The sequence below is a fragment of the Pseudoliparis swirei genome, chromosome 18, assembly GCF_029220125.1.
Source record: "Pseudoliparis swirei isolate HS2019 ecotype Mariana Trench chromosome 18, NWPU_hadal_v1, whole genome shotgun sequence".
NCBI lineage: Eukaryota > Metazoa > Chordata > Actinopteri > Perciformes > Liparidae > Pseudoliparis > Pseudoliparis swirei.
This window is the reverse complement of record NC_079405.1, coordinates 16,332,670-16,403,308: the sequence shown is the minus strand read 5'-3', so window position 1 is coordinate 16,403,308 and position 70,639 is coordinate 16,332,670. Positions and strand designations below refer to the sequence as shown.

Here is a 70,639-nt window from a genome sequence, read left to right as displayed (position 1 = left end):
TATTTAATTATGTCTGGAAGTTATAACTTGTCTGGCTGGACTGAATAAGAGAAGACATCTTGTTCTTTGAGAGGGGACACGATTACCTACTTTGTCAACCTCCGGTGTCCCCAACCTGCTGCTACAGCAGGTGTGTTGCTGAGAATCGAGAGGCGTTGACCCAGATACCTGCCAGTGTGGAACACTGCATTGACGTGACCTCTATCTTCCCCAGCAGCGACATTCCTCCAAATCATAACATTATAGAGTTTTGGAAAAGAAAGAAAATCTATGATTTCAACAATATTTTCAAAGTCAAATTATTAAAAAATGATAAAGACATAACTGGACAAAAACTTTAGCCACAGTCATTTTACTGTCGTTCCCAGGAAGGCTAAATAAATAGTAACACCATTTCCAGATTCGCACAAAAACGCCCAAATCTAAATTAGGCTGATCTTCAGTAAAAAAAATAGTATTTGTGTTTTTACACTGGATTAAATGCATTTATGTGACTAATACTTTGAAGCACATGCTGCATCAAAGAATTAGTCAATGTTTATGTATAGAAGTGTCGTAGCTGTCCATGCACTGTATTGTTGGAGACGGGTCTGCCAGTGAATAAACTGTTTCTATGCTTTTTTGCACAGATATAAAAAGGAATATGAGTGTACCTTCAGCATACAGGCCATGAGCTTCAGCTGCTGTACTTAACTCACGTATACACTTTTAAAACAATGTTTATGGTTTTAAACACCTAAAACAAGTACAATGTAAGTTGTATTTGTATAAAGATTTCACATCCAATAGGCATATTTGTGTTGCCCTGCACTCACTGAGTTCACTGAACTACATAACCAGTGTCTTGGACTTTGCACTGTGCCTAATGATTTATTATAGTTTCTAACATTATTATTTTCAAATTTAAGTATAAAGACTATCCAACTTAAACGGTCTTGTCTGTGTTTTCTCTTTATCCTCTTCATGTCCTCAAGAGGGCAGGTGACTGAACATTACATTAAAGCACACCAGGCTGGCATTGACTTCCTGTCGCTGTGTCCTTGTTGATGGAGCTCAGAATGTACATTAGGCATTGGTCACCTCTGATATGAGTTAGCACTGACATGTAGTCCATGTATGTCTGATCTGATGAAGTGTTTCAGATCACATTTTGATCGGGTAGGCCCCGAGGACTGGGTGATATGCCGACCAGTGAGCTGCACGGCCAAAGAAAGACCAGGACCGCTCTGCTTCTTGTCTCCCCACGAGGCTTCCTGACCCAGAATCATGTTCGGCAGAAAGTTTGCTTTCTGGTGCTGCTGAAAAGTTGCAGACACCACGTTCTACATAGAGGACAGATCATCCATCACTCTGCTCTCCCTCTCTAGCCCCAGTTCTGTGTCTCCCTCAGTCGCTTCACTTTAAAAAAAAGAAGAAGCTGTGGTTTCTTTCCTTCGTTGCTGTTGGTGATGTCATAATACACAAATTCCTTTTAAATAACAGGTTTTTTTCGTCCATACTACTTGTGATTTCTTTGGTTGCAACAAGAAAGAGGAACTTTTTGACATCATTAACAAGAGTCATCTTTGTCCGTATCATATGAAATGAAATGTGTCTTAAAACGATTTAGAACTTTTATATGATGGTAAGAAAACTATTTTCGTGGGAGTGTTTTTGTGAGTTGTATACTTGCTAACGTTTTGTCCCTAATCTTACACACTAAGCACCTCACTAGTAAGCAGCACTTTTCGATGAAGTCTTTTATTTCAAGCACATTTAAAACTCCTCTACTTATTACTTTTAAAAAAAAATAAGTGATGAAGATTGCTGTGGTGGTGAACTTTTTTTAAATACAGTAGGGCACAAACAATGTTATAATCCAAGCTTACTTCGATAACGCTGCAGGCAGGAGCCGAGCAGAGCGTAACACACGATCAATCATACACACACAGCCTACTCAACAAGGTTGGATGCATTCAGTTCTGTTGTATCTGCTCAGCCACACGAGTCATTAAAAGCATTTGCCAAAGAAGCTGAAATAGTTTTCAGAGCTGAACTTCCTCATCTATGGTGTTTTTTCTTACCCATAATGCTCTGATAGCAAGACTTGTGGGCAACAAACTTTCAAGCCATTTTCAGTTTTAATTTAGAGGAGGAAATGCATAGTTTGTGTGTTAACTCAGTGAGTTACAACAGCGTGCAGCCTCTTCTTGCGTGGGAGGCAGATCCTCAGGGATAAAGTAAGGACTTTACGTAAGAGCTTGAGATTTAAATAAAAAAGACTGGGAAATAGGACATATGGAAAAATAGCCGTGCCCACTTGACATTGGCTTGACATTTCTGGGTTTGCACCTTATCTTCTGTCTCTCGGCACATTTCAGAGATGGGGAGAGGGAGAGAAAAAAAGATGTGGAGAGGGTGGAAGAATAGAGGGGAACATTAATATGTCCCACTTTGCTAACTCTTTGCAGCACACACTGCCAGGTCAATGGAACACCTATTCCACCTCCCCATAAGCTTGAAATAGCTCACTCTTAACAGGACAAACATAAACACACAACCTTCAGCACACTCTGCACCTCTGACTGAACATTTATTTTCCCTGTTGCCTAAACATAAGGTGTACTTTGTGCTCTACATTCTCGTGTGACAATTCTGTCATCTGCCACTTCCTGCAGAGAGAAGTGTAAACGTGTGTCAGCAGGGCCATTGGTTGTCACTGAGGAATGAAAATCTGTCTGAGGTCGTTGAGCCAAGACAAAGGTTGTCAGGGTGTTGTCCGATATCTTGGGAAATACACTTTCTTGACGAGAATTGGATGAGAAGATTGATACCAGGGTCTGTCCATTTGATATGAAGCTAGCGGCGGCAGCCACCTAGCTTAGCATGTGTACCGTAAATAGGGCAAAGCATCTCTGTCCAAAGGAAATAAAAGCCACCTATACGTGGACTTCTAAGGCGTAATAAATTTTATGTTTCATCTTGTTTTGTTTTATCAGACAAGTTGTGTAGTAACAGACTATTTCTTGGCCAGGTGCAGTTGCCACGCACAAAGTCACTGCAAAAAGAATATGTCTGCCTAAATGAACCGACTCCTCCAAGTCATATTAATACTCACATTCCTCGAGGCACCGGTCGAGGAGGTGGAGTAGCAGCCATCTTTGACTCAAGTCTATAAATAAATCCTAAACCTAAATTAAACTACAACTCATTTGAAAGCCTTTTTCTTTGTTTTTCACATCCAACCTGGAAAACACTACAGCCAATTCTATTTGTGATTCTGTACCGTCCACCAGGTCCATATTCAGAGTTTATATCTGAATTCCCAGAATTTATATCAAATTTAGTTCTTAAAACTGATAAAGTTATTATTGTAGGAGATTTTAATATCCATGTGGATGTTGATAATGATTGGCTAGGTCCTGCATTCATCTCATTTTTGGACTCGATTGGAAACCCACTCACAGCTTTGGCCACACGCTTGATCTTGTTCTTACTTATGGTGACATTGAGCATTTGAAGGTCTTCCCACAGAATCCTCTTCTGTCTGACCACAACCTCATAACTTTTGAATTTATACTACCGGAGTGTACTCCGTTAGTCAAAAGTCTCTACATCAGATGTCTAACTGACAGTGCTGTAGCTAAATGTAAAGAAGCGATTCCTTCTGCATTTGATTCAATACCACGTCTCAATATAACAGAGGACTCCTGGTCTAACTTTAGTCCGTCCCAGATTGATCATCTTGTTGACAGTGCCACAGGCTCTCTGAGAATGACACTGGACTCGATAGCCCCTCTGAAGAAGAAGACAGTGAGGAAGAGGAGGTTTGCTCCCTGGTATAACCCTCAGACACGCAAACTAAAGCAAACGTCACGAAAGCTTGAAAGCATATGGCGTTCAACTAATCTGGAAGAATCCCGCTTAGTTTGGCGAGATAGTCTTAAAACTTATAAGAAGGCCCTCCTTAATGCCAGAGCAGCCTATTACTCATCAGTAATAGAGAAAAATAAGAACAACCCCAGGTTTCTCTTCAGCACTGTAGCCAGGCTGACAGAGAGTTACAGCTCTGTGGAGCCGAGTATTCCTATAGACCTCAGTGGTAATGACCTTATGAACTTCTTTAATGAAAATATTTTAACTATTAGGGACAAGATTAATAATCTCTTGCCCTTAACCAGTGCCAATCTGTCCTCAAGTGGAATGGCCTTGGAAACCGCTGTATGCCCTGGTGTATATTTGGATGGCTTTTCTCCCATCAACCGTGACCAATTATCGTCAACGGTTTCTACTTCTAACACGTCTACCTGTCTCTTGGACCCCATCCCGACGAGGCTGCTTAAAGACATTTTGCCTTTAATTGGCAGCTCTCTATTAGATATTATCAATGTGTCTCTGCTAACAGGCCACGTACCACATTCCTTCAAAGTGGCTGTCATTAAACCTCTCCTGAAGAAGCCCACTCTGGATCCAGAGGTGTTGGCTAACTACAGACCGATCTCCAACCTCCCCTTCCTCTCCAAGATCCTTGAGAAAGTGGTCGCAAATCAGTTGTGTGACTTTCTACATCATAATAGTTTATTTGAGGAGTTTCAGTCAGGATTTAGAAAACACCACAGCACCGAGACAGCACTGGTGAAAATTACAAATGACCTCTTAATGGCAGCAGATAAAGGACTCCTCTCTATCCTGGTCTTGTTAGACCTTAGTGCTGCATTCGACACCATTGACCATGACATCCTATTACAGAGACTGGAGCAGTCGATTGGCATTTCAGGCACGGCACTAATTTGGTTTAAATCCTATTTATCAGATCGATCTCAATTTGTATTTGTAAACGATGACGCCTCGATAACCACCAACGTTAGTCACGGAGTTCCACAAGGTTCTGTGCTTGGACCAATTATATTTACCTTATACATGCTTCCTTTGGGCAATATTATCAGGAAACACTCCATAAACTTTCATTGCTATGCAGATGATACTCAACTATATCTATCGATAAAACCAGAGGAACCAACCAACTAAGTAAAATTCAAGCATGTCTTAAAGACATAAAAACATGGATGACCTGCAACTTCTTGATGTTAAACTCAGACAAAACCGAAGTAATTTGACTCGGCCCTGAGCACCTCAGAGATCAATTATCTGGTGATGTGGTTTCTGTAGACGGCATTGCCCTGGCATCCAACACCACTGTAAAGAATCTTAGCGTTATCTTTGATCGGGACTTGTCCTTTAACTCCCACGTAAAGCAAATCTCAAGGACTGCATTCTTTCATCTACGTAATATTTCAAAAATCAGGCACATCTTATCTCAAAAAGATGCAGAAAAATTGGTTCACGCGTTTGTTACTTCGAGACTGGATTACTGCAACTCCTTATTATCAGGCTGCTCTAATAAGTCTCTTAGGTCCCTCCAGTTGATCCAGAATGCTGCAGCTCGTGTTCTCACTAAAACTAAGAAAAGAGATCACATCACTCCTGCACTAGCTGCTCTGCACTGGCTCCCAGTAAAATCAAGAATCACTTTTAAAATTCTTCTCTTAACGTACAAAGCCTTGATTGGTGATGCACCATCATATCTTAAGGAGCTTGTAGTACCATATTGCCCCACTAGAGAGCTACGCTCACTAAATGCGGGACTACTTGTAGTTACTAGAGTCTTAAAAAGTAGAATGGGAGCCAGAGCCTTCAGTTATCAAGCTCCTCTTTTATGGAACCAGCTTCCAATTTCAGTCTGGGAGGCAGACACAGTCACCTCATTTAAGAGTCGACTTAAGATTTTCCTCTTTGACAGAGCTTATAGTTAGGGCTGAATCAGGTTTGCCCTGGTCCAGCCCCTTGATATGCTGCTATAGGCTTATAGCTGCCGGGGGACGTTTTAGGATGCACTGAGCACCTATCTCCTCTTTTTTCTCTCCTTAGGGTTGAATTTTCATTTCTCAATCACACGTTACAACTCTGCTTTCTCCCCGGAGTCCTTTTGACTTCACGTCTCATGGGGTCATCGGACCCTATGAGACGGTATAGATCCTATCTGCCTGATGGATCATCGAGGTCTGGGTCGTGGAATTCCTGCTACTGACTACGCCACTGTCCTGTTGAGACTCCGCCCACTGTTGAGACTCCGCCCACTCCTCCTCTCTACCGCCATCTGCCTGATGGATCGTGGAGGTCTCCATCATGGAATATGCCTACTATGAACTATTCATACACTCTGTCACATTCATTGAATGTATTTTAACTCTAAATCTGTCCTTCTGTACACATTACATCTATTGCACCTGTCCATCCTGGAGAGGGATCCTCCTCTGTTGCTCTCCTGAAGGTTTCTTCCCCCTTTTTCCCCCTGAAGGGTTATTTGGGAGTTTTTCCTGATCCGATGCGAGGTTTTGGGGCAGGGATGTCTATGTGTACAGATTGTAAAGCACTCCGAGACACATTTGTAATTTGTGAAATTGGGCTATACAAATGAACTGAATTGAATTGAATTGAATTGAATCAGGTTCACCTGGTCCAGCCCCTGGATATGCTGCTATAGGCTTATAGGCTACTGGAGGACATTTCAGGATACACTGAGCTCATATCTCCTCTTTTCTCTCTACTTATGGATGCATTTTCATCTCCATCGCACATTATTAACTCTGCTTCCTCCCTGGAGTCCTTTTGACTTCACGTCTTATAGGGTCCATTGGACCAGGCTGGGTCTGATGCCATGGCCCTGCTGATGTGCCCCACTCCTCCTCTCTACCTCCATCTGCCTGATGGGTCATGGAGGTCTGGATCATGGTCCATGCCACCAACTATTCATACACTCTGTCATACTTATTGATTTTGATGTAACTCTGAAATGTTTCCTTCTGTACACATGACATCTATTGCTTCGGTCCAACCTGGAGACGGATCCTCCTCTGTTGCTCTCCTGAAGGTTTCTTCCCTTTTTTCCCTGTGCAAGTTTTTTTTCTTCTATTTTTGGGGAGTTTTTCCTGATCCGATGAGGTCCTGCATTACAGTAATAGGGATGCCGTATGTGTACGTATCGTAAAACCCTCTGAGGAAAATGTGTAATTTGTGATGTTGGTGTTAGGATCTGTGTGTTTCCTGTTTTATGTTGAAGTCCCTGTCTCGTTTCCTGTTTCCCTGCTCTTCCCTCCCTGTGCCTGTCTGTTTCTTTCCTGATTGTTCCAAGCCACGCCCTGATTGTTTCCACCTGTGTCTCGTTCCCCTGTGTATTTAATCTGTTTGTCTGGTGTCGGATCGTTTTTTTGTTCCTGTGTGGTGTTCCTGTCCTGGAAATAAAGCTCTGTTTTCCAAGAAACTCCTGCTGTGTTTGGGTCCTCCCCACCACAGACCTTAACAGTTGGGCAATATAAAACAAACTGAATTGAATTGAATTATATAAATATACTTCCCCCAGCAAATGATACATCAATACGGATCAATGGCATACACGCTTCTTTATGGATCTTCATCAGGCTCTGTATGTTAAATGTAACAGCTCGACAGCCCATATATGCCACGTGTAGGATTGTGTGTGTATGTGCATGTAATTACGTGTAGCTGTTGGCTAGAGGAAGAACAGGAGAGGGTTCCTCGAGCTTTGCTTATGTGCATCTGTCAGAGAAGAGGAGCCAAAGAATAAAGTGTTTAGTGACATCCAGTGCTGTGTCTGTCATGACTCAGTGTGCCTGGTAGGCCTATGCAAGTCCCCAGAGGAGAGAAGGGGGGTGTTCACTTCACATTGACTTTTCACTCTAGCAACACACAGTGCTGCCGTTAGCCATGTTGGTGCCCTAAGCATAACTCCTTCATGATGCCCCCCCCTGAAATAGGAAAGGGCACCCACGGCGAGCGGCGTCGATTATATTATAACTATGAGGATTTTTTTAGTTGCCTATTTTGTGGTGCCCCCTCAGGACTTGGCGCCCTACGCACAGCGCGTAGTGCGTGTTAGGGCTCGAACCAGGGTTGCCAGGTCTGTGTGACAAAACCAGCCCAATGGCCAATCAAAACCAGCCCAAACCAGCCCAATGGCCAATAAAACAAGCCCAAAAAACAAGCCCAATATCAGAACTCAAAATATGCCTGTGCCAAACCATATACACTGCTTTTAAAGTCCAACAACATTGCTATAATTTCCAAATGTATTGTAATATCTACAAAGTAACAACAAATGGTTAGTATGCCAGCATTAAAAGCAGTTTTCCCTAAACAGTTATTTCACCTACGTCCTAAAATGGCCTTGTGTAATTAGATACAGTATATTATCATAAATAAAATATAGCTCTGTGAAGGTGTAGACCAATTCACTGACGGACAAACTAACCTGTTGCTTTGTCTTGAGGCTTTCTCTTCCTTTTCTCTCTTCCTCCCTGCCTGGACAACATGAATGTACTGTTTTTACTTCATATGCATTTACTGTAGTTAATGCAATACCTTATTTCAACTGAAACACCTTATGTTGCTTCACTATATTGTTATCATATACTTATAGTTCAAACAATGTACGCACTCGACAACTGGAGAACGGAGCAGCATTTCGAATGTGTTTCCCCGTTTTGCTGTGGTTTTGGAGATCACTGTGGTGCGCACGAATCTCGGTTTTGCAGTACCGACAAAAAGCTTTGGTATCATCCCCAGCCACACGTTCTATCCATTCTTTAATTCCGTTTTCACTTTCCCATTCTTTCGTATATTTCTTCCCGTATTTAGCCCACTTACCGAGTGGCATGTTTCTCCAGTGTAGCTAGCTACACTAACTACCAGACCAGAGTTGGGATCGAGCGGGTCGCGGGAGACTGAGAGCGGCGAGAGCTTTAGGTGCGTGTGTGTATGTGGGCGTGTCCCATGTCCATGTGTGTACGTGCTGATCTGGAGTCAGTTTGGTAGGATTTGGGTAGAAATAAATTATTTCATTTAAAATATGGATTTTTATTTAAAGATATTCATGTAATTTGCATGCAAAATAGGTCTACCCGAACCAGCGGACAACAAATTCAACCCGCGGCAACACTTCAAAAGTAGCCCAATTCCGCGGGAAAACCGCGGACCTGGCAACACTGGCTCGAACACACCAGACGCGACTCTAAAAAGCGCAGCCGCACCAAAAACGCCTTGTCAAAAACCTGCTGGGCAAAACAGCGCGGTGCACCTGTGGAACGGACCTGCGTGCGCAACCAACCGTTAATTTTGGGTTCAAGATATTTAAAAAAAGAAAGGAAAGAGTAGGCCTATACGGCGAATACCACCATCTATTCCATGAGTTGTGTCTCGATGGCGAGGCTTTCAGTTGCACTTCCGACCGAGCAGGAGTCAGTTTGAGTCGTGTTTAGATTTAGAATTATAAAGATCTTCGTAATTAAATACCGCTAATATAATATATAATAAGAGGTTCTCCTCGGGAAAACAGGAAGGAAAGCCTCCTGCTTCATCCGATTGGCTGCATTGGCGGAGTGTGACATTGATGAGCGGCGCGCCTCCGCGCCTCCCGCTTAAAGTTGAGAATATTTTAACTTTTAACCGCGCCTGAAAAACGCAAGAAAACCGCGCCGCGTGGCATTTAAAAGGCGCGTCTGAAAGTCGCGCCGTAGGCTACCATAGGGAATCAATGGTTTTGCGGGCGACGCGTTTTTGAGAGGCGCATCTGGTGTGTTCGAGCCCTTATGGGAGCGGCGGCGCTGGCAACACATAACGATTAAACAATGTTAAACTAACACAACAACTTTTCATAAAGACTCACTCTGGTGGAATGTGTCTGCCTCATTCCTCCGGTATGTGTTTGTTCACATCAGTCAACGTTTTAATAGTGTCATCGGATGATATGAGAATGAGTGGGATATTTGTGGACGTGTGTTTGTGAGGAGGTGAGTGCATGTATGACATAAATAAAGGAAATAGATAATTTGGAGGGCTTTTGTTAGTTTAAAAGAAAAACTGATTGTATTGCTTCAGGATCCAAATCAGCCACCTCTTATAAAAAACCTATAGCTCAAACCTCAAAACTACCCCGCAGCCTACATTAGCCACGTGACCCCACCCCCTGCGAAGGAACAGCATCTCTACCGCACACACGAGGCTACGCTTCAGTAATCTAGGGCACACTCAGCCACACAGATCGGTATCTACTGTTATAGTTGTCTTTCCGCTCAGGTGATCAACAGGTCTGCAGTGATGAACATACAGCATCCTGTGAATCAGCGGGGAGGAAATAGAACATTTTACACGTGGCTGAAACTTGTGTGAGAAGGACAAGTGCACAGTCCAACTGATGTAGAAGATAATAACTGAGGGGACCGTATTCATACAAAATGGGGCAAATGGGGGGGCATTGAAAAATCTGAGGCACAGACCGCGGTGTGTGCGTGTGCGTGTGTCTGTGCGCGCGCGTGTGTGTGAGAGAGAGAGAGCGTGTAGCAGGTAAACGTCACAATTTGCCCAGCAAGCTGCGAGCGCGCGCCACTTCCTCAATCGACGGAATCACAGACGAGAGGAAGATAATAAAAGACAACTTTCGTCGTGCGTCGGTGATAAAGAGACAACTTGCAGGCCGAGGTGAGACTGTTGTTATTGTTATTATTTTAGTCAAGTTTTACACGAGAGTTAGGGTCATCTTAAGTGTGGAGTTTGTAAAACAAGTTGCTGAAAGCGGAACGTGAACGTGCCTCTTCGTGTTTGTGGGTCTGTGGGGAAACTAACTGTCACCACAACTCGTTCAGCAGTGACCGTTGACGCGGAGGGAACTTACAGTAGTAACGTAAACACAACGTCTACGCCTTTTATATGACCTTTAACAGTTTAACTACCTAACGTTAACGAGCAGGTCTGATTAAAACTTATAATTCTAACCACTTTTGTTCGGATAGCGTCGCTCCGGTTAATTAAACTGAAATGGTGCGACGGAATCGAGAGAGGGCGAGTGCAATCACTGGCACCGACAACTCACTGGCACCTCACTGGCACCTCAGTGGCAAGACTGTGGCAAGTGCCACAGACTTGCATTGATAATGTATTTTTTTAGACTTACTTAAAATATGCAATACGATATTGCTGTACAATACTGCTGTACTATATTGAATATTGTTTTGCTACTACTACGTTTCACTTCGTAATATATAACACTTATATACCATGATATGTATAATGTACCCGCCTTTCTTTAATAATAAAAAATATATAATTATTTTTTTACCATGTCATACTGTTATACCTCCATGAAATTCTCCTTTGAGGAGATGCCACTGTTAGTCTAAAGTTTAAGCACTGGCACTCAGTGACACTTGCCGGCACTTGCCATCAGTTGCCAGCAGTTGCCACTACTAGTCAAAAAGTGCCACTACTAGTTAAAAAGTGCCACTACTAGTTAAAAAGTGCCACTACTAGTCAAAAAGTGCCAGCAGACGGAGGGTCGGCCGCAGTGACGAGTCTGCGACGATTTAGTGACAAGCTTCACTGAAGTGCCCGGACAGCGGAAGAAATCACTTTCATGATCACAGAATGGAGGAACTGCGGTTTAGCTAGATAGATAGATAGATAGATAGCTAAAATAGCTAGATACACAGATGGATATATATATATATATATAGTGTCTTTTTGTAGACACTTACTTACAATATGCGATAGTGCTGTACATTACTGCTGTACTATATTTAATATTGTTTTGCTTCTACTACGTTTCACTTCGTAATATATTGTAGCGACCCTGTGAAGTGGCTGTCAATCACAGTGTGGCACCGTGCGTGCTGGTCGAGGGGGCGTGCCTGTGATTGGCGGAGTAGAGGGGAGGCGGGGTTAACCTGTCGGAAAACGGGAGTTAAGGGTGGTTGACGGGAACCGTTGTTGTTGACGTTCGAGCTGCTAAGCTGAGAGGAACACGCTGTCTGTGTTGGTGGATGCCCAATAAAGGGAGGATTAATAACGTTGTCCCGTCTCCGTGTCATCAGTGCCATAACGTCCGAGACGTTACAATATCATGGTATATAAGTGTAATAGATTACGAAGTGAAACGTAGTAGTAGCAACACAATATTAAATATAGTACAGCAGTAATGTACAGCACTATCTTATTGCATATTGTCAGTAAGTGTCTAAAAGACACTAATTAATATATATATATATATATTATTTAGTGTCTTTTTTATATATATATACACACACATCCATCTGTGTATCTAGCTATTTTAGCTATCTATCTAGCTAAACCGCAGTTCCTCCATTCTGTGATCATGAAAGTGATTTCTTCCGCTGTCCGGGCACTTCAGTGAAGCTTGTCACTAAATCGTCGCAGACTCGTCACTGCGGCCGACCCTCCGTCTGCTGGCACTTTTTGACTAGTAGTGGCACTTTTTAACTAGTAGTGGCACTTTTTAACTAGTAGTGGCACTTTTTGACTAGTAGTGGCAACTGCTGGCAACTGATGGCAAGTGCCGGCAAGTGTCACTGAGTGCCAGTGCTTAAACTTTAGACTAACAGTGGCATCTCCTCAAAGGAGAATTTCATGGAGGTATAACAGTATGACATGGTAAAAAAAATAATTATATATTTTTTATTATTAAAGAAAGGCGGGTACATTATACATATCATGGTATATAAGTGTTATATATTACGAAGTGAAACGTAGTAGTAGCAAAACAATATTCAATATAGTACAGCAGTATTGTACAGCAATATCGTATTGCATATTTTAAGTAAGTCTAAAAAAATACATTATCTATGCAAGTCTGTGGCACTTGCCACAGACTTGCCAGTGAGGTGCCAGTGAGGTGCCAGTGAGTTGTCGCTGAGTACTGGCACCGAGCGGCACTTGCCACAGACTTGCCACTGAGGTGCCACTGAGTGCCAGCGTCGCTAGGGGGATCTCGCCCCTACTGACGGAATCTGTGACCTGTTTCATGGCGGTCCACTCAGGGGACAGCCTGACTGGCTGTCCAGGTGAAGTGCGAACGGATCGATACTGGCTACCACCTTATGCTATGACAGCTCTCAAAAGTTGTGACACCCACGTCAATGCAATGAGGTGACTTTTAGCTCTCGTAGCGTGCCCCATGGTGCCGATATGGAGTTCTAGTTTAGGTCACAGAATCTCACGGGTCACACAATACGTTGAAACAGCGGCTGTGAGGAATGCGGGCAGGTTTGGACATCAGAGAAAAGGTGCGTTTTTTACTTTGACATCGATGAGTCATAAAGCAATTCCGGTCGCAAACTGTTGTTGGAGACACATGAACCACATCCTTTAGAGTCAGAACATCTCGGTTGATGCTGATTGTTTCTAGGAATGGCTGCTGGTCATCGTTGTAGTGTCACATCACTTTAACAGCGTCACTGTACTTTGTATCTATTGGGGTGTTTTTGCAGTGTTTTTGTTGCAGATCACTGTACAAGCTCCAACTTTTTTTCTGTATTTTTCTTCTCTCTTTTTTTCCTTACGTGTTAGTACATGGCCCAAATTCTAGGTGTAATAATACAATTTCAATTGTGTAATACCCCTGCTTAAAAACACACTTGTGTTGGTCATAGTGCTGGTATCAGTATTGGTAGAATACAAATGAATATTCTGAAGTTAGGTGGAAGTTTGGATTTATAACCAAGTTACATTATACTGGTGCATGGGTAATAACTACAGATGGACCAAATCGAAACTGCACATGAACAAATTGCTATGTAATCAATCACTACCGACCTCAATAACACACTGTGCTTGGTATTGATTAACTCCAACCAAAACCCTGACATCACAGCGAACAGCAGCAGCGGGTGGGTGAGTGAGTGAATATGGTCGTTCATCACCTTTCCCTCTTAGTGCGTACCATGTTTTACATTTCTGGTCTCAGAGTGGCCGGCTATGGGGTCATAATTGTGAATACCATACTAGGCCGACTGTGGTGTGCTGCATGCTTTTATTTGGGTTAGCAACGTGTTGAGGCCCGCTCTGCCTTTGCAGTACAGGAAAACATCTCCACTTGACTGTAGTTTCTGAGCGGCTGCAGCTGCAACCTTTCAGAAACTACACAGTTAAGAAGACGCAGTGACAGGGGAAAGTTGTGGTTCCATATGTATGACATTTCAGCTTATGCAACCAGTATATCCTGCTTGCATAGATAGTGCCCAGCATGTAGGGTGATATATATCTCTCACCAATATGTCACTATTAGCATATATTTACCTTAAATGCACAAGGATGCAACTAGTGTCCATCATCTTTAATGTAATTTCTGTCTCATTTTCTTGTAATTGTCAACAAAGTGAAACATTCCCAAATTATATATATATTTTAGCAGTGGAAGTATCTTAAAGCATTCTCATTTGTCAGTCCATGCATTTTCCCAACAATATTGGAACATTGTTTATTCCACGATTACTTTTTTTCTTTTTACCTCAAACAATCAGCTTTGGAATCAGACACAAACACATTCAATAGTCACATTCAACATGTGTTGTTGCCAGAGGTGTACAAATGTTTTCTGTCCCTCCTCCGCGGGGTTGTTTTAAATTAGATGACAAAGAACAAGTTTACAATCTGACCTTGGTCTATTCTGTAAACACAACATCTATTGTACAGTGTGTCTACCTGTCCTCGAAGAGGGATTCCTTTTGTTGCTCTTCCTAAAGTTTTCTTCCAATTTTGTCCCTGTTTACATTCTTTGTGTGCCTTGCTGACGCAGTCATCTACTGTTTTGTGTCCAGGTCCAGATGTCAAACAGGATGTCAGGAATATTATCTGATATTATTTAGTCTCATAATATAAATACAGATGCCTGTAAAACCTATCTTGATGCTAACCTGTGGACACATAGTATTGTTACAGAATATGCACCAGCGTGTGTTTATGCAATAAGTGGATATAATAACCAACCATCTGTTTGTGTGACTAACATGTCATTATAGATAAATCTCACCAGGGTAACACTTTGTCTGCCCATCTCTAAAAGCAGGTGGCCTTGGTACTCGGCACCATGGCTCCTTTCTTGAGGATTGCCTTCAACTCATATGACTTGGGCGTCATGCCTCCTCTGGTTGACCCACCTTTCTGTGCAATCAAGATGAAGGAGGCCTTGACAACTGGTGAGAAACAGTTTGATAGCTGACACCACTCTTGTCTTTTACAGAAGTTGTTATTTCTGTACAAAAGAAGAAGAAGAAGAAGAAGAAGAAGAAGACACAACAAACAACTTTCTTCTTATTTCCATTTCTGGAAAACACAACAAGTTCTTTCTTTCTTTTCTTTCTATACATCTCCCTATTCCTAGAACGAGGTAAGACCCTGGTTCAGCGCAAACCCACCATGTACCCGGACTGGAAGGCCAGTTTCGATGCGCACATCTACGAGGGGCGTGTGCTGGAGGTACTGCTGATGAAGACAGCAGAGGAGCCGCTTGCTGAGGTCACTGTTGGACTGTCTGTTCTTGCTGAGCGCTGCAAGAAAGCCAATGGGCGTGCTGAGTTCTGGGTAGGACATTACACGTTGTGCCCACAGAGCAACTTCATCAGCAATTTTTCATAATATGTGTAACTGCCTGTGTGTGTCTATGTGTATGCATGTTCAGGTGGATCTCCATCCTTCTGGGAAAGTGATGATGGCTGTGCAGTATTTTCTGGAGGGAATGGATACAAGTAAAGGTAATAAAATGGAAACGTTTCCTCTATACTCTGTAATGTATTTTATTTTCTGTCTCGTTACCTTGTTTTTCTCGAGTTGAACATTTTATATATTGTCACCAAATCCCCTGTAAACTTGGTTCCAAACCTTAAGTATACCTCTATAAGGGCATCACAAAATGGTTCTATTGGTATCAAATTAATGACAATGAATAATAATCTTCACAGCTATAAACCATGGGCTCAACTAATCTAGTTGAAAAGACAATAGCGTTCATCAAATCGTTTGTTTGTCGTGTCTAGACTGTTAACTAGAGAGAACAACAGTGATAGAGAGATATGAGAGATGACAGCATGCAGTGTGAAACAACTCCCTGCTACCTTCTGGCTGCTGTTTCACTAGTCGAGCCAAAGAAGCACTACACACCTTAACCATGTTTGGATTAACAGCTGCGAGTCAGGTTTCTCAACTATGAACATATTAAAACTAAGTATCGTTCTCGCCTCACCAATGAGTACCGACACTTGACTCATACATCTGCATGAGAATGGCTCTAGCTCAAGATTCAAACTAGTGGCAGGGTTGTGCTAGGACTTATTTTACATGTGTTCATGATAACAATGTATTTCCTATTCAAGTGCCAGTAGGGCTTAATGCACCTGTATGTTAGAAGTCCTCCAAAGAAAATGTACAATAAATGTTGTTTGAATAATATGTAAATGCATATTGTTGATTTTATTTGATAGACGTTAGGGGTAGGTAGTTATCAGATGCAATTTAGATATTATTAGGTTTAGACTTTTGCTCAGAGGAAATCTTAGATGCTGATTTAATTGAATATCTTTGCTAAAAAGCAAATTTAAAAAACAAAAACATATTAATTATTATTCATCAAGAGTTAAATGCTCAAAATAATCTGACAAACAGACAACCGATAGCTATCAACACATTCTCAACAATTACTGTATATATAGCAAGACAAAAGACAGAAACACACATGAAAGTATAAGATCACAAACAATTCCTGAGGGAACAAGAGAACAAGGTGGTTATTTTTAATTATCTTATTATTCACAGGCATTCACAATTCCTATTGGTCACCGGAGATTATCATTCATTTCTCAATTTATCAATTTGTGATGTATACAGAATTACCATTGTTTTTTAATTTCAGTGTTGTGAGATGACCGATCAGTGTTTCTCTGTGTATCTTAAAGAGGGTAAGCAGACTGCCAAGGAGGAAGAGGAGGGTCCTACCCTGAACCGTAGACGAGGGGCCATCAAGCAGGCCAAGATCCACTTCATAAAGAACCACGAGTTCATTGCCACGTTTTTCAGGCAGCCGACTTTCTGCTCCGTGTGCAGAGAATTTGTCTGGTCAGTCCGGCCTACTCATCAGCCCTGTAAACAAACCTTGAAGACAATTTAAGAGCAACTCATAAACCACAGATTAGATCAACTAAAACAGCAGAGAGAACGATGTAGTTAGATTAAAGCCAATATTTAGGAACTTCCTGTTATTTGCTGATATATTTAATACTCTCTGAGTTGACTTATTTCCCTCAAAGTTATTGTTAGGATGAATAAGGTCAACCTACCCTTTAAGTTGTAATGTATGTCTGTTTCAATGCAGCTGTCCATTATCAATAACCAAGTGATTAATTAGAAAACCAAAGAAGGACACAGTCTGACCCATTTGTGTCACCTTGCCTCCAACAGGGGACTCAACAAGCAAGGCTATAAATGCAAACGTAAGTGTACAATAATGAAAACACTCTTCTTTGTGCAAAAATTGAAATAGAAACCCAGTGCACAGATTGTGTAAATTGAAATGACATTCTTCACACTTTTATTTGTGTGGTCAGTTTATATACTGCCTCAAAGTGTACAAATCATGTTCATCTGTTTTTTTAATTACCAGAATGCAATGCAGCCATCCACAAGAAATGCATAGACAAAATCATCGGCAGATGTACCGGTACTGCTGCCAACAGTCGCGATACTGTGGTACGTAATACTTTTACATGTACTGAGTGTTCTTCATATGTCTCTCTGTTACAGTTTAGTTTGGGCTTTTCTCACTCTGTTTTTTGCTGTTACATTACATTACATGTTGGGATGAAATATCTCTCCTTAACAGTTGAGAGTCAGAGTTTAATACAAAGACACAAGTCAGGGTCCACATCCAATGATTAGTGATCATCAATATGGATAAATTAAGACAATCAAAGACAAACTGACCTAGATCATAGTGGCATAGAAATAATCAAGCACAAACATAGGGAGTGGTCTCAGAGAGGAACTCTAAATCAGTGTCGTACTCGACCTGATAACAAACAAGGAACATTGTATCCAGCATTGTGGTCACTTCTGACAGAAGTCAAAAGGAAAGAATTAGGCCGGTGCTTTACTTTACATTACATTACATTACATTACATGCTCAGACCTGTGAGGTGTCACAGGCCACTGATAATAATTATTTTCCCTCTGGTCATTCTTGGAGATGATGAATCTCGTTTGTCACTGCAGTTCCAGAAGGAGCGCTTTAAAATTGACATGCCGCATCGTTTCAAGAACAACAACTACATGAGTCCAACCTTCTGCGACCACTGTGGAAGTCTGCTGTGGGGTCTTGTCAAACAAGGCCTAAAGTGTGAAGGTACAGTGCCAATATAATTGACGAATTGTTGGCATATAAATGTACACTACCGTTCAAAAGTTTGGGGTCACTTAGAAATGTCTTTATTTTTCAAAGAAAAGCACTGTTTTTTCAATAAAGATAACATTAAATTAATCAAAAATACACTCTATACATTGTTAATGTGGTAAATTAATATTCAAGGTGGAAGTGTCTGGTTTCTAAGGAAATATCTCCATAGGTGTATAGAGGCCCATTTCCATCAACTATCACTCCAGTGTTCTAATCGTACATTGTGTTTGCTAATCGCCTTAGAAGACTAATATCTGATTAGAAAACCCTTGTGCAATATTATGCTAGCACAGCTGAAAACAGTTATGCTGGTGATATAAGCTATACAACTGGCCTTCCTTTGAGCTTGAAGTTTGAAGAACAAAATTAATACTTCCAATATTAATCATTATTTCTAACCTTGTCAATGTCTTGGCTATATGTTCTATGAAATGTTCAATTCATTTGATAAATAAAAGTGTGAGTTTTCATGGAAGACACGAAATTGTCTGGGTGACCCCAAACTTTTGAACGGTAGTGTACCTTTTTTTTTCATTCAAGCATTTTCTTCGTTCCATTTGTAGATTGTGCCATGAATGTCCATCGCAAGTGTCAGGATAAAGTAGCCAACCTTTGTGGTATCAACCAGAAACTCCTAGCTGAAGCACTCACACAAGTCAGCCAGGTGAGTTGATGCAGACTGTCACAAGTTACTCAATGCATGGTCCTATCCAGTGTCAAGTCAAAGTAACGTCTAAAGAATGTGGATTAAAGTCTGACTCAGGTACCATACTACCTAATCAAATCATTCCATGGCTCTTACAGATATTGTAGATATCTCGTTGCATTATCACTTACTTAAACATTAATATACAGGGATGTATTTCAAGAAAATAATGGATAAATAACGAGAGCATAAACACAACAAAATATAAGCACATGATAGATTTGAATACCCTTCTCAGGTAATATGATTAAAATGGCATTGTTTTCTTTTCTGGTATCGTTAATCTGGACGCAAGTCTGAAGTCTGCTTGCATAATTGTGCCAGGTGGATGTGCACCAACCACTTCTCTAATGTTTGATGAAATATACACAACCTACAATTGGCTATTCCGTCAAGACTGAAAGTGTATCAGACTTGTTTTTCACTTCAACACAACAGACACATACTCGTTTTAAACAATGCAGATGCCTCTACTGGTTCTGTACAGGTGCACGTCTCAGCTTCATCTCACAGGTGTAACTGTGACTCGAAGAGTTTACATCAAGTCTATTTTTGGACAATACGTGTGTAAACAGGAGGCTGATGCCCAATAACATTGAACGGAATAACTGTGTATAAAATAAGAAAACAACACCACAACCAGAAGTCCTTGTGCATTCAGACATAATATATAATAAACCCAAAATATGATGCCGTTTGCTGCAGCAGAATATGAGATTACTCTGACTGTTCCTTGCCTTTCATTTATTTTCTCTCTCTATTCCAAAAGACATCGTCCACCCGCCACTCAGATCCAAACCAGCCTGATCTGCCTGATATTGGAATCTACGATGAAGTTAGCAAGCTCGCCGGACTGGATATTAATGGTCAGTGAGTGTTTTTCTGAATGTGCATGTATGTGCACATAATGCTTTCATGTGAGCAGTTTAGGCTCTGTATTTATAATGATACTTGTAAAAATAATATGATAAATTATTTAATAACTCAATGAATAAGTAATTTGTTGGTAATTGTTTGTCCATTAGATGGATCTCCTTATGGCAAACTGTGGGAGGGGGCCAACTCAGGGCCTCAGTCCCATATCACCCATTTGACACGCATCAACGTGGACAACTTTGTCTTCCACAAGGTCTTGGGAAAAGGAAGCTTTGGCAAGGTACAGAGCAACCATAGCAGTATGAAGTCTACTGTGAGACAGCTGTTGTGATTGAGAGGGTAATCAATCAACACTCCGTCAACACTTGTCAGCTGTGATGTACACTGGCACACAATCCTCATATTAAATGAATGACATACAATGTAGGTGTTGGATCCAACTATGAACTGTAGACAAGATGTTTACATGTGTTTATTAACTTGATATTGATATTACCTGATATTTCAAGCGTCATGCTCTTTAAACGACAGAAAACAATGAAAGTCTCTCTTTTTCTGTTCTTCTTCTCTGCCTGTCAGGTTCTCCTGGCAGAGCTGAAGGGTCGTGGTGAGTACTTTGCAGTGAAGGCTTTGAAGAAAGATGTCGTGCTGATGGATGACGATGTGGAGTGCACGATGATAGAGAAGAGGGTTTTGGCTTTAGCCTGGGAAAACCCCTTCCTCACACACCTTTACTCCACCTTCCACACCAAGGTAGTCGGCTTCATCTCATTGGTGTTTTTTCCTACTCTACACTATAAGTTGGAATTTTACCCTCAGTACTCAAAGTTAATCTTGTCAACAGGAGCATCTGTTTTTTGTGATGGAGTATCTGAACGGAGGAGACCTGATGTTTCATATTCAGGAGAAAGGGCGCTTTGACCTCTACAGAGCCACGTGAGTCACACCTGTGACACAGACATAACAACATCCAGACTTAGTGGGGATAAAAGCACAACCTGCCAGCAATACTCAGTGCCCTCAAGTTCCTATAGCTTTGCAGGAACTCACACATACAGAATCAATGAGTTGTTAATGGAATAAATGAGCACATGTTTATTCTCCCCATATCACTCTTTGTCTCTCTCCCATTATACGTTATTTTCATTTACATGATATACTGAACCCTGATGGACTGGGCTGGTGTCCATTAGCTCTTTAGCAGACTGGCCTTGTAAGGACTAAGCCGCTCTCAGTGCTTGTGTACTGTTCGTATGGGGAGGTATCGGTTACTCCCGCCCAACTCTCAACTCTTCACCCTGTGGGAATCCCTCCAGAACTAAACAATGGCTCACTCGTAATAATGTTGTGAAGTCTAAAGCTTGCTGGCACCTGTGCCACTGCCAACTAAAGTTTTAAAATGTCTCACATTTACAGACAAAGACATTTCTTTGCAGATGCCGTTTGACATAAGCACCTTGCTTTTCTGGGGCTCTATTGATTGTGTCACGGTTGCTCAGTTGGCGGGGAATTTTAGACCATTTTGTATTATATGATGTTATGTTTGTTAAAAAAACGAGAAGCAAAAATAACGGACTTTGAAAGATGTTCCTTAAAGGTGAAGCAAAGCAAGCTTGGTTTGATTCTTGATTCAGATTTAGAGGCTAACAAAGACAAGCACATTAAACTTCAGTGCATGCATTGTTGTGCAAGGTAGTTGTATGTCTTATAATAACGTAAAGATTATCAATGCATTATCATGTGCAGTGGTCCCCAAACTACGGCCCGCCTCCCCATTTGGACCGGCCCCCTGAACAATACCAGAGACGCGTTCCGATTTATTATTTTTTTCACCTGGCCCGCTGCCGTTGAGATTGCAGTGATTGAGACGCGGAGAAAATGTGGAGTGAGTGGTGCTCTTCGCAATAGAACATCTTTGATGGGACATGTCGCGTCTCGTCCAATCAGCGTTCAGATGTCCACAGCGTTTGGGAAATTAGGTTAGCTTGAATGTGTTCACACCGGACGCAGCAGTCTCGACGCGCGTCGAAAAAAAAGTGTGTTCAGACCAGACGCGTCGCGACCGCAGAGTACTTCCACTTTTTAGTGGACTGAGCTGCTCTCCCACTGCGCTTCTCGCTGCTCTCTCTCTTCTTCTCTCTTTGATACGTGTCTCTGACTTTTCCACCTACGGCGGCAGATCTCCTCTGCCATGAAACACATATGCCGGTGTTACACCCCTACTGGTTTTCAAACCTACTGGTTTCCCTACGCGTGCGTGCGTTGTGTTCTCTTAACATCTGCAGCGGGGCTCTGTCTCGCTCACCAGATACGTCACACATTCACAAACATATTGCTGGAGATCTTTAAGCCACCTTTCATATACATTTCGGCGATTACGATTGTATGAGTGAGCAGTGCATCACAGCCACGGATGAAGAAATACATTTTCGAAAAAATAAAAAGATCGCCCGACCTGGTTTCGATCCCTTTCACGCAAAAGGAGTCTGCACTCAAAGACGCGCAGTCTGTGCGCTGTGCCACCAGATACTAGTTTTAAGTCAAGTAATTTATATATTGATCCATTAAATCACATTTCTTATGTATTCATGGGAACAGTTTGGTCGAAGGGATCTGGAACAACTGGTTCCCTTGAGCGGATATTTCCACTTTGAAACATGTTTAGCGATGTTTGTTCGCAACGCAACAACCACACAATACCGCACACAGGTGAGCACAGGTGAGCAGATTCCCCCCCCCCCCCCCGGCTGGCCCTCCAGCAGGCAAGGCAAACGTTATGTGGCCCTCTTAGGAAAAAGTTTGGGGACCCCTGATCATGTGTATACAGTAAACTTGTTGAGCATACTGGGATGTATTTAAAAAGCATGCCGTCTGCCTTTACCTTTCCTGTAGTTAAACTGGTGTGTGTCCTGAACCTATGAGATGACAGCAGTAATTGCCTGCTTAGCAAACCCAGACACCTGATCTTGTGTTGGCATCCACTTAAGCCCTCCTCACTCAGTGACTGTATTCAGCCTGGATGGATACTTTACCCTCAGTGAGTGAGAACAAAAGAGAGTGGGTTGTTTCTTTATCTCAGAATGCTTGATTTGTGTTTTCACATTTGTTTATGTACAGACACGTTTAAATATAACAAATAAGCTTGTGTTTTGCTTCTCAAGTTTTCACATTTGGTTATGCAATATTTTTTGTTAGGCAGCTGTAGAGTTTCTCATGACCTCTTTGTCAGCACAACGTCCCTGTTCTCCAAGTGTCTAGGGCCAACCTCCTGACCCTGTTCTCCCAGTGTCTAGGGCCAACCTCCTGACCCTGTTCTCCCAGTGTCTAGGGCCAACCTCCTGACCCTGTTCTCCCAGTGTCTAGGGCAGACACGGGCAAACTACGGCCCGTGGGCCATATACGGCCCGTTAGGCTTTTTAATCCGGCCCGCCGAACTTGTCCAAATTATAGTAAAAACCCACGGATGTGTAAAAACCTCATTACATTACATGTCATTTAGCAGACGCTTTTATCCAAAGCGACTTACAATAAGTGCATTCAACCTAGAGTACAAACCAAGAACAACAAGAACACAGGAAGCAACACTTCCTCAACTCAGTCGAACCACAAAAGCACCACAATAAGTGCTATCCCAGTGCCACTGAAGTGCAAATCTGTGTTTTAATCCAGATATAGTCGGAAAAGATGTGTTTTCAGTCTCAGGCGGAAGATGTAGAGACTTCCTGCTGACCTGATGTCAGTGGGGAGCTCATTCCACCACTGAGGAGCCAGGACAGCAAACAGTCTGGATTTCGAGTGATTAGCTCGAGGTGCAGGAGGCAGTTCCCTTTTTCACCCTTTCCCCTGCAATACCCTCGTTTCCCCAATAGATGGCACACTAGTTCATACGAGCAAGGGGTCAGTTCATTACGTTCCTAGAGGAAACCATGCGGATCACCAGGACTTACTTTACCACTCTCGTGTCCGCTGGTTAAGATTGTGGAAAGTGCGTCAACGAGTGTGGGAGCTCCAAGAGGAGATTCGCTCGTTTTGGAGCTAATGGGGAAATCCGACGAATTCCCTGAGCTGAGCGACACGGACTGGCTTTGTGACTTTGCGTTTGCTGTGGACTAGGGCTGCAACAACGAATCGATAAAATCGATACAAATCGATTATTTAAATAGTTGGCAACGAATTTCATTACCGATTCGTTGTGTCGCGCGATTATTACGGCCCTCAATAAATCGCAGAGTATAAAAAAAGTAGATTTGAGGGCAGAGCCGCGCAGGAGAAACTAGAGCGGAGGGAGAGGACAGAGCGCTGCGTTGTGAGAGCCAATCAGCGCTGAGCTGCTCCGCTGTTGGTGAATCTAATTGGCTGCAGCTGCCCTCGTGGCGCTGGAAGCGGAAGTCATTCAGGTCGTCAGAGACATTCACGGAGCTGTGTGCGCCTACGGGTGACGTTATGACCCCAGACACCAGGGCGCTACATGTTACGACGTGTGTGGCATTTCCACAAGAGTATAACGTAGAAAAAGTGGTTATTTATTCCTGTCTAGCGCCAACCTCTTGGCCCTGTTCTCCCAGTGTCTCGGGCCAAGCTCCTGACCCGGTGGTGGAGAGAGTGATCCAATGTCTCAATGTTTCTCACATACAGTAGCAGGGTCCAATTTATTTACTTATACTGTGTCTAGACTTCAGTTTACATTTTGTTCTGTGTTTGTCGAGTAGGTTTAGAGGTGCATATACATATACAGGACTGTCTCAGAAAATTAGAATATTGTGATAAAGTTCTTTATTTTCTGTAATGCAATTAAAAAAACAAAAATGTCATGCATTCTGGATTCATTACAAATCAACTGAAATATTGCAAGCCTTTTATTCTTTTAATATTGCTGATTATGGCTTACAGCTTAAGAAAACTCAAATATCCTATCTCTAAATATTAGAATATCATGAAAAAGTATACTAGTAGGGTATTAAACAAATCACTTGAATCGTCTAATTAATTCGAAACACCTGGAAACACATTTTCAAATGTTTGATTTTGTTTTGCTGTTATAAATCTTTTTTTTAACTTGGTCTGAGGAAATATTCAAATTTTATGAGATAGGATTTTAGAGTTTTCTTAAGCTGTAAGCCATAATCAGCAATATTAAAAGAATAAAAGGCTTGCAATATTTCAGTTGATTTGTAATGAATTCAGAATGCATGACATTTTTGTTTTTTTAATTGCATTACAGAAAATAAAGAACTTTATCACAATATTCTAATTTTCTGAGACAGTCCTGTATGTGTGCACTTGCTAACTTGTTCTAAGAGAGCTTTATTTTAAGTGAGAGATCATCAATAAATACAACATAACAGCCTACTCAGTCCTTGTCAGTTGTTCATTTAGATTGAAAGACCAGCCATTGGTTTAGAGCGACAGTCACTCTATCTCTTCTAAGGACTTAATCGTTTCACCTGACATAGATGACAAGAGAAGCGGGGCAGAAATAGGCTAATCTTTCGTCTCTCAGGTTTCACATTTTGAGAACGTTATTGTATGGAGTAGCAGACAGGTGTCTGCTACTCCATACAAATGTACTCCTCAATAATTCAGCTCCACACTGAAATGAGTCTGCAGTGACATTTCAAGCTTCATGATCTTTATAAGACAGAAAACAATGAAAGTCTCAGCAGTGTTCAGCTGCCAACTCACGAGTGAGATATACTGAGCAGACCTGTAGTTTTCCTCATTTCAATTCAATATAATTCATTTTATTTTATACAGCCCAATGTCACAAATTACAAATTTGCCTCAGAGGGCTTTACAATCTGTACACATATGACATCCCTGTCCCAGGACCTCACATTGGATCAGGAAAAACTCCCAAGAAATAGAACAATCAGCAGGGCCATGGCAGGAGGCCGGCCCACCAGGCAGGAGGCGTCAGACGCAGCCAGGTCCAATGGACCCGATGAGACGTGAAGTCACAAAGACTCTGGAAAAGAAGCAGAGTTAGTGATGTGAGATGAGAAGTTCATATCTGTCTGCCTTGTTTGTCTTCCCAGGTTCTACTCTTCTGAGATCATTTGTGGTCTTCAGTTCTTACATACCAAAGGGATCATCTACAGGTCAGAGCTAAACATATGTATTGCATCTGAATGTTTTACATTTTTTATGTGTTGCTATATTCTCTACAACATAGCTGACCATATTGCAATATTTTCTTATCTTCCACAAGATAAATACACAAACACATTGCAAGAGCTATGTGAACTTGTTGTCACTCAAAACTTGCTTTTCCCAAGCGTTTCGAAAAAAAATTCTTATGAAAGTGTCAAATTCATGTGTTGCAATGCAATTGGGAACAGGGAATGTTCCCAGTTCCCATTTCATGTATTAAAAAGCTGACTCTAAAATCCGTTATAGTGTAGCTGCTTGCAATTGCATAACCATGTGAGAATATAATAACATCTACAAAGTTTGTGGTAGATCAACACATGAACAGTGGATTGATAGATTACCCATTTTACCCGAGTTTCATATGTAAAGATTTCAAATCCTATTGAAACAAACCGAACAAAACGGCTGCCTGGAAAAAGAAGGTATGCGTTGACCTTTTTATCCTTTGCGTTTGCACGTTCTTCCTGTGACAGCTTGGGTTCCCTCCAAGTTCTTCAGCCTCCTCCCACAGTCCAAAAACACGCAGCTCAGGTTCATTGGAGACTCTAAAAGAAATTGTCCGTAAGTGTGAATGTGAGCGTGAATGGTTTTCTGCCTCTATAAGAGCCCGGCGATAAATCGGCCAATGTCAGCGCCCCGTGACACTAAATCGCACAAGTGGTTTCGATAATTGAATTTAATGGAACTTTAAATTAATTCATAACCAATTCTTTGTGGTTCTTAAAAACATTTTTAACTTTTTTAACTGTAAATTATCATATTATTTCTGGCTTGAGTGGTGTTGTCAGGCAGTAGGCATTCAATGTCACAGTCCAGGCAAACAATTGTCTTTCCTTTTAGCACATATTTAATCAAAATATTCATTTTAAACATGCAAGCACAAAATGTTCAGATCAAACCGTATTATTGCAAACTCACAATCTGTTATTATCTTTTAATTCACTCATGCTTATTTCCAATCATGCTATGATTGTTTTGATTCCAGAGATCTAAAGTTAGACAATGTGATGCTGGATCACGAGGGACACATAAAGATAACTGACTTCGGCATGTGCAAGGAGAACGTGTTCGGAGAAAATCGTGCGACAACCTTCTGCGGCACTCCTGACTATATCGCCCCAGAGGTAAAGGGTTGTCATACTTTCAGTTGAGACTTGTTCTTGTTCTGAAATATTCAAATGTATAATTGATTTGCTTTTAGCATCATGCATGCAAACAAGTAGCTGTGTCTGTCTAGAATAATTCTTATTTATGATATTGTGTTTCAACTCAGATCCTGCTGGGTCAGAAATACTCATTCTCCGTCGACTGGTGGTCATTTGGGGTGTTGCTGTACGAAATGCTGATTGGTCAGTCACCTTACCATGGAGATGATGAGGATGAGCTCTTTGAGTCCATCCGCATGGATACTCCCCACTATCCTCGCTGGATCAACAAGGAGGCTAAGGACATGATTGAGCAGGTCAGTACTATAACTTTTATACGAAGTATATCTATCATAAGGCATCTTTTCTGCTTCAGGGAAATAGGTATTTCCACATTTGATAATTTTATGGTTACATTTAAGGATCTCTTGGAAGGAATTCTACAGCTCTTGTGTTGATGAAATATATTCAAAATAAATACAAAATGTACATTTGTGTAGTTGAAAACGTTCTATTTGTTTGTTTGTTTTACTGCAGTTGTTTGAGAGAGACCCAACTCGCAGGCTAGGAATTGTGGGTAATATTCGTTTACACCCGCTCTTCAACGCCATCAACTGGCAGGCCTTGGAGAGGAGAGAGATTGAACCCCCCTTCAAACCCAAAGTGGTAAGGCGATCATAGAAGTTATTGAAAATGTATTCATGAAAAAATATGGATAATGTGCTGGGTTTACTTACATCTATAACCTGTCATGATTGTCTTTATTTATATTTAATTGATTTTGCTGAGTTATGTTTGTTGTCAATTACAGAAATCACCGGATGATTGTAGCAACTTTGATCGGGAGTTCCTGAGTGAGAAGCCTCGTCTCTCCTACAGCGATAAGAACTTCATCGACTCCATGGATCAGGAGGCGTTCGCTGGCTTCTCGTTCATCGACCCCAAGATGGAGCAACTTTTAGAAAAGTGACTGTTGTGATGACAACCAGACCTGGGCCCTATTTCTCATACCTGGCTAACATAGTTCGTTGGATATTTTTTAGGATGAGATTACCCAAGTGAGGCTTTTCGGTTCCACCAAACAAGTTTGGAAAAATCACCAAAGCAACAACATCCAACAATTTGAACCTGCTCCAGCGCAGGCTCATTCAATCTAGCTGGATAAGCTGGCCACTCCCCCCGGAAGGAAATGGCAGCTCCCTTCCTCAAAGATCCCATTGATGAAGTAGCGATATTAATTAGATTAGCGTTTAATAGGGAGAGAGATCTTATCACGTCATGATGACTTCCTATATGAGCGCGATCCATTCTGTCCACAAGGAATACTTTATTTACAGACCTTCTTGAGCCACATGCTGCAGCTGGGCATTGACTGTCTCACAGACTGTATGCAGAGCCTTGTGGTACATTGTTGTACAGTGTGGTACATTGTTGTAAATTGTGGTACATTGTTGTACAGTGTCGGCGATGCAGACCATCAGGAAAGCCGCTGTATGCCGAGCGGTTCATGAAGCTTATTTAGAGCTTGAGAAACTTCTGGATGTGTTCATTACGTTCCCGGGCTCACACACAGAATCACACACACATATTAAAATTCCTATTCAATATGGTCATCGCCACATACATGAATATACTTGTTCTGGAAGAGTTGAGATAGTTCTTTTAGATCTCATTGGATGATGCATGCCATTAAGCAGACTGCCAGCAGGCACATTTAAAGAAATGTATTTGGATTGATTGGGGTGATGAGGCACTTAAAATTAGCCGATTCATTTTCTCAACACTCATGCTGCGTTCACACCAAACGTGTCGCGAGTAGAATCCATGAATGTACAGGCGAGAATGGATGAGAATAAAGAGGAATTTCATCCAGTTATTTAGAAGTAGTCGGTGAAAGTTACCGAGCTGTGTGAGCCTACGGGTGACGTTATGTATAAATAAATATATATATATATAAATATAATGTTATGAACCCAAAGGGTGTTTGATGTTCCGACGTTTGTGGGAGTTCCACAACAAGTATTCAGCAGAAATAGTAGTTATTTCTTCCATGGTGGAAATTAAAACTGTTTCCATGGAGATAAGCCACAGAGAAAAGCCACGCCCCCTCTCCAGCACGAATGAAGCGAATGAATTTAATGAATGAACCACAAATAGCCGGGAGAGTAAACTCGCGCGAGTAAAGTGTTGCGAATATTTGTGTGAACGCAGCATTACACATTTATCTTGTCTGATATGTCGCCATGCGTCTTGTCTCGTCCTCACAGGGGTGAGATGTTCATGATTATGGTCTGGAATTCCTCATATTTGTTCACGGTCATCTCCTGCTCGTCAGCGTAGAAACAAGAGGCTCTTCCTTTCAGTTTATTTGTCATTGTGCTGTTAGAAAATCATGGTTTAGCTAATCGACGCTTCGCCCTTTTGAAGTTGGACGGGCACGCGCAATCATCCTGAGGACTGAAGTCAGGTTTGAACTAACGAGACAGTTTGAGGGCGGATCAGCCTTTGAGAAACCGAGATAGCCTGATGTCAATCATCGGGTTGATTTAAGGTGGATAATCGGATATTTGATCGATTTAGTTGAGCCACATATGAGAAATAGGGCCCTGGGTTACATCTCTACGGCTTACGGACAGTTTCCTTATTCTGTTACATTTTTAAAATTACAAACGAGTGAAGTATTTGTGTGACCTTATTTCAAACAGAAACTATTCTCCTTGGGTACGTGTAGAAACAATAAGCATAGAGAGGGCCTATGTACTGTACATATTGATGTCATTGTGTTTGTGTGCATGCTTATTATTTGTTTAGGTTGTTAATGCCAATATGAATAATAATAATAATAGGGCGGGAGGTTGAAAATCCTTGCATTTCACTTGACATCACTGCTACCATCTGCTGTCATTTTGTGTCCCTTTTTGTAACATTCAATTCAACCCAACTGGGATGAAAAGTATGAAGAGGTAAAGAAACCTATAGAAATACATTACACTGTACTAAATAAACCTATCTATCTTTAGATATAGATACATACTGAATGTTATCCGTCTAATTATTTAATTTGATGAATCATGTCTTATATGACAAAGAAAACCGTGTGGTTGTTGACTCTCCAATGCTATGTAGAGAACTATTTTTAACAGAGACCAGGACATACCAGAACCTACATCTGACAAATGTTCGGTTTCTGGGAGACGGATTTATTTTTGGTTTTGTGGCTGCTGATTGTGAATGCGTATTTATCTCTTGTCACGGTCAAACGGATGGATGATTTATTTATTCCACTCCGCTGTGTGTAGATTCTGTTCCTCTCGCACAGATCGTACTGCTAAAAAAAGGAGTAAAGACACATAAATGGTGGATTACCTTCTTGATATATCACTCTCTTTGTGGATAAGAATCTAAAACATCTTCAAGAACTGTCTTGTATCTAACAATAAAAAAGGAGTTAGGGCACAATCACACCAAACGCGACTTTTAAAAGCGCAGCCGCACCAAAAGCGCCTTATCAAAAATACTCCGGGCAAAACAGCGCGGTGCGCCTGTTGAGCGGATCTGCGTGCGCAACCAACCAACCATTGATTTTTGGTTCAATATATTTTTTTAAAAAGAAAGGAAAGAATACGGCGAATACCACCATCTAATCCATGAGTTGTGTCTCGATGGCGAGGCTTTCAGTTGCACTTCCGACCGAGCAGGAGTCAGTTTGAGTCGTGTTTAGATTTAGAATTATAAAGATCTTCGTAATTAAATTCCGCTAATATAATATATAATATGAGGTTCTCCTCGGGCTGCATTGGCCGAGCATGACATTGATGAGCGGCGCGCCTCCGCGCCTCGCGCCTAAGGGCTCGAACACACCAGACGCGCCTCTCAAAAACGCGTCGCCCGCAAAACCATTGATTCCCTATGGTAGGGCGCGACTTTCAGACGCGCCTTTTAAATGCCACGCGGCGCGGTTTTTTTGCGTTTTTCAGGGGCGGTTAAAAGGTAAAATATTCTCAACTTTAAGGGCGAGGCGCGGAGGCGCACCGCGCTGTTTTGCCCGGCAGGTTCTTGACAAGGCGTTTTTGGTGCGGCTGCGCTTTTTAGAGGCGCGTCTGGTGTGTTCGAGCCCTAAAGTTGAGAATATTTTAACTTTTAACCGCGCCTGAAAAACGCAAGGAAACCGCGCCGCGTGACATTTAAAAGGCGCGTCTGAAAGTCGCGCCGTACCATAGGGCAGGGGTCCCCAAACCCCGGGCCGCGGCCCGGTACCGGTCCGCGGCTTGGTTGGAACCGGGCCGCGGAAAAAAAGTGAATAAATAAAGTTTAAATTAATTTTTTTTTAAATCAGTCGGAAAAATATTTTATTTTGAAAAAGGACCGGATCCACCCGTGTGTACGTCTGAGCCGCGTTCAGGAGTCTTAAAGTTCGGGTTTATCGCTGCAGGCGAGCCTCACGCGCCGAACCCTCTGCTGGCGGCACATTTCAGTGACAAAGAATCTTCAAACATATTCAACCTGCTCAATGAATTCTGTCACTTCAGGGAAATGACAACTGTTTTCAAGTTGGCCGATAAAGTCGCTGCTGTGTGGGCGAGTGAACAGCGGAATATTCTACATGTTTCAGACGTTGACCGGGTGGAAGAGGCTTTTAAATGAGTTTGAGCGGTACTCCAACCACAAAAGACCCGACTGCAAAAGAATAGACCTGCAACCCATTTGTAAACAAACCCACCCGGTGAATCGAGCCCGTCCGAGCTCGAAAAAAATGTGCCGGAGATGCAAATGACCTTGGCCTGAAGGGACATTTCACACAACAACTCTGCCGGTGTTCTTATGACAGCGACAAGAACTCGGTTCGGAGCAGCGTACCAAACACACGTCTGTGTCGCCGTCTCCATCAGCGGCTCGTTGCAGGTCAACAAGATTTCCTCACACATGCTGCTGAAGTTGACTCGCGCTCACCTCACCGTTGGCAGTAGTTAGCCTACACTTTTTGACTTCAGCCGTTTATCAAGCGCACGGCTCACACTCATTCGGCGTCATGATGAGTTGTAGTTTTGGCACTTTATGCCCTTCGTATAATTGTATGACGTCATATGTATTACGTCATTTATATTGCCGGTCCGTGAAAATTATTTCTGACACGGAACCGGTCCGTGGCTCAAAAAAGGTTGGGGACCACTGCCATAGGGAATCAATAGTTTTGCGGGCGACGCGTTTTTGAGAGGCACGTCTGGTGTGATCGTGCCCATATGGGAGCGGCGGCGCTGGTAGTAGTTTATAGCATGCCGCACACACAACAATGCAACTAGTGGAGGCGGCAAGGTGCTCAGTGTTGCCAGATTGGAAATGGTGAAGTCCGTACCAAAGGCTCAAAATGGACGTATTTGGAGGATAATTATCGTGTATCTGGCAACACTGAGATCGCTCGACCAATGACTGTTCTCTATACAGTCAGAGCTCGCTCAAGAAGGTGGAACGTAAGGGAGATACCATTTCCAAAACTTGTAAGGGGTAAATACTAGTTTGTGAAAGACCCAGAGAAAGACAAATATCCGACGAAGCAAAATCCCGGACGTTTTTGGAATCCCTGCCGGACGCATTTTTTAGGTCACAAAAAGAGGACATGTCCGGGGAAAACAGGACGTCTGGTCACCCTGCAGAAGCAATATATGTCATGTGTACAGAAAGAAACATGACATAGTTACAACACATTCAATGAGTACCACACACATTATTAATAATGAGTGACATCTATGTTACAAAATATAATGTATTTAATAGTATCAACACGCTAGTAACACATATTTGGTCACGACAGAGATGGAGATCCACGGCACAGTATCAGAGGGATGTGTTCGCCCTCTAGCGACAACTCGTTGGACGTAACGCCCTCTGACGTCACCACGTAACGTGCTTCCGTACACTGTGTACAATGTGTACGGAAGTGTAACTCCTACTGCGGTCCAGCAAATGTAACGTCGATCTGCCACCGGTTCATTAGAAAATAGGGGCTGCTATTGGTTTTCCGGCCGCCACCCTAGCGGGTTTTACGGTATGATTTTAGAATGATCCGCCTTGGTGGAAAGCAGCGGAAGTGTTGTCTAGTGCTCGCTTGACACGAGTCCAACGAGTCGGAGTGAAGTCCAACATGAGTTCTGAGGAGGTTCTGAGGAGTGCGTCCACTCTAGCATCGTATAATGTGTTGCTGCAGGTACACGGACACATTCATCTGAGATGAAACACCACAGCAGCCCAGTATTGTAATGATAAGTCTAATCACAGTTTGTTCTGGATAGTAAAACGATGGATGTGTATCTCAGGTGATGTTCCGGATCCTCACCTTCTTGCTGAATGCATTCACTCTGCGGTTTGTCTCCAAAGAGCTGATTGGTGTTGTCAATGTGAGGTGAGGATGATCAGTGTTGAACCGTGGCACAGCCCAGAGGAGAACAACAGCTGATATAACGTGTTTGTTTGTTTGTTATGCAGGCTTACACTACTGTACTCCACATTAGTATTTTTATCCAGAGAAGCTTTCCGGAGAGCCTGTTTGAGTGGGGTATCTGGGACAAACCACAGCTGGAGACAAGTTGTCAACCTGCTTTGGCTGACGTAAGTTGAGTGATTTTACAAAAGAGGTAAAGTGTGTTCAATCATGTGTATTCAATTAAATTCAGTTTATTTTGTATAGCCCAATATCAGAAAATTACAAATTTGCCTCAGAGGTCTTTACAATCTGTACACATTGGACATCCTTGTCCCAGGACCTCACATCGGATCAGGAAAACTCCCAAGAAATAGAAAAAAAACTTTCACGGGGGAAAAAAAGGGAATAAACCTTCAGGAGAGCAACAGAGGAGGATCCCTCTTCAACTTGTATTCCTGTGTATTCTTACCTGTGTGTGTTGTGTCTGCCTTTCTTACCTCTCAGGTTGCCTCTGGGTGTGTTATGGGCAGCCCTGCTGGTCTGTGTGTGGTTGTGGCTCCTGGAGGTCCCGGACCCCCAGACTGTCCCTTACTACGGCCCTGCTGTGGTGATGTTTGCTTTGTCAGGAGTGCAGGAGCTCCTGGCGGAGCCCCTCTGGGTCCTGGCTCAAGCTCACATGTTTGTCCGACTGAAGGTGGTCGCTGAGAGCTTAGCAATGATCGCTAAGTGCAGTATAACTGTGGTGTTGGTGGTGTTTGCCCGTGAATGGGGCCTCTACATCTTCTCTGCTGCTCATGTAAGAAATCAGCTGATGTCCTCTGCTCATTATTTCTGTGATTATTTACTCTCTATTTTAATGATTCTAAGCTATGGGCTTCTCTTAGTTGGTGTACACAGGATTCCTGGTGCTATGCTACGCTGTTTACTTCATTCGTTTCTTGGGCTCTAAAGAGGCAGCCAAGAAGGGTTTTCCTCTGCAACGTGTTGGAGATCTCTTGCCCCGTAGAGCCGCTGGAGAGGTAATAGAGCGGGAAAATATACAACATTTATTATTCAAGATCTATCTTCACAAACTCCAACTGACAAGTTTCAAGAGAAACCGTTATCATACAGGATTAATGTTGTTCTATGTCTCTGTTTTTAGCCGCTGGTTGATTGGACTCTGGCCCAGCTCACATGGAGCTTCTTCAAGCAGTCCTTCCTGAAGCAGATCCTGACAGAGGGGGAGCGGTACGTCATGACCTTCTTGAACGTCCTGAGCTTTGGAGACCAGGGAGTTTATGATATTGTCAATAATCTGGGCTCCATGGTGGCTCGCTTCATCTTCCTGCCTATCGAGGAAAGCTTCTACATCTTCTTCGCCAAAGTGCTCGAGCGAGGACGTGATGTCAAAAGTCAGAAACAGGTTTGAATCTCGGATATGAACAAGTCTTTGTGAAATTAATTACATTTTTTGGGTAATTTTTACATCATGTGGCATATTTTGTCAACAGGAGGACGTTGCCATTGTAGCGGAGGTCCTGGAGTGTCTGCTGAAACTGGTGCTGGTGGTTGGTCTCATTATCTCTGTGTTCGGCTACGCCTATTCTCACTTGGCTCTGGATGTTTACGGCGGCTCTCTACTTAGCAGTGGGGCAGGTAACAGAGCCACAACACACTGGTAGTATTGGCTAAATGTGGCATATCTAGCTTTACTTGCTGTTCTTAGTCATTTACTCTGGTTTTGTGTTTTTGGGATAAAGGGCCCGCTTTGCTGCGATGTTACAGCTGCTATGTTCTCCTGCTCGCTGCCAATGGTGTAACAGAGTGCTTTGTGTTTGCTGCCATGAGCCAAGAAGAGGTTGACAAGTAAGTAATGTAGACATATACAAACACAGCCTGTAACACATCATGCAACCTGCCAGTCAACACTGTGTGCTTCGTCCTCAGGTATAACTTAGTGTTGTTGGCGCTCTCCTTGTCTTTCCTGGTCCTGTCCTACATGCTGACGTGGTGGGCTGGCGCTGTAGGCTTCATATTGGCAAATTGCCTGAACATGGGCCTCCGCATCTTGCACAGCCTCCTTTACATACACCACTACTTTCGTTCCACTCAATGGAAACCTCTCCACGGCCTGCTGCCCTCCCCGCTCCTAATACTGGCACTTGCTGTGAGTGCTGTCATCACGGCGCTGTCTGAGGTACAAGAGAATAACAGTCATTCTCCACTCAGGTTTTATCTCTAAATATCCCACATTACATATAATTCTCTAATAATTCTACACATTCTATATAATCTGTATTTAATCTTGTGCAAATCAGTGGTCCTAACTTGAGCATCTTTTCCCTCTGGCCGCAGGGTGCGTTCTGCTGTGACAGCGGCTGGTTAGGAAGGCTGGTCCATATCGGTGTCGGAGCATTGTGTCTGCTCGGTGTGTTTGTGGCTGTTCTTGTTACAGAGACTCGGCTTATTCAGTTCGTGAGGACTCGGCTCGTGCCCCAATACAGAAAGAAACACACTTAAATTGGACAGGAAATTAGTGAACTGACCTGAAGGAAAGCGTATGTTTCACTAGAAACAGTTTTGACGAGCTGCGTGTTGACAGTTACTGACTGTGAAGGCAACGATGGAACAAGTTTTTGAAATGGACCTCTGTGAATGTGTGGGTGTTTGATGCTGATATGTTTACCTTGGATCATTCCTTTGTTGGCTCATACGAACAAACATACAAAGATATTTTGACTGTTTTGGAATCTGATTGTAACTGATAAAGAATTGAATGTATTTTAAGAAAAATTTTGAATCTGTTACCGGAATAGATACAAATATATATTTATAAACTACAAGCATTTCCCATTTTGGAAGATTCCAGCTGTTCTCAGGTTAATTTAACAAACAATTCAGGCATCTATTAGAATGTGAAGTCTACATATTATTTTGTTTTTGACAAGGTTAAGAAGCAGGGAGGAATTCTGTTGCACCACGTACACTTTGTACGTGACATCTCTCCATTTAAAAAAAAAAAATTTCACAGGGGGTACACTGAAAAAAGTTTGAGAACCACTGGTATAGAGCATGGCTTTACAAACATGTTTTTCTAATCATATTTAACTCTAGGGGATCTAAGTAGGCTTGAGTTCACTGGCTATTTAACATGTTGCTTGGGATCTCTTCCTATTTGTTGGTCTATCCTCTGAACTTATGGCTGAAGAATGTAGGGTCTCCGGGGTTGAATAATGATGTCACTATGGAAAACAAGCAGGAAGGGGTGGGAACAGCATTCTTTTAAAGGATGGCAATACTCCCTTCTCTCTACTCCTTTTTTGTATTTTGTATTTATACACAAGCTCACATTGTTTAGCGTTTGTTGATTTCTAAAAACATGTGCTTATCTTTTATAGTCATACCTTATTTACTTTGAGTCATATTTGCTTGGCTTGCTTATTACCCGGTAGATTATACAGACATATATTTCTTACCTTCTTGGATCTCTGGGATTTATTTGGGAAAATGTAATGCCACAAGTTGTAGCAGTGCCCTCTTAATGAAGCAGCAGGTAGGACAGCAGACCATGCAGAAGAAACAGAGGAAGAGGAGGAGCGTATACACTTGTTGCGTCATTTATTACTCTCAAGAACACTTTATTATCCACTGGAGAATCACTGCTGGGTTATACATCTGTGAACGTGTGTTGGGCTGGACTAGCAAGAGAAAAGAGGGACATCTGACAAGAGATTTTCTTCCGGCCAGCTTCAACTACTCAAACATGTCTCAAGTAAGACCATTGTTTTAAAATGAGATGAAATGTTTTTACATTGTTAAAAAGACCTTCTGTAGACTTGGAGAGCCAGAAATCACATGCGTGTTGTCGTACTTGTTTCTTTTCATCACCCCTCAGCCAGGTCAGAAAGAAGATGAACTAATGCAGCGTCCCGAGGTGAGAGACGAGGACCTGAGCGACACAAAGACCAAGCTGGGAACAAGTAGGCCAGCAAAAAGCAAGACACTTGAAGTAATGGATGAGTGTGGTAAGGACACACACACACACTGACATTTTTCTTCGAAGAAACTGAAAGAAAGCTTAAGTGTTCTGCATCTGGATAAGATCATGTTATGGCAGTGAGTGTGTGAGGGGCGTTTCTTCATGATGCTCAAGTTTCCACTCCATATACAGCGAGGAAAGGAGGGTTGTACTGATAGGAGATTCCTATCAATCTTTCCTCTCACCCTCAGTCTGTTTATTTATTTATACAGAGCCTATCCACAATTTTACATAACCCACTGCCTCATTATCAGTGATATATTATGATTGTTGTTTCTCTTCACAGAGAAAATGGGTAAAGCTGCTCCCTCTGTGTTCAGTGGAGTGAGATCAGGAGTGGAGACTGTTTTGAACGCACGCTCAGCTCGAACTATCAGGAAGTAGCAGTGGACTTCCTGACCATGATTGGACAACACATTTCTCACTCCATTTGGGATCAGTTTTTTTGCAGCTGCACTTCAGTCCATAAAAATTTAGTTTGAAGACTTTCTCCCTGATCCTTAAACAGAATAACTTGTATACACCAATAACCACGTTTTTAAATGGAAACAGACAGCATTTAATTCCAGGTAAAGGTCATTAAAAGGAATGGGAAATCCTGCAATCAAAACAATTGCATGAAATGATTTAATTTATTGATATAAAGAAACAATTAAGTTGTAATCTTCTGTCTCAGTCATTCTGTTCCTTTGTAAGAAGTACCAATAAAAAAAGTAAACATTAAAGAAAATAGAGTAAACTTGTGTTTTTCTTTATATTCAAAAAATTACTTTCAACAAAAGGAATAGATAAAACCTTAGAACAAATTTACTACAGTAGATCCGACCAGGACACTAGAATGAGCCACTGTGCGGAGGGTATAGATGGAAAAACAAAGGAAAAAGCCACATAAAAAGGATGGAGAATCAAAGTGAACCGTGTAACACCAGCCCGTGGAAGTTGTGAACGAAAAGGTTTAAATCCAGCTTTACTTCATAAACTTCTGATGTTGATCTTGGAGGATTTTGGCTGAGGACTTTGCATCGTAGAAAAGCTCATTGATTTCTTCTATCTGCTCCCTCTCCACGTTCTCTTTTCCCTGAACACGACCCAGCAGGCTGGCTGGCGTCAGGAGCTGCACAGCGTACCTGAGAGGAAACAGGAAATAAGAGCCACTTGGTAAACACATATTCAAAGAAGCACTTAATAGTTGCTCTAAAAACTGGACCACTGTGGACTCGATGTATTCCATTCAGTGATACACAATGTATATTCTTACCTGAGGGTGGTCTTGGTGCCGATCTCTGCCAGGTGTGAAAGAGCTTCCTCGCTAATATTGATCCCTTCAGTCTGAGAACGGATCTTAATGATCTACAAACCACAAAGACGTCAGTGACACACGCACAGATGGCACGCATCACACATGCAGATACTTTAATGCAGAGACTCACCTGCTTCGTCTCCTGGGCTGTGTACAACATTGTGCGGATTATCATGACTCTGTCCAGCAAGTCCAGAGGAATCCCGTGTGGAGAGCAGATGTCTTCTGTCCCCCTGAGCAACAAATAATGATTAATGCTACAACTCGTACATCCTATAAAAAAATGAAATAATGCAATTTATTTTATAATTCTTATACGTCCTACCTAACCAAACAGTTTCCCCTGTTAGAGGCGAATATAACAATGGGGGCGATGGTGCTCTCGAGTGCTCGATGGAGGTATGTGAAACATTCAATGTCCAGCATATGCACCTCGTCCACAAACAGCACTCCAGGTACGAGCTCTGCTACACCTTGGTCAATGTAGCGGTTCACCACCTTGTTAATCTCAGTTCGCAGTTTATCTAAAATATGAAAAAAAACAAGGATAAGAAAAAGAAAAAAAAAGGTAAATGAGTGTTTGAGCCAGCTGGCCATAATGTGAGCTGAGAAGTTGTCACATCTTCTTCCACCTGTGATTTCAGTCTTTTTGGGCTTCATCAGTTGCCCCATCATGGAGAGAATGTCCTGGCCTCCCTGAGATCAAACGGTGAGCAATTATTTTAAACATATAGGGGATAACTCAGAAAACGGGTTTTCTAGTTTGTGTGAAAAAACCAGCTGCACTTATGAGTAGGGTTGGGTACCGAAACCCGGTGCCAATATGGTACCGGTTCCAATACAACCGGTATTACCCGGACCGAAACGCAACGCACATTTCGGTGCTTCTTTCCGGTGCCTGAGCCGATTGAAATTGAAAAAAACTATTGTTGTGAACTTCTCTGGTGACTCCGCCCTGTCAGCAGGTTACGATAGCCTCTCATATTTAACTCTGACAGCGGAGGCGTGGCCGTGTCGAGCACACCAGCGTCAGGCTGGACCGACAGGGAGACCGTCACCCGTCACCGGTCCTCCTGAACACGTGGAGACCGATTATGACGAGCAGCCTTAAATCAGATTAGTACCGTAACGTTGATTGCACGTCTTGCATTCATAAAAGTAGGCCAAGAAATAATAAATTAGCCATTATAACCATGTTTAAGCTAGCTCGTAGCTAGCGCTAGCTACGAGCTACGAGCGTGACAGTCTGCTCGCAGATGTGTTGATGTACAGCGATCCCGGCTGTATACCCGGTGTTACCGGGAATATAGACCGTGGGGCGTCACTTTGTTTCAGTGTAACTCGCTGTCAGAAGCAAAACTTTATTTGTCACGTGTCATCTTCAGTACCTCTGATTGGTTGTTCTCTTTGCCCATCAACACAGTGACAGGATTAACCCTATAAAGGCTGCACATGACAATACATATCACATCATATAATGGAGAACATATATGATATCCGTTGTTTGTCAGTGCTCCATGATAACGGCTTCTACAGGGAATATGGCCGAAGAGGTTTTTAATGTCCTCATTGTGTGTTTAAAAAAAAAGTATCGGTTCAGGCACCGGTATCGTTTTAAAACTACCGGTTTAGCACCGGTATCGGAAAAAACCCAAACGATACCCATCCCTACTTATGAGAAGACATTTGCAGTTAGATACCTGGGGTCTGGCATTTGCCACATCCAGGTCATGCAGTGTGACATCCTGGACTATCTCCTTCTTTTTGTGGACATCGCCTTTGGGCAGCGGCACATACTCCTCTGCTTCCAGGTCGAACTCCGTCGCAAAGATGTCACAGCGACCTTGTCTCTGCAAAGACACAGTACAACAACATGTGTTCAGAATTTAAACACTGACCCAGTGTCGCACAATAATCTGGACAACAGTGGAAGAAAAGACAGCGCAGGGGGCAGAGGTAGAACTGAACCCAGTACCAGGCCATCCTAGAGAGGAGGGCATGCAGCTGAGGGATGAAAGAGTTTCAGAAGGCAGGTCATGATACAGCTGTCAACAGTAACAAATGTGTTGTCGAGCCCTCCTCCTTTGGCCCGACCCGCGCCCCCGGCCCACCTGCACCGATTAAAGGAACCGTCACTGTGGTCTGTCAACACAAGCCGTGAGAAAAGAGGCATTGTGGGAGATGGAGAGATATGCAGAGCATGAAGAGCTGCAGGAATGAGAGAGGCTCATTCCAGAGTACAGCAAAAATTCAGCAACACTTTGATGCAGAGCTGAAAGAACGCCACCATGAAGGACGGACACGGATAAGCCAGACAGGAAACACTGAACTTTGGTTCAACCAAATATTTCTTTAGGTTTTTATTAAGTTTAAGTGTCATTTGTGAACTCAACAGTTTGGCGATTGACATCCTAGTGTGAACATATTGTTCTCCTCAGGTTGGTTGATCAAAATGTGTGGCAGTTGTAACACAATACCTTGACGGCTCCACTGTTGGCTTCAATGTAGATGACATCTCCCACTTCCACACACTCTTTCTGAAGACTCTCATAAATACTGGGATCCAGCTAAGAAAACCAGACAAGAGATTGGTCAGTGAAAGTAAGGTGGATTGTTAGAGGAAAAAATACTTTGTCAAAATGTTTATTGAGGAACAAAGATGGTGTTTTATTATCTATTTTTAGGTAAGAGTTTTGGAAGAGAAAGAGACAAAAGAAAAATCGAAACAAAATCTGAACGCAAGATACACAGCATTGCTCGGTGAAAAGAGAACCATATATTCATATTTTTGCAAATATTAAGTACCTGTTAAACTTGACAAAGTTCTTATGAATTCAGTTGTTATTATCATGACACCATTTATAAATGCAACATATCTCAGCATGTTTAACATGCGGGAGAATGAAGGAAAAAAAAGACATTGCTCAGAGTCTGACCTTGAGCTGCTTTGTGCCTTTGCCCGTCTTCAGACCGATGATGACGTGGCTGATGGTTTTTCCGTAGCCACCCATGGGATTCTCAGTCTCACAGGGGGTCAGCTCTGTTACCTCTCCTTCATACACCTCCTTTGTTTCTTTGATACGCAGTCCTGAATGTGGGCAACATTACAGTCACACACACACAGTGCAGAGTAAGAACTCAATTGGGCCTTTATATTCCTGTATCTACTAAGCCGCTGCATCCTTCAGTCTACTGAACAATGCATTTTATTAGACAGGAAACACGTGTGTGTGCATGCCCATGAAATGTCTGGGCATCGTCTCGTGTAATGGGATCACGCTCTTGTTCCTCTTTCGTGCAGCCGATGGCAGCGACAATGAGCAGCACACAGGTGGCTGATCTGCTGTGGTGAGGGTCAGACAGCAAAGCCTAAGGCAGGGACCGTCCATCAGGCCCCTCTTATTGGCAGAGTGATGACAATTTCATAAATGAAACCTCCTCCCACCGGAATATCCTGTTCTAGAGGAGGAGCAAAGGTGCTGATGACCATCTCTCCCTCTACCGAAGGTCCATTTCCTACCCTGCGACTGGTACCGTCAGCAGTCCGACAAACCCCTTCCCCCTCTCCCGCCGTTGTTCCTTCTCAACATCATTCTTATAAATGCGCTGTCAAGTGTCGCCTTTCAGCTCATGAGAACGGTGTGTGCAGGACACCTTGCTCTTCCTGACCAAGGACTCCTCACTGAGGGTACGAGTTGATCATATAATGTCCTTTAACTCCAAGAGAGGAACACAAGTAGAGAAACAAAAAATAGATATACATTTTCTCTTTCAGCCAGAGGGGTATCAAGTCGCACAGATCATTTTGGATATATGTGCTTGAAGCTTTGAAATAGCAAGTATACTGCCCTGAGCCAATGCAATGGAAGTGAATGGAATTGGTTTCATATTTTTCCATATACATAATGTTTAGTTTGGATAAAATGTTTAGTTTGGATAATACTTAAACCAGGTTGTTATTTTCACTGACACATTTTGCAGTTGAACGTCTCAGTAATCTGTTTTGTGGTTAAGAACTAAAGCCAAGGAGCCAAATCATATTTACGTGACACTCACCAATGGCCCTCCTGAAATTCTCCATCAGTACTTCCGTTTTTTTAATCTCAGATGAGAAGACCTCACTGCCAACCATGGGACAGAAAGGCACCTTGTTCCCCAACTCTTGTGCAACAGCCAAGGCAAGGGCAGTCTGGAGGAACAAGTAGAAAAGAGTCACAACCTGCAGCAACAACAGTGAAGCTTTACTTCTGTCTTGCTAGTGAATGAACACTGCACACTTACCTTTCCTGTTCCAGGTGGTCCTGCCAGTAACACTGCCCTTCCTGCCATCTTCTTAGAACGAATCAGGTCGACAATGATGCCACAAGCCTGGAAAGAAAAAATAATATACAGAACCATTATTCTGTATTTTGTAATATTAAGTAATGTCAACAGGAACTGACTGAAATACACGCAGCTGGCTGTGAGACAAGTACTATGATCTGTTGTGAGGATTTACAACAACGCAGGTGTTGTGAATTTTTTTGTTAATATATTCCTTAGTGTCTGCACTTTCCCCATAGTTTATGTTAGCCTATGTCTATTACTCTGGGTTATTACATTTTAGACAGTAATGTATATCAACAAGCAGTCAGGTTTATTCTCAGCCTAAACATGAGGACGACTAGATGACTATACTTGTTTGAAGATGGTCTTTTGTCACTGAACTGGTAAAATAGTGTGTACACATGTAGTTTTAGTTTGACATTTCATCTTTACATCTCGATTAATTGGAAATGAATACAGGTCGTCCACTTGTCTCTAAAACGGCTCTTGTGTTTCTACGTTCATGAATACACTTTGTTTTAGCTGGTCAGCTGCGGAGCAAACTTTATAAATCAAAAGTTTAGCATAATATATTTTAAGGAAAGGATATTAATAATAATAATAATAATAATAAATTTAATTTATAACGCACTTTACATCCAACGAAGGATCTCAAAGTGCTACATTGCACAAAAAGGGGAAAAACATCCAGCCTGGAGGTTAATGAACCTGAATAATATGTATGGTGGACCTGCTCTTTAGCTCACCTCTAACCCGAGAGAACAGACACACTGCAGTGCTAACGGAACTAACGCTAGCCTGTTGGTGCACCTGGCCGCCTGCAGTGAGTGAAACCTTCCCTTTAAAACAACCATCAGCTCTCGAAGTCACTCTTTCAAACAGTACACGAATAACGTAGATGCAGTGAATGTTATACACGAATATTACCTCTCTAGCAGCCTCCTGGCCGACCAGACCACATGCCGACTGTTTAGCATTCCCGGCCTCGTCTAGCCCGAGTCCTTTAACATGGCTGTGAGTTGCGATCCGCTGAGTTTTCGTGGTGCTTTTCACCTCTTCGATCTTCATAGTTACTGTTTATTTATTAATATGTGATATCAAAATGGCAAGGCAGGTTTACGATGAAGAAAATACCTCCTGTGCCTCCGATAACTTTTCACAGCCAGAATCGGCGCCGAAACTCAAAACACAGGGAAATCGGTTTCCATGTGGGTTACTAGGGGAAATCAGCGGAAGTGAAACACGCAATACCGTTGACTTTAATATTACTATTGGTCCTTGTCGACTGATGCAGCACATTCATTGGCTGAAGTTCATGTCAATCATTTCCACCTACAGAAACCCCGCCCAGGACAGTTTTCATTTCCGTCTGTGTTGCCGTTGCTTTTGTCGTACTGGAAACTGATAAAAGCGTGTCAAAGTGTAAATAAGAGTAACACATAAATGCAGAACTAAACTGATACCGGTGTTTATCTCCCCTGCAGCTTCTATTTATAGTTAAGGTTATGTTTAAATAAAACAGCTAGCATGTCAGGTCAGTTCCCCATTTTTTATTTTGGTTTGTCACTGAAGAAACGTTCCGCTTCAGCATGTTGTCCACAGGATGAAGTGCACTGACAGCGAGGCAGACGTTTCTCTCAACTCCCAAAGTAATGTTAAAGTCTTTTTTGTAGCTATCTGTTTTTTAAGCCGCAAACTAATTAGCACTCCTGGTTTTTGAACGTGTATTAGTATTAGAAAGCGGGGTTAAATGAAAGAAAAGGTTGTCAACAAATACTGCCGTTTTAACGTTTCAGTTTGGGCCGAATTCAACGTCCAATAGAAAATACGCACGTCGTACATCAAACTGGAGTCAACATGTCAGAGTCTGCTGACAGTCGCTCCAATACGTTAAATTTTAACATCGGGGTGCTCGGACATGTCGACAGCGGGAAGACATCGCTTGCCAGAGCGCTGAGCAGCACCGCCTCCACGGCTGCCTTCGACAAGAGCCCGCAGTCCCGCGAGAGAGGCATCACGCTGGACCTCGGCTTCTCCTCCTTCACGGTGGACGTTCCGGACCACCTGCGGGACAATGGAGGCCAGCAGCACTATGACAGCCTGCAGTTCACCCTGGTGGATTGTCCGGGTCACGCCTCTCTTATTCGCACTATCATTGGGGGTGAGCTCTCTAACTCTCTGCAAGTGTGGGTGCTTAATGGCACTGATGACATATAGTGAATGAAAGGGTGGTAAATACAAAGTCTCCGTTTACGACATGTTGACCTACCAAGAGATGATGAGACCAGCTGAGGCCACAGCAACCATACCTCACCAACTACACTCAGTTGTCAGTTGCCAATTTATACAGGCATGCAGTCCAACACAACAACCCTGACATGCACTCTACCTTTTATGAAGGTTAGTATGTCCATTAAACTGTTTTAGAGTGGTGTTTATTTAACCCTCCTGTTACCTTAGGGTCAATTTGACCCCATTCAATGTTTAATGTCGGTGTTCTTTCGGGTCAATTTGACCCCAGGCTGTTTTTCACTGTGTCAAACATATAAGAAATATCAACTTTTTTATATATTTAAAGGGTTATTTAGGTAGTCAACAAACAAACATAAAGTACCTCACACTTAAACTTGGGAAACAATATTAATTATAATAATTTTCTGGAGGTTTTAATTGCTGGGGTCAAATATGTCAGGAAATATAAAGGTAACAGGAGGGTTAAACATTGAATGGGGTCAAATTGACCCTAAGGCAACAGGAGGGTGAACACTGGTCATTTTAGAGGCTAGAGTTTGTGGTGCTTTTGACTTGTATGACATTTTTTGTCCGCCCCCCTCATATCAATAAGCATGGATCACATGTTAAAAACACCTCTCACTATACTTAACATTTTAACTTCCATGAAGCTCAGGCCTATTGCAGGGCTGTTGGTACATTTGACAGCATTAGTTTTAGCAAGGTGTTAATGTACTGTATATCTACAACTTAATATACAAAGCATGCCTCTTTAATTTACCATTTTCACAGCAGGCATTCTGTCTTGTCACTCACAAAATAACACGGGTGTTAATACCATTACCAGTATATTTGTTCCATTCAAGTGTCTCAGGAACTCATGACTGCTTGACAGTGAGCCAGCGTGAAGATTAGCCTTACACTGAAACCAAATAACACGTTGTTTCTTTACCTTATTTACAGACACACACATTATCTCAATAAAAGCTGAATTACATTTGTTGTTGTTGTTGAATCTGCCGTTTAATCGGAAGTTCCAGCGATAAAGTCCCTACTGTCATTCTGTTGCATAAAAAAAATACCCTCATATAGCTTGAGTGTTTTCATTCGATGCAAACTAAGTTAACATAATAGTTTAAAATCCACGAACAGAAATCACCATAACACAGACATTTGAAAGTAATAGGCCCAATTATCACGAACGCATACGTGCCAGTGAATGTATCAGTAACAAGATCAAGAGAGTTTGTACTGTGGTGTTGGTAGCAGTGTGTCAATATCATGTTACAAAAGAACGTAAGATAATACATTATGAAACGTCCCACCCTGTGTTCAAAGACGATACTAAAAAACTGACAGTTAAATGCTACACCCCATCCTCAATGTCATAGCAAACACACCACATGTGACCTATCCAGCAGAGGGCGCCTTATCTCCACAAGCAGAACGGTTGATCAAGTCATATTAACTCAGAGCTGCACAGATTAATGGTCAGTTTTCAATTAATACATGTATTGCCTCCGATTTTGATAATCAAATGAATTGATTAATTGGTTTGATTTATTACTTTTTTTAAAATAAGTCAGTGTCTGTGCTCCCAGCTTCTTAAATGTGAATACAATCTAGTTTATTTACTGCTCTATCACAGTAAACGATATATCTTTGAGTTGTGGACAAAATAATGCATGTAAGGATGTCAACGAGGGCTTTCAGAACACTGATCAGTGTTTTGTTTAACCATTTCATCGACCAGACAGTCAATCATTACTTGTAGCCGTAATTTACTTGATTGATAAGACTGTTTTAAACTTAAATGATAGACGTAGACTTTGGAAGAAGTTTTGGTTTTGGTATTATAGCAGAAGAGAGAGGCACTCAAACAATGAATGCTGCTCTGTTGTTTAACCAAAGTACTAAATGAAACCTATGAGCCGGTGGGGCGTCACATGCTGTAGATTAGGAGGAAGGAAAGTGTGGGGTTTGGGGTATGTATTAAACCACCCTCCTGTCCCATGTGGGAAAGCACAGGAAAGAGAAGCAGCCAAAACGAAGGAGAGAAAAGAGGGAACACAGGAAAGACAGACTGCCAAAGTTGGGAAAAGAAAAGAGGGAAAGGAAAGACAACCAAGTGAGCTGTAGCTCTGGTTTCAACCCTCTAGCCTTTCCCTGGCTTTGCCTTTATGCACCCCTTCACTAAATGATCTTGTTGTTCTACTGTTATTTCTAGGTATCTGTTTCCATTCCTAGTTGTGTGCTGTTGTCAGCGTTGTAGTCTACTCAGTTCTACTAAAGGTGCACAGGAGGAAAGCTGGAATCTGTTTAACAGCAAACTATTGTGTTGTTCTGATTCGGCCTGCTTTTCTTCCACGTTAATAATATCTGACATCGTTGATTTTCGTTGGCTTTATTTGCTTTTTCTAGGTGCCCAAATTATTGACCTGATGATGCTGGTGGTGGACGTGGTGAAAGGGGTGCAGACTCAGACTGCAGAGTGCCTGCTGATAGGAGAGCTGACCTGCCCTCGCATGGTGGTCATCCTGAATAAAATTGACCTACTGCCACCCAACAAAAGACAGAGTGCCATTGAGAAGATGACCAAGAAAATGCACAGAACTTTGCAGAGCACCAGGTCTGAATTCATTACAGTATAAGAATACATTAGGATATTGTGGAAATGAAGGCATGAGCGACTAAGTGGGTTAGGGCATCCCACGACTCCAGTGGCCCAGAAATGAGTCTCTTGCCAAACTCCCTCATTTATTACACATTCTGTCTCCCTCTCTGCATTCCAGTGGTCTGTCCGTCAGACCCGCTTGTTTTATTCAAAGTAACTTTAATCATTACTTCAACATCAAAGCATAAAGTAATTTCAATATTATGTTGTGCTGTTGGCCAGATTTAAGGAATGTCCAGTGATTGCTGTGGCAGCGAAGCCCGGGGGCCCGGAGGCTCCTGACACAGAGGAGCCACATGGAGTGCCAGAGTTAATAGAGGTAAAGTCCGGAAACACTCTGGTTCCCCTCCATTGTTACTAATCTAGCTCAAAAGAGCACATAAGTTCTCACTTATGAACAAGTGCTGTTAGTCAGCCGTCATTGTTCAAGTGGTGGTGAATTAGTAAAGCAAGTCAGCCGTGTTTATTGACCGAACAACTAAAAACGCATACTTTGTCCAGTCAACAGAGTATTACGTTAGTACAGTATGTACTGTTTAATAAACGGCACAGTATTAATTGCTGTATGCAAACAATTCTAAGTGATTCATGTCACGATTGTTAATGATCCAAATGATCAAGGAAAAGCATAGTTCACGATATGCAAATGCATTGATTGTTGACCACTCTTATCTTTTGCCTGACCAACATCAGGCCTATTGCAGGGCTGTTGGTACATTTGACAGCATTAGTTTTAGCAAGGTGTTAATGTACTGTATATCTACAACTTAATATACAAAGCATGCCTCTTTAATTTACCATTTTCACAGCAGGCATTCTGTCTTGTCACTCACAAAATAACACGGGTGTTAATACCATTACCAGTATATTTGTTCCATTCAAGTGTCTCAGGAACTCATGACTGCTTGACAGTGAGCCAGCGTGAAGATTAGCCTTACACTGAAACCAAATAACACGTTGTTTCTTTACCTTATTTACAGACACACACATTATCTCAATAAAAGCTGAATTACATTTGTTGTTGTTGTTGAATCTGCCGTTTAATCGGAAGTTCCAGCGATAAAGTCCCTACTGTCATTCTGTTGCATAAAAAAAATACCCTCATATAGCTTGAGTGTTTTCATTCGATGCAAACTAAGTTAACATAATAGTTTAAAATCCACGAACAGAAATCACCATAACACAGACATTTGAAAGTAATAGGCCCAATTATCACGAACGCATACGTGCCAGTGAATGTATCAGTAACAAGATCAAGAGAGTTTGTACTGTGGTGTTGGTAGCAGTGTGTCAATATCATGTTACAAAAGAACGTAAGATAATACATTATGAAACGTCCCACCCTGTGTTCAAAGACGATACTAAAAAACTGACAGTTAAATGCTACACCCCATCCTCAATGTCATAGCAAACACACCACATGTGACCTATCCAGCAGAGGGCGCCTTATCTCCACAAGCAGAACGGTTGATCAAGTCATATTAACTCAGAGCTGCACAGATTAATGGTCAGTTTTCAATTAATACATGTATTGCCTCCGATTTTGATAATCAAATGAATTGATTAATTGGTTTGATTTATTACTTTTTTTTAAATAAGTCAGTGTCTGTGCTCCCAGCTTCTTAAATGTGAATACAATCTAGTTTATTTACTGCTCTATCACAGTAAACGATATATCTTTGAGTTGTGGACAAAATAATGCATGTAAGGATGTCAACGAGGGCTTTCAGAACACTGATCAGTGTTTTGTTTAACCATTTCATCGACCAGACAGTCAATCATTACTTGTAGCCGTAATTTACTTGATTGATAAGACTGTTTTAAACTTAAATGATAGACGTAGACTTTGGAAGAAGTTTTGGTTTTGGTATTATAGCAGAAGAGAGAGGCACTCAAACAATGAATGCTGCTCTGTTGTTTAACCAAAGTACTAAATGAAACCTATGAGCCGGTGGGGCGTCACATGCTGTAGATTAGGGAGGAAGGAAAGTGTGGGGTTTGGGGTATGTATTAAACCACCCCTCCTGTCCCATGTGGGGAAAGCACAGGAAAGAGAAGCAGCCAAAACGAAGGAGAGAAAAGAGGGGAACACAGGAAAGACAGACTGCCAAAGTTGGGAAAAGAAAAGAGGGAAAGGAAAGACAACCAAGTGAGCTGTAGCTCTGGTTTCAACCCTCTAGCCTTTCCCTGGCTTTGCCTTTATGCACCCCTTCACTAAATGATCTTGTTGTTCTACTGTTATTTCTAGGTATCTGTTTCCATTCCTAGTTGTGTGCTGTTGTCAGCGTTGTAGTCTACTCAGTTCTACTAAAGGTGCACAGGAGGAAAGCTGGAATCTGTTTAACAGCAAACTATTGTGTTGTTCTGATTCGGCCTGCTTTTCTTCCACGTTAATAATATCTGACATCGTTGATTTTCGTTGGCTTTATTTGCTTTTTCTAGGTGCCCAAATTATTGACCTGATGATGCTGGTGGTGGACGTGGTGAAAGGGGTGCAGACTCAGACTGCAGAGTGCCTGCTGATAGGAGAGCTGACCTGCCCTCGCATGGTGGTCATCCTGAATAAAATTGACCTACTGCCACCCAACAAAAGACAGAGTGCCATTGAGAAGATGACCAAGAAAATGCACAGAACTTTGCAGAGCACCAGGTCTGAATTCATTACAGTATAAGAATACATTAGGATATTGTGGAAATGAAGGCGCAGACGACTAAGTGGGTTAGGGCATCCCACGACTCCAGTGGCCCAGAAATGAGTCTCTTGCCAAACTCCCTCATTTATTACACATTCTGTCTCCCTCTCTGCATTCCAGTGGTCTGTCCGTCAGACCCGCTTGTTTTTTATTCAAAGTAACTTTAATCATTACTTCAACATCAAAGCATAAAGTAATTTCAATATTATGTTGTGCTGTTGGCCAGATTTAAGGAATGTCCAGTGATTGCTGTGGCAGCGAAGCCCGGGGGCCCGGAGGCTCCTGACACAGAGGAGCCACATGGAGTGCCAGAGTTAATAGAGGTAAAGTCCGGAAACACTCTGGTTCCCCTCCATTGTTACTAATCTAGCTCAAAAGAGCACATAAGTTCTCACTTATGAACAAGTGCTGTTAGTCAGCCGTCATTGTTCAAGTGGTGGTGAATTAGTAAAGCAAGTCAGCCGTGTTTATTTACCGAACAACTAAAAACGCATACTTTGTCCAGTCAACAGAGTATTACGTTAGTACAGTATGTACTGTTTAATAAACGGCACAGTATTAATTGCTGTATGCAAAAAATTCTAAGTGATTCATGTCACGATTGTTAATGATCCAAATGATCAAGGAAAAGCATAGTTCACGAAATGCATTGATTGTTGACCACTCTTATCTTTTGCCTGACCAACATCAGATTTTTAAAAACATTGCTGTACATATCTTGATCATCGTGACTCGAACCTCAGGCCGCTGTGGCAAGTCGTACACGCTCTACCCAGTGAGCTACTGGGGCATACGCAATACTACATTTTGAAGCGTACTGATTTTTATATGAAAGAAAGATGACAACAAGGGATAATACTTTTTTTAATAACGTGAACCAATATCAGTATTTTGTTCCAAAAAAGATTTCTTGGGATGTCTACTGTACAGAGCTGGACATTTTTCATTGAGAAATACACTTGTCAGTACTTTCTGAGGGAAAATTGATGCCGTGTATAAACTATGTCTTAAATAACCGTCAACAGAATATTTGCATTCTCTGTACTGCATTTAAAAAGGTGATGTTCTTATTTTGCAAAACAGCAGTATGACTCAAACATCAGGATCAGAGCAGCACTTATACAACCAGAGACAGTCTGTGCTATGCAGTTTTTGTGAATCACTAGATAGATATGGATCAAATTAGTCTCTCTGTCTCTCTCTCCCTCTCTCTCTCTCTTTCTCTCTTTCACTCCCTCTGTTTAATCTGGTTACATTTGTGTGTATGTGTGACCTTGCAGTTATCTTTTTGTGTGTATAAATAAATGTGTCTTTATTCTGTCCATTTTGGTTTCTTGTGTCAGCTTTTGAAGAAACAGACATACCTCCCTCAGAGAGACCCTGGAGGTGACCTCCTGATGGCTGTGGACCATTGCTTCTCCATCCGTGGTCAGGGAACAGTCATGACTGGAACCATCCTGCAGGGGTCGCTGGCAATCAATGACACTCTGGAAATCCCATCACTAAAGGTATGATTAAAAAATACATGAATTCCAAATCTCTGTTATTTTCAGGATGGTAACATACCAGAGTGCTGGAAATTCTTTCGTAGAAACCACAGAAATTCGGAAGTTCATAAGTTGGCTGGAAATGGACGGACAGAGGGAAGGATGTCCGTGTGGATGCAGAGGATGTGCCAAATTAAAATGAGGGAAGGATGAAGGGACTCTGAGTGGACTGGCAGTACAGCGGTGGCTAATTTAGACCAGATGCACACGTTCAGCCAGGCTCAGCAGTTTTCTATGTAGTTTTAATGTCCACCTCTTGGTGGCAGCAAATGGCTAAATTAATAGTAATTAGTTCTAAAGCCTTGATCTGTCCAACTACTGTTGATTTGGTCATGTTATAATGGAGTAAAAAAACTTAAACATTGTCAATGATGAGGTGGCTGGTAGTAAGACAGATATCTTTTAAATGTTTGATTTGTTACCTGTGATTAGTTTGGAGATGTATGGTTCAAACAAAACAAGGCACAATTACATTTTTATCAAAGCCTGATGTTAAGTGAAATACAAATATGAAAAATTAATATAAAATACGATGCACAGTTGCAAATTCAGCAACAACAGTGCATATTTAAAGAGCCCTGTGTACTTTCGTATGTGCTTGAAGCAACTTAAGTCCTCTATAGGAGCTTTCCTTAAAAGTTAGTAGAACAATTTATGTTCTGTGAAGATAATAATAACGGATGTTTTCTTCTCTAATAATTCCATGTTGTATAGTTTATAGGTTTTAAATGTAATACTAAAGTGGAACCAAAATAAGTATTTTTAGGAATGGTAATAAAACAACAACAACCACATGCATGGCTATAGCATTATAAACTATGAACCTTTATCAGCAATAACCTGACATGCGGTGGATGTATGTACTTCTGGCTTTCTCTTGTGAGTTGGGATCTAAATATGTTTTATTAATGTCTTAGTTTCAAACAGTGTTGCATTGATGTTAGAAACGTGTTTTTCTATTGTATCTCTATGCTCTCTGACATCAGGTGATCAAGAAGATAAAGTCGGTGCAGATGTTTCGGAAGCCTGTGTCAGCGGCCATGCAGGGGGATCGTGTGGGTGTGTGTGTGACACAGTTTGACCCTAAACTGTTAGAGCGGGGTGTGGTGTGCACCCCAGGGTCCCTCCGCACCTTCTATGCAGCAATCATCTCTGTGAGGAAGATCAGCTACTTCAAGGGCTCTCTTGCCACCCGTGCGAAGTTCCACATCACAGTGGGTCATGAGACAGTCATGGCGAGGGTTATGTTCTTTGGCCTGCCACCCGTTGGTGCCTCAGAGCCACCTTCAGACCCGACTCCACCTCCATCTCAGCCCTGCTCACTGGAGTCACCCTTCTCCTTCGAGAGACAATACCTCTACCAGGATGAATATGTCACTGGTCAGAGAGAGGCGAGTCCGGCAGCTGAGCCGGAACAATGGGCCTTGTTGGAGTTTGAGCGGCCAGTCACATGCCCCTCACTCTGCCTGGTGATTGGTTCCAAGCTGGACACAGATATCCACGCCAATGTATGCCGGTTGGCTTTCCAGGGCCGTCTGCTACAGGGGTTTGGAGATAAGGGCTACGCTGAGACTGCTCTGCCTCGTCTGCGCATCTACAAGACGAAACACAAGGAGGGCCAGGTGGAAAGGGTGAGTGGGACACTCAGCAGTTTATTTTAAATAGTCTTTTCTTTTTCTGACTGTCATCTTCTCTGCTTGCCCGAGAGTGTTACCCTTGCTCCTCTGCCCTCTCTATCACCTTGTCCTCCTTCTGGCTGTGGTTCTTCTTTGCATGTTTCTCATTGCTGGTGGCAGTGGACCATGCCTCTCAGACAGAGCCCCTATTGTACAGTCATAAACACGCACGCACACACAAACAAGCGTGCACATTCAGCCCTGGTGATCCGTGTTTGAGGCATGGATAAGTATGCGTGCCTTCGCATGTGCTGTGACAGAGGTGTGCGTGGGTGGCCGACTGACGCCACTAGTTCTGTCTCGCTGTCGGAGACTGGCACTGTTTGGACACACCTGAGTGGCACAGGAATACCCACATGACTGAGTTAACCTCACCGTCTGGGGCTCAGCTTCTTTCTCTCTCTCACACATGCAGATTGCTTTTTGATCTTGTGAGACTGTTGTTATGTTCCGAGCTCCACTTCATACCGATCTGATCCATATCTCCTCTTATCTGATGCCGTTTGCTTCTTATTGATCTCAACTTCTGATTTGGGAATTTTTCAAAAAGCTATCACCCTCCAACTTTTCACAGTTTGCATTGTCATCTGTTGGCGCACTGAAGATGTTGTGACTCTGCACACTAAAGTATTTCTGTGTGCACGCTTGTCAGGTTCAGTCTCAAGTCAGGGGTCAAGTGTGTAAACTAGTTTCCTGCTGTTGGCACCTCTGGGTGTTGACAGCTCCAGTCAGGAACTCGGGAGGAGAACAGCGTGTGCGAGAGGTCAGACTGTGGTCATGTGACATTGCATTTATACTTCATCTGTCTCGCAGAAAGAGGCAGTTATGTTTCAAAACATTCCTTTTTGTAAAAGAGCACATTACTGGCATTGTGGAGATATGACTGCCTCATCTAGTCACAATTCATATGTCTGTCAGAAGTGTAAAGCCACTGTATTCCTTTTAATCAGCGCGTCAGTTACGCTTGAGGGATGTCTGGGTCAAATGTTCAAGAATGAATGAGAGTTAGGCGGAAGAGAGGAAGAACTTGTCGTGGGGGGAGCCGAGTTGGAGACAGAGCGGTGCCCTCATGTTATCAGATTAGTGGCGGGTTAGATCGACTTAGTGATGGTTGATTAGAAAGAAATACAAACAAATATAGTGTAAAATGTGCTGGATGAAAGAGAACGAGTGAGACAGCAAGGCGGCAGGCCTCGAGGAATGTGGCGCCTTACGGCATGTGGTACAGTCAGCGAGGGCACGGGGCAGAGCAGCCGCTCTTCTTCCTCACCCTGATGTGATGAAGGACTAAAATCAGGACATCCCACAATATCTAGACATCAGATGAATTAAAAATGAGATGTAACTCCTAAAATACATTTTCACATGCATCCCCTGTTGTGCTTTCACGTTATCTTTCATGAGTGCTGCAGCTCATGAGGCTCTTTCCCGCTCTCTTGTGCTCAGGTGACTGACGATTATACTGTGATCGGCCGCAACCTGTTCAAGAAGGAGACCAACCTCCAGCTGTTCTTGGGGTTGAAGGTCACACTGTCGACAGGCGAGACTGGCATTGTGGAGGGTGGGTTTGGACAGAGCGGAAAGTTCAAGATCCGAATACAAGGTAAGGTTTACCTGAGGTGAGACGCTCTTGTTTCTTCACCTCCATCTCAGCAGCACTAAAACTACTGAAGCAGTTTAATGAGACGACACCAAACTCACTGTGGCTTTTGATGAGGTTGCATAGACATGTTTCCCTCTTCATCTATACAAACACCCAGAGCACTTACTCTATATTTCCCGGGACATTGGGGCTCTGCAAACCGTTTTCAGGATGCGGTAAGAGCGGTAGGCCCGACATCCTGAGCCACATTCCCAGGATTCCTCTGGGGATTGCCTGTGTTCCGGGGAAAGTCTGTTCTGTGTTTATTTTACCTTCTGTTGCTCCGAACCCACTGCTCCACACCGGGAGGGAAGAGAAAACAAAAACATTTAGAAAGAGAACCGCACCTACATCCTCTTCATTGCCTAATGTTCTCAAACGTCTCAGACATACTAACGCACACTTCTTTACGCATGGGCATAAAATAAACATCCAGTGGTTTTCCTCCAACACTTCCCGTGACATTCGGGCAGAGACGGCACTATTCTGATTCTGGTGAGGGGTGATGTACCAATGTCTGCTTTCAGACTTCAATAGCTTTTCTGTCGTTCACACCTACTACTCATACGTTAATTTTTTATAACAAATAAATCTGCAGACTGTTTTCTGTATTATTAAATTACAATTGTGTGGTTTTCTAAAACCTAATCAAATTTCTTGTTTCGTTTGACAACAAAATATACATTTTACTAGAAAATACAAAGAACAGCAGTACATGTGTACATTTCAAAAGCTGGAATTAGAGTGTTTTATAATTGTGTGTTGGTTATTAAGGGGGACAGTGAGATTATCACTTCCTCATACTTCTATCTGGTACAAACTAAGGAAATGGTTTAAATGTGATGTTGTACTGCTCCTCCAAAATATATTTGCTGCCAACTTGGCTCCTGACCCTATATTTCTTTTTCAACCAAAGCTAATTCCTACCCATATTTGGTGTTTACTAAGTCTTTATTCTGGACCCTATCTGATATTTACTGTCTGATGAATACGCCACTGTTCCTATCCTTAACCCTTGTGTCGCCTTCGGGTCAATATGACCCGATTCAATGTTTAACCCTCCTGTTACCTTTATATTTACTAACATATTTTACCCTTGAGGTCAATATGACCCCAGCTATTAAAATCTCCAGAAAATTATTAGAATTAATATTGTTTTCCAAGTTTAAGTGTGAGGTACTTTATGTTTGTTTGTTGACTCCCGAAAGAACACCGACATTAAACATTGAATCGGGTCAAATTGACCCGAAGGCGACAGGAGGGTTAAATATTGAATCGGGTCAAAATGACCCGAAGGCAACACAAGGGTTAATGCTTCACATGCACGGGATTCTTCGGTTTCACTGATTCATTCCCATTTGTCTATGAATCTGTGCAGGTCTTTTATTATATAATACATGTTGTGTATGTTAAAAAAATATTCTAAACACAAATACTCAGAAATGTATTTGAGAACAAATGTGTAAAAGCAATTCCAATGTGTCACTTGTGTGTGTGAATACAAATCATTTAAGTTTGGGTGTGTGAGTGTGTTCTGTGGTGGTAAACGGAAATTTTCAGCCGATCATAGATAACAAGAGGAGATTTCTGTCTGCGCCGTAACCATAACAACCCTCACATTGGCAAAACGATAACAAGAAGAATGCTGGCGCCGTTGTCCGTGAGGTCAGACAGCCGCTATGTAAAGCAGTGAACTCGGAACACTTCTTACCTTCCTCGTGCAAAATGGCAAACAAGCAGCAACGCACAGAGAGACGCTCAGAGAACGAGGCCCAAGTGAAGGAAGAGTATCAGGAGGAGTCAGGCAAACGCAGAATCTGGAGGCGCAAGCGGTCAACTTCTTTGCACATTTTCATCAGGAAGATGAAGGCATCAGTTGATCTTGAGGTCAGCACACTGAAGAGGCTCCTGCATTGATACAGTATCCACTGCACACACAACCAGGAAGAAAAGATCTCTATCGAGCATTAGATATATCTACAATTAGATAATCAAGTGCTGTACATCATGTATATGTGTTACATAAAGGGATCTCATCTATATAATGATCGTCTTTTTCATAATCAACCTTTGACTTGAAGTGCCTGTTTTTCTTTCCTTCAGAGGGTCTTCTACCTGAAACCAAGCAGTTGTTATCCTCCACCTCTAAGAAGAAAGGGAAGGGTGGAAGCAAAGGTGGAGCAGCAAATGAAGAGGAGCCCAAAACAGAGTCTCAGCCTGTTGGCATTCACTTGCATTTCAAGCGGTATGTCTTTGATCCCCATAAAAAGATGGTTCAGTCTTAACCTTTGCTGCACTCACTTCAGCCTGACCTCCAGTCACAGTGCTTCGGCCAGACGGAGAGCGGAGGTCATGTGGAGGTGAATCCCGGCCTCTGTATCAGAGGTATGATCATGTTCTTCAGCCTCTGATGGAGACAGTCTGCTAAAATGCAATGATTGTTGAATGCTGAACACATGTGAAACGAGCCTTTTTAAAATCTTCTTTTATGTACGTAATCCAGTTTGCTGCATCACAAGGTTTGAGGGCTCTTCTGTCCTGATACATTTGAGTTCAAACAAATCAGTATCATTGTTCTTGTTGTAAGTCAGAATCAATTCTTTTGACTTGTGACTTTTTTCTGTATGTTTCTAATTAATTTGAGCCTTGATAAAAACCTTGGCTTGTATTACAGAAACATTGAACTCACATTCAACAGATCTCTGTAATCACTGTCTGTGTCTTGCTCTCTCGCTGGAATAAAGGTCATGTTATGTTTCAGGCTTCATTGGCTGTATGATTTCAAAATGATTTCTCAATTTTTCTATATTTTTTCTTTTTCATTTAATTTTAATTTAATGGTGTTTTGTAGAGCTGCATTCTATACAGAATAGCAGTTATTCCAGAGGTTGCTTGAATACTGATCTTTTCCGTAAGACAAATAAAGCAAACCTATGCTGAAAATGTATTTCTGACTGTTATTTCTCGTGTCATCTTTGGTAGTGCCAATAATGTATACGATAGGGATATAATAGCAAAAGATGTAATTTTGTGACCCTAACTCTATTGACAGAAGCTGACTTCATCAGTAATTTTATGCATTTTTGGAATGTAAGCACAATATAAAGCCCCCCATATGCTACGGCAGTCTAAAGAGATTCACTCTCCATATTGTATCTGCTTCTTCGTACTAAATGATACTGAACTATACACTGGAACCAGCACTTCTCTCTGGTTAGTTTGTTACGCTATCATCCGTACAGTTCAGCAAAATGGGCACATTATTTCCAAATGTCACACTTCAGAATCAATTTTATACATTTTCAATCTCTGCTGTAACTAATATCCATAAAAAGTGTACCTAACTAGCCTACAGTTTGAAGCTGACCACTGAATCGTATTATTCTGGCCTGCAAAAGCAAGACCAATATAAGCTATAAGTAATACTTTGATAATTGTGTATGTTTCTGTACATTATAGTAATTTGTATACACTTTTTAAAGTTATTATTTAAATAGAAAAATACATTTTCATGGATGTGTGTGTATATATATACAGTATATACTGTATATGTGTGTGTATATATATATATATATATATATACAGGACTGTCTCAGAAAATTAGAATATTGTGATGAAGTTCTTTATTTTCTGCAATGCAATTAAAAAAACAAAAATGTCATGCATTCTGGATTCATTACAAATCAACTGAAATATTGCAAGCCTTTTATTCTTTTAATATTGCTGATTATGGCTTACAGCTTAAGAAAACTCAAATATCCTATCTCTAAATATTAGAATATCATGAAAAAGTATACTAGTAGGGTATTAAACAAATCACTTGAATTGTCTAATTAACTCGAAACACCTGCAAGGGTTTCCTGAGCCTTGACAAACACTCAGCTGTTATAAATCTTTTTTTTTACTTGGTCTGAGGAAATATTAAAATTTTATGAGATAGGATTTTAGAGTTTTCTTAAGCTGTAAGCCATAATCAGCAATATTAAAAGAATAAAAGGCTTGCAATATTCCAGTTGATTTGTAATGAATCCAGAATGCATGACATTTTTGTTTTTTTAATTGCATTACAGAAAATAAAGAACTTTATCACAATATTCTAATTTTCTGAGACAGTCTTGTATATTGGAGTATTTAGAGGTGGAAATGATCTACTTATTTAAGCATGTGTCTTTTATTAATTACATGTTTTAACGTTTTTACCTTTTCGTGGAAGCTTTATATGTTTCAATGAGTAAACAATGAATAAACAAGAAGGAAGTAGTAAGAAAACATTATCAATGACAATCCACAGTGTATGTGATTGATGGTGCTATTAATCAGCTTGTCATTGAGAACTGTACAGGCTGGAAATGATCTTGCGTCTGAGGGTTTTGTAAATATGTGTGTGTGTCCGGCCTGTCACAGAAGTGCGGTGGGGCGGGGCAGTGAGAGTGCAGGACACTAAGTATGTAGCGGATGATGTCAGCAAACTGTCCCTGTGAACAGCGACTCTATCTCAGCAGGAATCTGTGGAAATTGGAGGGAGGAGGGAGACGCGGCACGAGCAAGAGGGGACACTGGAAGGATTGTTCCTCTGAGTGACAGTCCTTTTAGTCTTATCTCCTCTCATTCCTCTTATAGAAAACCAGACGGGGAGGAGAAAAAAAATATCTGCCGCTTTTTACTCCTGTGTCTCTCCAATTTCTCTTTCTCGCTCCACCCCCTCTTTCATTCTCCATCCATTCCAGTTTTATTGAAAAACGTTTTCTCTGTCCATTACTGGCCTGATTTGTTTCATTGTGAGACAAAAATGGAAATAATCTTTTAGGCTCCTAATATCTTTGCTTAATGTCATAATTTCACAAGCGGATCATAATGATGCACATTATCTGTCGATGCTGCAAAATAATCAGTGTATTTTTTGGATACAAAAACTCATATTCATATAAGATCCATATCTAATCTGTATATGTTATCCTTCTTTAAACTAGAAAAACACATACACACTGGTAAATAAATTAGCTGAATTCATTTCAACCTAATTGAAAGAACAACATCATTTTGCTTTAATATGATTGTAAACATTGAATCAATTTACCAATGCGTCTGGTTAGAAGATGATTATTTTCATCCTCCTTGTCTTGATAAAGATCCTCTTACGTTTCATTAACACAGATGCTGTGTGCACCACGTTTCCCCATGCTAATCCTGTTGTGTGTGTGTGTGTGTGTGTGTGTGTGTGTGTTTGTGTGTGCGTGTGTATGTGTGTGGTGAGAGCGAGGCACCACAGTCCTTTCCAAGCTTAGGTGAGGATGTTCGGGTGGATTGCATAATCCTCTTTTATAGCCGTAGCTAATTGTGGCAAGAGGTAACGTACAGGGAGGCTATGGGACTGCAGCGAGGAGTGTGTACTCTCACACACACATGCACACGCGCACACACCAAGCCAGGATAAGGTTCAAACCTGTTCTTCCTGTTAATTTTGACTTGTACTTGTGCCCAGTGCTCATCTCCTTAACTGCATTTCCCCATAGGACTTCTCCCTTTTGAATTGCCCCTCATAGAAATAAGACACAGCCATGATGTTTCCCCTCCAATACCCCGGTCCATTTTTGCTGGTGACCTCAGCCAGAAGTCGAGGGTCAACATCTGAGCTCCTGAATGTTTAGAGCTGGTAGACGGTCACTGATGAGCAGAGATAACAGGCAGCCACGCAAGAGAAAGAAACAGAGCGACGGGAACGAGGGCTGGTTTATTGACAAGGTGAATAAAGAGGGTAAAATCAGAGTTTAAATTGTGGTCCAATGCAGAGGAGATTGAAAAGACTAATTAGCAGCCGTTTGACAGATAAATCGCTGCAACATTAATTAACAATTTAACCAGAGGGGATTCAGGCTGCGATTTTCAAATATATTCCCATCTTACTTCAGACTATTATATTCCCTTCTTTATTGCTTCACGGCATATGTTTTATCTTGGAAGCAGCTCTAGATGCACTTTTCCACATTTGTCTGTGGTTGATCCCTTACCAGCTTTGTTTCCGTGTTGATGTTCACTTTACCAGTTTTAACAGTATCACCTCCCTCCGACAGAGATTATGTTTATTGCTGAATATTTGATGACAGAAGCTGTATCAGACAGCTTCACGGTACTAATGAGCACAGACACAGATAGAATCACCCTCAACCCCCTCGCTCCTCTCAACCCTCGCCTGCAAATATAATTAGCTATGATTAAAATGGGCATTGTTTAATTAATACCGCCGCAGCCTCTTTCAGTCGACTCCTCCATTTCCGGCACTGCTTATCTCTCATCCCCCCCATCAGCTGTGGAAGTTTTTACTAATGCCTTTGTAAATCATGATTGCAAATACGGCCTTGCCAATTATACCTATATTAAGGTGTAACGTCAGACTTGTATTTATTTCTCCTGAAATAGTGTGAACTCTTGTGTTATAAAGTTTTCAGATCCCCACAAAGTAATTGTCCTTCATTCAAAGCAATCCTGAGGTGACAGTAGCACAATGTGATGACTCTTATTTATTGATGCTTCATTGTGTCAGCAGTGTTTTATTGCAATAGCTTGTACGTTGTACTACTCTAACTCCTTTATATCCTGTTGGATGTAATTCATTCTATAAATGAATTCAGCCTACACTCCCGACTTTGTGAATCAAAGTGGAATACAAAGCACAACACCTCCCTCTGTGGTGAAGGGAAATATTTGAGGAGAAGTATAAGGTTTCACCAAACTTAAGCAAAGTAAGCAGTATGGCTTGTATTACTTGTTGCTGTGTGTGGTCGAGGCAAAATAAAAGCTGCTGTTAAATAACTCAGTCAAAGCATATTTTCAGTGGAGCAGCGTAATATACCAAGAAGACACGATTACATAGTTCTGGAGTTTTTCTCGTTTTTTGTGTCACAGACTAAATTAAGAGTAGGTACAATGTCAGCACTCAAATAACCCTAAACAATAGTTAATTAAAATCATACTGTTACTGTTGTAAGTTGGATATTTAAGGAAAATAATTAACCTGTGAACATCTTAATCTTTTACGCCAACAACAAAGAGCGTTAGTGTGTCTGCCTTTTTGCTTTAAATATATTGTTGCTCATTGTCCTTAATAACTTATTGTCCACTTGTGTTTAACTCGCAAGCTTTTTCAGTCTGACAGTGGAAGATGTTTATGTAAATGCGACGGGTTTTCTAAGATGATGATAACAAAAGAGACCAGTGAGATTCTTAATGATTCAGGATCATCTGCACCTGGCTCACTTTGGGATGAGCTGTTCTGTTGTGTTCGTGTGTTATCACAATTTGCTTTTAATTCACGATTTAACTTCCAACTTATGAAATATAGAAGTTCCTCTGTGTTTAATAATTAATAAATTGAGAATTTTTGTGCAGACTCATTAATTTGAGAAATGACCGGAAATTCTGCAATCAGTCACTAAAACTAAATTTCCTTTGCTTATCAAAGACGCTCATTAAATGCTGTGTCTACACAATTTCCCAGGGTAAAAAAAATACCACTGTTTTCCCATCACCACTGAATTTTGTTCATATATATTCCCATCTTATTTACACATAGAGAAAGAAAAAAAATGCAAATTAGCGCTGGCCCCTCATTAAAGCATTTTATTGATATGCTTCTTCTATACCCCGACGCACACACAGCTGCCTGCTTTTTACTGCAGACTTGATCCTGTCATCTCCCTTCTCTGCACCCTAGGACGAGGGGACAGGGTGTGAAAGGACGAGGCTGATGTGCAAAGAATGACAGTCAATCATTACAGCTGAGCTCAGCAAAGTCTAGTCGTCCAGGTCAGAGGTCACCTGCAGCCTCACCTTGAAAAATGCCAGCTAGTACCTGCCGACGTCACTAACCTCATACAGAGGAGAGGGAGGCAGATACATATGTGAACACAACTTGACCTGCAGTACACTTATTAATCACAGAGCTATCCTCACTGAGTTTCACATATTTTCTATTCAATAAAATAGAACAGGTAACTTTAAACTCCTGCCACACCTCATCGAAGAAAAAGAGACAGTCGTTTAAATTAAGCTGCACTTCTTTTTTTAATTTCATATGCTCTAAATTTAAATAATACGTTACCAATGTATTTTTCTTATTGTTTTGTGTAAATTCATATTTCAGCCAGGCCAATGTACTGTACATTACAGATATATTCGTAATGGATAATTTACAAGAAACTGCAGTGCCAGAGACAAGGTTGAAGTGTCTTGGAAACATTGTCACCATCACATTGTTTGTACAACAGAGAGCACTGACACATGTATTTGTCAACTATAAAATGTAAAGCTCAATCGATATCTTGGTCACAATTCTTTGAAAAAACGTCAACAATTTAACGGTTCCTTTATGCTATGTAAAAAATAAAACCAGAATATGTCATAGTCAGCTTTTTAAAATCAGTTTCAGTATATTTTATATAAAATGTAGTCAGTCAGGCTCTATTCAGTGTGTTGATTTGGTGAGGCTGACATGTGTGTAAGTACTTATAAAATACAATAATATATAATATAATATATAAATATATATATATATATATAACTGGATTTTTGGTTTGCGGTTCTGTTCTCAATAATTATGTTAAACCAACATAGTAATGCATTTGAAGGAAAGGCCTGAAGCGGTTCCTTTTCCAGCGTTGTGTTACTGCTGAGGGGACTTCAGGCTGCAGGGAGGAGCGTTTAAAACTGAAGGTCCAGTTCAACAAAAATTGCTGCCGCTGGGGTCGTGTGACGTGTGGGGTCATGTGAAAAGTCACTTCCACTCTAAAAGATGTCAAAGAGATGTCAGTTATTCTTGGATTTTCATGCTTGTTTCACAACCTAATGAAATGTCTTCAGGGGAGTCCATTTGGTGTGCTGCAACCCAGAGGTACGTTATGTCAACAAACACGAGAGTCCTAAATAAAGAAACCAGTCCTAACTCACTCCTTATGTGTCACGCAGTCTGTGTTGTTAGCTTTCTGAATCCAGAGCCTCAAATATGTTTAGCCAATTATTTACTTTTGTGTTGTTGTTGTGACACATACAAGTTAAAAATCGCTTTATTGTCGTCTGTATTATTAAACATCCAGCCTGAGATACGTAAATGTTAAACACAGGCATATTAGCTAAGTGGGGTAAGAGGGCCGACCTGCAACCGCAAGGTTGTGGGTTCGATCCCCGCTCTCCCCATTAGTTGCAAGTCGAAGTGTCCTTGAGCAAGGCACTGAACCCCCAGTTGCTTCCCGGGCGCTTCACCGCAGCCCACTGCTCCTTAATAACTAAGGATGGGTTAAATGCAGAGAACTAATTTCCCCTTGGGGATTAATAAAAGTGTATATTCTTATTATTATGGCTGTATGGAATTCAAGTTAGATCTCTTGACTAAAATGGCCCAGTAGTGGAATAATTTCCAACATTGACCATTCACCAGCAACATCATCATTCATTGGGCGTTCGCCTGATCAATAAGCAGTCTTCTTTTAGCTCTGTTTTGGTTTCCATCAACTTCCGAGGAAAATATCTGTCACTTTAGCTGCTTCAAATGCCAGTCGCTAACTTTGATGTCTGCTGTTGGTGCTGAGCAGGTAGTGTACGGTGGAGATTGTAAGTGCTCTTTGGTAAAAGCAGCTGCTTCGGAGAAAACAACACTGATAAAGCAAAGCTGTGTCCAGAAACCAAAACCATGAGCTGAAAGACACTCAAATGTGGAACTCGAGTGAAAATTATCTCTGGGTTCATCATTACAAGCAACCTCTTCAAATACACACAGTCATTTGATCCATTATGACTATAACGATATTGATTAATAGCCCCATTAAATTATTTTTAAACTGTTGAGTATTTGGAGGAAGCCCCTCACTGATGCCATGCAGTGTAGTCTGGGAACAATTATATTTTCAGGGACAGAGTGGCTGGGCTACTATTTTTTTGAAGGTGGATAGATCTTCAAAAATGTCTCCATCATTATAGATATGCATATAGATGGGACAGCTGCTGCACTTGTTGGTGACACAGAAAACCAAAAGCACACTTAAGAACCTCAGAATCTCAGCTGTAGGAAACCACAAATGGTTCTTTAACTATCAGAAAAAAACTGTTTACAGATTTAGAAGTTCTTTACAGAGTAATATGCTAACATACCATTTCAAACCCACACAAACCTCAATACTTTCTTTTTCAAGCAAACACGAGGTTATCAGATTAAAGGGTATCCATTGTGCCCTGAGGTCTACACTGTGTCTACTGTAATGGGCCAGTGTGTATATGGAGTTAATCCTGGACTGACAGTGGGACAGTGAGGTTCTGACGAGGCCGGGGGGTTCAGTGTCTGCAGGGGGACCCAAACATGGCTCTGGTTCTGTCTGGCACCCGTCTGAAAGGCAGGCACTGTCAGGCTGGCCCAAACACTGCCTGATGGGGGCTTTTAGAAGAGCAGAGTGAGTGACGGAGGTTTAGAGGAGATCTGACACTGCAGCCTGTGGTGCTGCTGTTTATGTATGTATGCTAGCCCTCCAAAAACTGTGTTTATGAAAACAGTGGCCCGCTGCCCATCAGATACAAGCTCTGGGGCTGGGACAGGGACAGCTCCTCTGAGGAAACTAATAGGAGACAGACAGACAGACAAAGACAGAGAGAAAATGGCAAGTAAAAGGGACAGTAAGACAAACAAAACATAAAAACATGGCAGGGGGTTCATTTGATGCAAATGTGGTCTGAAATAACTTCCAAACCAGTTTTAGCAAAGGTTCTCTTCATCCACTCTTGAACTCTTTATTCCCTGTTTACCTCCCCACTTTGTCTTGTCCTCACTCTTTCCAAATGTTTGAGCTGAACTCTCGAACAAGTAGAAAGTACTTTGCCTCTCTCACTAATCCCCTCCTGCCTTTAATTTGATTTTTTCCCTCTGTTTTGCCCCTTCGGTTGTCTTCCTCCTTAATTAGCTCATTCCCCTCTGGTTTGCCAGATTGAGGGTGTTGACATGCACAAGGCACAGCCCCAAATCAAATATATATATACTGCCCTCCTAACCACTAACATCACACACTTTCTTACTTCTACTTTCAAGGAGTCTACATTCCATTTGTGTGCCTCCCCTTGTTTGTTATGTTGCTGCTTGCCCACTGGCTGCTGCAATAATCTGTTGTTTTCTGTTTGAAGTGGCGGATGCAGAGTGGAGAACCTCACATTTTATGATTATTATATCGCTATTTGCCATACTTGAAATGAATTTGACTGTATTACTGTAAATAGTATCACTGTTTGTCTCACAATGACAGCCTCCACATCTGGTACAGTTGTTTACAGTGGTATGCTCACACACTTTCCCTCTATGTTTATTTAACTTTTCCTTGATCACTTTAGTGTTATTAAAGAAATGTGCAGGGAAAACTGCTTCTAAAAGTTCACATTACAAATATTTTAATTGTTTATGCAGCTTTCATTCATTTTTCTAATAATCCCCTGAGGCTGGAAGACTGTTTACTGTCTTTGATTTGCAGTCTTGTAGCTTTTACTTCAAGCGCTAATTAACCTTCAAATGGAGAAATTATAGCTGGCACACAAGTATGCGTTCATGCCTGACAAGCACAGACACAAACACACAGACTTCAACAATGGAAGAAGAGTTTATTTTTCTGCTTTTCATCTGAGATCTCCCTTTCTGTTTCTCTCTCTCTCAGACTGGTACGCACCAGACTTACAACATGCAAGTCGACATTTATTCTCTCTCTCTTTCTCCTCCTCGTTCCTTTTGTGCACCAAAGTCTAACTCAGTCTCTGCCTCCGCATTCTTTGAACTTCTGTCAGCGCAGAAATAACATTACAGGTTCAAAGACAACAGATATCTGTTTTCTGCTCTGAACCGGTTAATCTGCCTGCCTTTCACTTCCGTTTGTCTCTCTCTCTCTTCAGCTCCTTTTCGTCCTATATGTCATTATCACATTTTTTTTGTTCAGTTCTGCCATAGCTGGTAAAACATTTTCTTATTTTGATACAGGCTCTCATTAGCAGTTCAGTTTAATTAAAAGAGCTCATTCATATGAAAATGGGACGCTGATAGTGATTTCCTTCCCTAGCAACAATCGCTAACCTTGCACAGCAACTCTTAATTAGAATCTGGGTTGATTGACATCGAGTACGCACTATACACACTTATACACACTTATACACACATGCATAGATAAGCGTTCTGTAAAACAATATAAAATATCTCTGACTTGTGTAATAGAAGTATCAGTATTTTTGTCGAGAATTCAATAATATACATATGAATATATTTTCTCGAAAGCTTTGTTGTTCTGTTTTGAATCCAATCCAAATTTATTTCTAAGCACATTTAAAATCAACATGTGAGCTAAGTGCTGTACAATAACAATACAGCAAAACACATCAAACACAAGGAAATTACATAAATTATTATTATTATCAGTATATACACATCCACTATATATTCCTACTCCTCTCACCCTCTCCTCATTTGCTTCCTGGTCACACCTCACTCTGTCAGCTCTCTGATAGGTTAATTCATGCAGTGTTTACTGTCCCGAAAAGATTCCCATCAGGCCTTTCTTCCCTTTTTGCCTCTACCCCTCGCTCTTTTTTTCTCTGCTTCATGGCTGCATGTTAATAATCAGGTGTGTGTACATAACATCATTGCGAGGAGACAACAGAGGAACGGAGGCCATTCAAGGGTGAGACTGAACGGCAGATACAGTGACTGATAGCGCAGAACAAAATATCTCCTTCCTTTCTTTCTTCATCTGATTCCACATCTGCTCCCGGAGGCATCAAACAGAAGTTATACCCTGAGCTTAATTATATCATGCGTTGCAAGATATGTATGTAACATATCTTCAATTGCATGCTCATTTTGATCTTTCCTATTTGTTGGGTAACCCCATTAAGCATTTATACACACTGTGTAAACACTTAATATACAAACTAATTAGACCTGCAACGTACATTATCGATTATCCTACAATAAAAGGCTGAGACAGTGTACATTTTGCATTTATCAAATTATCATATGACATCTGGACATATGGACATGAACTCAATAATTTTTGCCTCGATATTGCCCGTTGTCATGCGTGTTTGTTTAAATCAGAATGTCACCATCAGAATAAACAACGGGGTTTTCCCGACCATTATAAGACACTTCGAGTTTATTCATTTATTTTTCAACAACTCCTATGAAACCAGGCGTATAAACATATTTAATGAATGATTGATACTACAGTGAAACATAACTGGAATCATATCCAAGAAGTGTTGTTACTCACATGAACAGATTCTAACGGTGTGCTATCTAACATTTTCTTAGCATTCAAAATTGTAAATAGTTTGGTTACAGTTCAGTTTTAAGTCGGGTTTGTTTGCACAGTCCAGTATCGCACGCACAACGACTCAGGGGACAAAACCTGCATATGAAGATCATTTGTGATAAAAAGTAATCACAGAAATAAGCAAGATAGTTTATTTTTTTATATTATTTCAGTTGACATTAAGTTTTGGGGAAGACAGTGTACCCCTTATCTTTAAAAAAGACAAATCTACAAACATGGCATGGATGTTGTTTTTCCCCTCCTTTCTTTCTTTGCTGGTCTATTATTTTGTATCTATTATTTGAATTATGATTAGTTTTACAATCGCTTCACTATACATTCAATCAGCAGTTAAATTAATATGGTCAGCTTGGATTTGGAGTTGTTAAAGTTCCGAAAATAATACTACCAATGTACCGTGAGGTTTACTTTTTTTGTAAAGATATATCTCTTTTCTATGTTTTAAGAAATTCAGTTTGTAGTATCTCAGTTAATTTTCTCAGACACAAACAACCAAACATGAGCGAGCATATGAATAAACTAACTGAATGTAGCCTGTGGGCACCGGGAGCTTCACCTGGTCGACGAGTCCGACTGCCTGCTCTCCCGAGAGGAGGCCCGAACTGAAACATCTGATTCGACATACTCCCGACTCGAATACGTTGAGTGTGCCAATGGGAAGATTTAATGGAGGATTGGGGTTGAGGGGTTGTCTCTATACTGATGTCAGGCCCAAGGCTTAAGGGTAGTGTCCCACGGAAATGAGCCATTAAAATTGAGGATTTATTTATTTTTCTCCCTCCCTTTTCCTTCCCTGCATTCGGCATGGGGTGCAGAAGTCAGGCAGACTGTTAGGGAATAATTTTGGGGGACGGGATGGTAGACCAGCCTGTGAGTTAGATTTCAGAAATGGAAATGCAGCTTCGATTATCATGCTTTTATTATTTAATCAGCATTATCTGGGAGGGGGTTGGGTGTCTTGAATGCTTCCGATTTGCCCAGACAGTAGTTCAAGGATGTAACTGGATCTCTTCTCGTCACAGACAGACATGGCAGTGAAGTTAAGTGTGCATACCATTGACTCTCTTACTGGCCTTCTCCTTTCTGCTGTCGCACTCCACCTTTTAGCACATTTATGCAGCTTTGCTTTGCGTTTTTTTAAATAAGCCCCAGACATACAGGTGTAGACCGGTTTCAAGCCGATAGCAAGATTGTACAGAATGAGGGATGTGGTTGAAGTTACGGATGAGGTGTTGCTTTGTCAGACAGGATTGGTGCGCTGAGCAGACCTTTGATGTGAGTTGTGATCCAGACTGCGAGGAGGGGAGCTATCACACATCAGCGATGGAGGGATGCAGTTTAGACACAGATGAGCAGCACAGAAACAGCAAAACAAGCACATCTACTGCAAATCACAGCTAGAGAGCAGAAAGAGGACATTTCATGGTCTAATTCTACAGATTTTTATATTTCGTTAAAATATTTTCTTTCACACTGTCTAAATTTATCAAATATACATAATTAATCAATACATTAAAAGCACATAAAGGCCAATATTTTTTTGTAATCCATTAAACATCAGAAGTAGTTTATCAAATAAAAGACATTCTCTGGTTTCAGATTCT

At 41.6% G+C, this 70,639-nt stretch overlaps 5 protein-coding genes across 9 annotated transcripts in view; 4 read left to right on the top strand and 1 right to left on the bottom strand.

The window, feature by feature from the left end:
- LOC130208658 (FYVE, RhoGEF and PH domain-containing protein 5-like) overlaps window positions 1-1,023 on the top strand; it is a 22,180-nt gene extending 21,157 nt beyond the window's left edge. For all 3 annotated transcript variants that reach the window (XM_056437915.1, XM_056437916.1, XM_056437914.1), the window contains exon 21: window positions 1-1,023. This exon is cut by the window's left edge and continues 143 nt beyond it. The gene's annotated coding sequence lies outside the window, so the exon portion shown is untranslated.
- A 9,424-nt stretch (window positions 1,024-10,447) lies between these two features.
- prkcda (protein kinase C, delta a) lies at window positions 10,448-30,201 on the top strand. Of its 2 annotated transcripts, none has more exons than XM_056438167.1 (18): window positions 10,448-10,533; window positions 14,912-15,041; window positions 15,227-15,426; window positions 15,524-15,596; window positions 16,794-16,953; window positions 17,296-17,327; window positions 17,498-17,583; window positions 18,106-18,235; window positions 18,850-18,950; window positions 19,762-19,858; window positions 20,018-20,148; window positions 20,448-20,621; window positions 20,713-20,804; window positions 25,904-25,966; window positions 27,004-27,142; window positions 27,292-27,480; window positions 27,701-27,829; window positions 27,975-30,201. In XM_056438167.1, the coding sequence occupies exons 2-18, from the start codon at window positions 14,933-14,935 to the stop codon at window positions 28,131-28,133; spliced, it is 2,064 nt and encodes a 687-aa protein (XP_056294142.1). In that variant the 5' UTR covers window positions 10,448-10,533; window positions 14,912-14,932; the 3' UTR covers window positions 28,134-30,201. The 2 variants fall into 2 exon arrangements, with proteins under 2 accessions (XP_056294142.1, XP_056294141.1); XM_056438166.1 differs by having other exon boundaries at window positions 14,909-15,041.
- A 1,978-nt stretch (window positions 30,202-32,179) lies between these two features.
- On the top strand, window positions 32,180-37,588 carry rft1 (RFT1 homolog). Its single transcript, XM_056436820.1, has 11 exons — window positions 32,180-33,365; window positions 33,475-33,560; window positions 33,644-33,766; window positions 34,086-34,377; window positions 34,466-34,600; window positions 34,726-34,986; window positions 35,075-35,219; window positions 35,324-35,429; window positions 35,511-35,760; window positions 35,919-37,335; window positions 37,459-37,588. The coding sequence occupies exons 1-10, from the start codon at window positions 33,303-33,305 to the stop codon at window positions 36,081-36,083; spliced, it is 1,626 nt and encodes a 541-aa protein (XP_056292795.1). The 5' UTR covers window positions 32,180-33,302; the 3' UTR covers window positions 36,084-37,335; window positions 37,459-37,588.
- Window positions 37,589-38,211: 623 nt separating this feature from the next.
- ruvbl1 (RuvB-like AAA ATPase 1) lies at window positions 38,212-44,404 on the bottom strand. Its single transcript, XM_056436823.1, has 11 exons — window positions 44,156-44,404; window positions 43,184-43,270; window positions 42,959-43,091; window positions 41,839-41,990; window positions 41,380-41,469; window positions 40,603-40,752; window positions 39,535-39,598; window positions 39,228-39,426; window positions 39,033-39,135; window positions 38,861-38,952; window positions 38,212-38,729 (listed from the first exon to the last, which is right to left on the bottom strand). Exons 1-11 carry the CDS (start codon window positions 44,294-44,296, stop codon window positions 38,570-38,572), a joined length of 1,371 nt encoding a protein of 456 aa, XP_056292798.1. The 5' UTR covers window positions 44,297-44,404; the 3' UTR covers window positions 38,212-38,569.
- Window positions 44,405-44,836: 432 nt separating this feature from the next.
- On the top strand, window positions 44,837-58,639 carry eefsec (eukaryotic elongation factor, selenocysteine-tRNA-specific). 2 transcript variants are annotated; one of them, XM_056436822.1, is made up of 7 exons: window positions 44,837-45,389; window positions 47,882-48,089; window positions 48,357-48,453; window positions 52,171-52,335; window positions 53,361-54,005; window positions 55,497-55,653; window positions 57,796-58,639. In XM_056436822.1, the coding sequence occupies exons 1-7, from the start codon at window positions 45,086-45,088 to the stop codon at window positions 57,975-57,977; spliced, it is 1,758 nt and encodes a 585-aa protein (XP_056292797.1). In that variant the 5' UTR covers window positions 44,837-45,085; the 3' UTR covers window positions 57,978-58,639. The 2 variants fall into 2 exon arrangements, with proteins under 2 accessions (XP_056292797.1, XP_056292796.1); XM_056436821.1 differs by lacking the exons at window positions 44,837-45,389; window positions 47,882-48,089; window positions 48,357-48,453 and adding exons at window positions 50,456-50,784; window positions 51,054-51,150.
- The last annotated feature ends 12,000 nt before the right edge of the window (window positions 58,640-70,639 follow it).

What these genes read in the sequence shown, in the direction of transcription:
- prkcda (XM_056438167.1), top strand. Translation starts at nt 14,933, where the DNA reads ATGGCTCCTTTCTTGAGGATTGCCTTCAACTCATATGACTTGGGCGTC. An exon ending in GGGAATGGATACAAGTAAAG is followed by an intron (nt 15,597 to 16,793) that starts GTAATAAAATGG and finishes TGTATCTTAAAG; the next exon opens with AGGGTAAGCAGACTGCCAAG. An exon ending in CCCCCTTCAAACCCAAAGTG is followed by an intron (nt 27,830 to 27,974) that starts GTAAGGCGATCA and finishes TGTCAATTACAG; the next exon opens with AAATCACCGGATGATTGTAG.
- rft1 (XM_056436820.1), top strand. Translation starts at nt 33,303, where the DNA reads ATGAGTTCTGAGGAGGTTCTGAGGAGTGCGTCCACTCTAGCATCGTAT. An exon ending in GTCAACCTGCTTTGGCTGAC is followed by an intron (nt 33,767 to 34,085) that starts GTAAGTTGAGTG and finishes CTTACCTCTCAG; the next exon opens with GTTGCCTCTGGGTGTGTTAT. An exon ending in CCCGTAGAGCCGCTGGAGAG is followed by an intron (nt 34,601 to 34,725) that starts GTAATAGAGCGG and finishes CTCTGTTTTTAG; the next exon opens with CCGCTGGTTGATTGGACTCT.
- eefsec (XM_056436822.1), top strand. Translation starts at nt 45,086, where the DNA reads ATGTCAGAGTCTGCTGACAGTCGCTCCAATACGTTAAATTTTAACATC. An exon ending in TATTCGCACTATCATTGGGG is followed by an intron (nt 45,390 to 47,881) that starts GTGAGCTCTCTA and finishes TGCTTTTTCTAG; the next exon opens with GTGCCCAAATTATTGACCTG. An exon ending in AGAACTTTGCAGAGCACCAG is followed by an intron (nt 48,090 to 48,356) that starts GTCTGAATTCAT and finishes GCTGTTGGCCAG; the next exon opens with ATTTAAGGAATGTCCAGTGA.
- ruvbl1 (XM_056436823.1), bottom strand. Translation starts at nt 44,296, where the DNA reads ATGAAGATCGAAGAGGTGAAAAGCACCACGAAAACTCAGCGGATCGCA. An exon ending in GAATTTCAGGAGGGCCATTG is followed by an intron (nt 41,991 to 42,958) that starts GTGAGTGTCACG and finishes GCCCACATTCAG; the next exon opens with GACTGCGTATCAAAGAAACA. An exon ending in AAGGCACAAAGCAGCTCAAG is followed by an intron (nt 41,470 to 41,838) that starts GTCAGACTCTGA and finishes TGGTTTTCTTAG; the next exon opens with CTGGATCCCAGTATTTATGA.